The following is a 72089-nucleotide window of genomic DNA, read 5'->3' as shown; positions in this document are numbered from 1 at the left end:
TATTGTCATGGAGCTACAACCACTAACTCTTGCAATGTTCAATTAGTCTTTACAACATGCAGATTAGGTAGATGAAGAACAGTAAGTGATTTTTAACCAGAGATAAATGATGTTACATGAATGATTGGATCTCAAGTTTTTAGGTATGAAACCCCAAAATACAACCTTGCATACATTACAGTACTGTCTGATGCTACCTTTGTATCAACAGTGAAATCTCAAACTCGGCTCAGAATACCAAAAGGGACTAATATTTGCAAAAATATCTCCTAAGAGCCATATACAAGTGGTACAAAAAATGAACATCCTAGGAGATTGGAGACTTTAATTGCAAAGACTAAGTGGGATCTTTAATTGTGCTCCTATCTCCTGGGCTTTTGAGGAGACATGTCGCTGGGCTTCTCCTGCCAATAGCATAGCTCGGGACTTTTCTTGTAATTAAGGTCACGCTTCTCACCCTTCATCTGTTGTCATTAAGAGCTTCATTAAGAAATCTCTAAGAAACGTCAGACACAAGAGCAGCTTTATAAAAGGAGAACAGAAGAAGACGGAGGGAAGAAGGAGTGGGGTCATTGTATTGTGCGGCATTATCTGGTACATAAGCGCAGATGAATCTCCTTTTCTTTGACTAATGATGAGGTCGATGACAGCTCTACAGACAATCCATGGAGAAGCTGAAGTGATACTTATCTTCATTGTAATGATGGCTGCACTACCCATTATCAGCAGTACTGGGGAATACTACACCAATGGCACTGATCACGGATGAAGACCCAAATCGAAACTCATATTGGACCTACCACTATCAGGAGGGTGCAGCCTTTGGGCATCCTAGATTGGAGACAAAGGTGATTTCCAATAGTGGGTGTCATAATACTTAACTTTCCTCCCGCCGAGGCACAGATACAGGAAAAGTCTTGTTAGACATTGCAAGAGGTTAATGTATGATGTCTCAAAGGGCCCGAAAGATGAAACCTTAGTAATGCTTTATGCTTAGTTCTCCAAGTCCAATGATACGGGGCAGCTGTCTTTTGTTAATCTTTTGGATGGTTTTCATTTACCAATCCAACCGGCCTGTTGACCTTGCTTTTTACGTTGCCCATCTCTAATCACTATTGCCCACCATACCCTGCCCTCCTGTCTCTACCTTCTCAGCCACCACTGCCTACCAAATTCTATCCCATCTGTCTCTACCTTCTTTTCACTGCTGCCTCCCAAAATCTATCCCATCTGTCTCTACCTTCTTTTCACTGCTGCCTCCCAAAATCTATCCCATCTGTCTCTACCTTATTTTCACTGCTTCCTACCAAATTCTACGCCACCTCTTTCAATCTTCCAGACACTACTGCCCACCACATTCTGCCCCACATAATCCTCCCATGAGCTCTCAGAAAGCAATGCTTCTGGAAAGACTTCTTATGCATGATGGTGAGATGCTTCACCCGATGATGGAGCCACCGCCACGCACATTTAGGAGGCATGGAAGAGACGAAGTTGATATAGAAGACCATAGAAGGGAAACAGAAGACATGGCCATGGGCGAAAGTTATGAATCAATGTCCTAACTCAAGTGCATCCCTAAAACCTGACAGGTGTGCTGTAAGGTCTGTTTGCCACTGATTGATTCCAATGTTTTTACCATGGAGAAATTAATTTGCTGGAAGCCTCTTCTGCAAAAAGTCATATTCTAACCTTGGAAAGGTCTTCCTGATAACATATAACGGGATCTGATTCTGGACAGAGCCGTGTTATGTGGATACGGCCTAAGGCCTGATCCGTTAACTGCATGAAATAAAACTTTATAGGCTTCCTCTGCTTCCCTAGAACTCCTTAGCCCCTTAGTAATAAATGCAAATCTATCAAGGAGGATAGAGCCGGCTTCACTTGTCAGACATTTCCCAGGCTGATAAATAAACATAGGAGCACATATACATCGTGTACATCCAGCCCCAGCACTGAGTAACTCTATAACCTGCTTACAGTATAAAAATCCACATTGAATGTAGGTCAGTGGAGACACAGGATTGGGTATTTTTCGATGCAATTACTCTTGGAGAACTGCAGAATAAGATGCATAATAGAGTGTTGGGCACGGCGATGGGGTGAATGCCGGACCCTTGAATCCTTATCCTATTTTCAGTATGACTGAAGATGCTCCCTGCAGGAATTACTGGGCCGTGGTCTTATTCAGTATAAGGGTAATGATCTCTTATCTCCTGGATTCTCTGGAGTCTGCAGAGATGCACGACACTAGATTTGTCTCTATACATTTAGAAGAGTTTTCCAGTTTGCAGAATTTTTGCTAAGAAAGGTTAAGCTTAAGATTACGGTTAAACATTTTGAACATTAATATTTATACCCAATAGCTTAAAAACCATTAGAGACCTAACAATGCACGCCCAAGTGCATAGTTCACTCCCTTCTCTGTCTGGCCTTTACGTAGGATGTTCCAGATTTTTGTTTGCAGCTCTTGTGACTGATATTCAGCAAGGCATGAGCAGGGTCAAGAGCACTACAAGTCACAGAAGCTTTGTATGTAATGTGTGGGGGGTAAGTAACCACCATCATTCATGACACCTGCTTTACTGGAGATGGGTTATAGGAAAGATTCTGGTTTGGTGGAGGCTTTTCTAATTTTTATTTTCACTTTGGTAATGTTGAAAGAGTGGAGCAAAAGCAAAAAGTAGCATATTTTTGCCCAACAAAATTGTAGGCAAAAAATGTAATAATTTACTTTAGAAAGTTGCACAACTTTTTTTTATGTACAACAAATAAGTATTTTTTACATAAATACAAAAATTAATTCTGATCATCATCCATAGGATAGGTGATAAGTTTCTGATCGCAAGTGATCTGACTTAAACAATTCTGAGAATGGTCATTTGTGTAGCAGCAATCATTTACAATCTGTGCTGTGTTTATATGGGGGATACAGAAACCCCTGAAATTGTTAGGATCCCAACGGTCAGACCAGCTAGGCCACTATTCTTTGGATATTTACAAGGAACCCCTTTAGTCAGTGTTGTAACTAGAGTCTGAGGGTTCCTGTTGCAAAATGTGGACCTGGGCCCCCACCTCCATGTTGGTCAGATATATGGGCCCTTACAGCATTCTAGATCCTATAAAGACATACATGTTCGACACCCATTTAATAAGGTTCCTATCCTGTACTAACGTCTCCCATCCAGCCAGTGCTATATTTAATAATATCCCCCATCTTTGGCCCCTTCCTGTATCCCATTCCTGGGCCCCTGCTTGTATGTATTAATGTCCCTCATACTAGCCCCTTCCTGTAATAATATCCCCCATTCTGGGCCTCTTGATTTAATAATATCCCCTTCCTTTAAACAATGTCCCTATCCTGGGCCCCTTCCTGTATTAATGTCCCCCATCCGGAGCCCCTTCCTGTATTAATGTCCCCCATCCTGAGCCCCTTCCTGTATTAATGTCCCCAAATCTGGGTCCCTTTTTTTTTATTAAAGTCTTCAATACTGAGACCCTTTTTGTATTAATGTCTCCCATCCTGGGCTCCTCCCTGTTATAATATCCCCCTTTCCTGTAGGAATGTCCTCCATTTTTCTCCAACACATTTTTAAAAGAAACAAATGATTCTTCTTCCCTTCCATAGCTTCCATGGTGTTCCGCGTCATCTTTTATGGCAGTCACAGAACTTATGCACGTCGCTATGAGCAGCGCATTACATCACTGCCATGCGCAGTCCTTGACGAGCCGGTCAACATCAGTGCTGGCACCTAATTGGCCGGCGGTGTTTATTATGGTGCAGGGACTCGGCAGGTCTCAGCGCTGCAGTACATTCCAGCTGAATGTGGGACTGAGTATGCACATCCAGATGAAAGAATTTGGGCAGGGACCCCTCCATCTCGAGCCCGGTCGCAAAAGTTGAAAGATCTGATCACTGCTGATGGTTTGGTACAATTATATCCAGTCTAAACAATACCATGTGAGCTAAAAACAACCGCACAAATCTCTTTCCTGCTACAATGTATCATTTTAGGTAAAATGTATAATCACGGAGGATCGACTGTTTTATTCACAAAATGTTAAAAAAAAATTCATTTTTCAGCCCACAGACAGCAAGCAGAGATATTGACAATGATGAGGAATTGAAACTCAAGGTGTATTAAACAGTTGCAGAACTTTTTGCTCTATAAGTCTTAAGCTTTATTTACAGAAAATCCTTTTAAGTTCTGATGAGTCGGAGAAGTTACACTTTTCCCAGTAAATCCGTCTGAACTAAAGCAGAGATTTATGCACTTTCCACCGCTAACTGGTTTATTTCCACACTTGCCGGGCTCCAATTAGTCAGTTGTGTGTCCTAAAGACAAGGTTGCCGCAGAGAATAACAAATTTAGCTTTTCGCCTGAGGCAATCCTGAGACTCGAGCAGCAGATGTCAGGTCCTGAAAAGCACTCAGTGCAAAGAGAGTGACAGCTCCTCCGGATCTCCCGTGTGCTGGGGCCTGAGCTCCTGAGCGGATCACGAGCACCCCAGACAGTGACACCGCTGTGTGCTTATCTAGTCTCCAACCTGGGTAATTGGCAGAGCCATCACTTTTATGTATCCAAAGCAAAAAATTGCAATGCATGAGTTAGTGGGAGGTTGGCTCATAAAAAAAACTGCAAAAATACGGCGGAAATGATTTATACATCGGCAGGATAGAGAGAAATATTAAAGCGTAATCGCCCTTAAGGGATTATTACTATCATTAAAAGTTATTACATTTACACAGGACAAGTGATAACGTGCGGATCATAGGGTGTCTGACTGCTGAGACCGCCACTGATCTTGAGAACCAAGATCTGCGAAATATCACCTATGCTTTGGACTTGAGATATCTTTCAGTGGTAGGAATAACCATTGTAAAGTCGGAAATCTCTAGTAGACATAAAACATTGAGCCATGTAATCAAACCTCTTCTATATATGTATATGGATGCTAGGGACAACCAGTATGGCTGCCATTACAGCTCTTACAAGACTTGCTACACAACAGACCAGGGAGAGAGGGGACCCCAATGCAATCAGTCACATACAAGTATACCAGTATTATATATGGGGGTTGCGCTTCATCCAGGGACCCCTCCTGCATGGTAAGATCCGGATTTGGTTTATATCTGGAGGGATATTTGGCCACGTTGATCGGCATATGACTTTTCTATGTCCCTCCTGTGACATCGTTCACATCCCAGCCTCTACATGGTGTATAATAGTCGGGTCTGGAATAATGGAGCATGTGTTATGATGCCAAGTACTTATATGGGTGGATCAGACGTTATTGCTTTATTGTGAGGCAGGTGGTGATGGGCACGGATCTTCCATTGTCCATATCAATTCATTATAACTTGGCACTATTGCTATATTTTATACAGTAGATGAATTGATGTCATTTGGGGTTAGGTGTCCCTGGTTATTTCATTTGGTGTCTTTTAATGTGTAGTTTTTAATGTGTTTTTTTTCTGTAATAAACTTTGCACTTTCCTATATACTCCTGTGGTCCTCCTATGTTCTCAGTATTATATATGGTAGAAGTAAGGCTTCCATATTCAGCTTCTCCATTGGAGATCAAGCGCTTAGTTATTCAATATAAACTTTGCAGAGATGCGGAGGTAATAAGACCCTGGACCCGGTACTTGAGGGGATCCAAAGGACCCTCCACTACATGAATATTAAAAATCACACATGCCAGATTTTACTTTGGGATTCAGAAGTTCCAAGTTACATTTCCACCATATATGAAAGTCTAGACTATTTGTCTTGTCGCTGTGATCTCGGTCTCCACTGATCTCTTATTTTATAAAAACGGCATCTCGGTAACAAATGCACATCAAAATTTCCAAGTCTGCTGGGTCGTCCACAAGCCTTGGGGAAAGATGGGAGACTTCGGGGACTACCAGAAGAATTGGTACATTTCCAAAGGGCTGCAGAAGCCTTCAGGAACCTCCCTAAAAAGAATGCACTCCCTGGAGATAGAGCTGAGGCATCAAACACACTATCAGGAGTGCGTAAAGGACAAAGAAGGGGCATAGCCTGTATAAAGGAGCATGGCTTTGGTAATGTATACCCTACATAGTCTCAGGTATTGACATTCAAAAAGTTGTCCAACAGAATGTACACCCCTGGATTAAAGGAGTCCCAAACTGAAACTTGGTGTCTTAAAAAACACCATATAAATATGAGAATTAGCTTTCTTGTTTGATTTATTCCAACATCCATTAATTGACTGAGAATCACAATCACAAATTTCCCAAGTCTAGAAACAGAAGATTAATTGTAATAGCAGAACACTATTTATTTGCAATTCGTTTCCAGTCGCCATTTTTCATTCATTCCGAATTCACTCTGCTCCATCGGCCTCAAGGACACCGTTCTCTCCTGGTTCTCCTCCTATCTCTCTGACCGATCCTTCACTGTATCTTTTGCTGGTTCCTCCTCCTCTCACCTTCCCCTTACTGTTGGGGTTCCTCAAGAATCAGTCCTAGGCCTCCTCCTCTTCTCCTTGTATACCGCCTCTACTCCTGAAATCACGCCTGCATTATTACAAAACTTCGGTGATTCCTACCGCTATCTCTAACATCATGTCCTCCCTCTATCTGAAACTGAATCTGTTGAAAACTGAACTTGTGCGTCCTTCCTCCACTAACCTACCTTTGCCTGACATTGCCATCTCCATGTGTGGTTCGACCATTACTCCCCAGCAACATGCCCGCTGCCTTGGGGTCAGACTTGATTCCGAGCTTTCATTCACCCCCCACATCCGATCACTGGCTCGCTCTTGTTATCTGCACCTCAAAAACATTTCTAGAATTCGATCTTTTCTTACTTTCGACTCTGCAAAAACTCTTACTGTGGCTCTTATCCATTCTCATCTGGACTATTGTAACTCTCTACTAATCGGCCTCCCTCTTACCAAACTCTCCCCGCTCCAATCTGTCCTGAATGCTGCTGCCAGGATCATATTCCTCACCAACCGTTACACCGATGCCTCTACCTTGTGCCAGTCATTACACTGGTTACCCATCCACTCCAGAGGTCAATATGAACTTATCACTCTTACCCACAGCGTTCCATGCTTCAGCACCACCCTACATCTCCTCCCTCGTCTATCACCCTACTCCTGCCCTCCGTTTTGCTAATGACCCAAGATTAACATCCTCAATAATCAGAACCTCCCACTCTCGTCTCCATTAATTCTCACGTGCTGCACCAACTGTTTGGAATGCACTACCCAGGATAATTTGATGAATCCCCAATATCCACAGTTTTAAGCGTGCCCTAACAACGTATTTTTTTAGACTGACCTACCACCTCAACATATTTATCTAACTATCCCTGTTTTGCCCATTTAAAACTTCCTTCATAACCAGGACCCTTGTATCATGTTCTTACACGCTTTATGCATTTGATATCCCTCTGTGTCTGTACTTTTACACATAATGGTTGGTAACCGCTTCCTGCAGCATTACATGAGCAGCCAATTTATTACAATATGGCTGGTGAGAACAATGAAAGCAATTGTTGCCATCCACCTTTCGTGTCTCCCCTATTCCCTCATAGATTGTCAGCTTGTGATCAAGGCCCTCCATCCTCTTGGTATCTGTTGATTTGTGTGATTATTGATATGCTGTGATGTCTTTTATTGTTTGTACAAGTCCCCTCTAAAATGTAAAGTGTTGCCGAATATGTTGGTGCTATAGAAATAAAATTATTTCTGTGACCAGTGGGGTACCGCAGGGGTTAGTATTGGGACCTGTTCTCTTCAACATATTCATTAATGATCTGGTAGAAGGTTTACACAGTAAAATATCGATATTTGCAGATGATACAAAACTATGTAAAGCAGTTAATACAAGAGAAGATAGTATTCTGCTACAGATGGATCTGGATAAGTTGGAAACTTGGGCTGAAAGGTGGCAGATGAGGTTTAACAATGATAAATGTAAGGTTATACACATGGGAAGAAGGAATCAATGTCACCATTACACACTGAATGGGAAACCACTGGGTAAATCTGACAGGGAGAAGGACTTGGGGATCCTAGTTAATGATAAACTTACCTGGAGCAGCCAGTGCCAGGCAGCAGCTGCCAAGACAAACAGGATCATGGGGTGCATTAAAAGAGGTCTGGATACACATGATGAGAGCATTATACTGCCTCTGTACAAATCCCTAGTTAGACCGCACATGGAGTACTGTGTCCAGTTTTGGGCACCGGTGCTCAGGAAGGATATAATGGAACTAGAGAGAGTACAAAGGAGGGCAACAAAATTAATAAAGGGGATGGGAGAACTACAATACCCAGATAGATTAGCGAAATTAGGATTATTTAGTCTAGAAAAAAGACGACTGAGGGGCGATCTAATAACCATGTATAAGTATATAAGGGGACAATACAAATATCTCGCTGAGGATCTGTTTATACCAAGGAAGGTGACGGGCACAAGGGGGCATTCTTTGCGTCTGGAGGAGAGAAGGTTTTTCCACCAACATAGAAGAGGATTCTTTACTGTTAGGGCAGTGAGAATCTGGAATTGCTTGCCTGAGGAGGTGGTGATGGCGAACTCAGTCGAGGGGTTCAAGAGAGGCCTGGATGTCTTCCTGGAGCAGAACAATATTGTATCATACAATTAGGTTCTGTAGAAGGACGTAGATCTGGGGATTTATTATGATGGAATATAGGCTGAACTGGATGGACAAATGTCTTTTTTCGGCCTTACTAACTATGTTACTATGTTACTATGTTACTAATTAAAGGAATTTTACAGAATATCGGATAAATATCGCAGCTCTTTACCCAATATAAATCCTTTCCCCAACCCCAAATAATAAAATAGCTTCCATGACCGGAGCCGTGATGAAAATCAGAAGGCACACTCATCATATATCTCAGGTTGTATTATCTTTTGGAGGATGATACCATATATTTTAATTCGTCGAGGCAGAAGATTCTCGTCCCAGAGAGGAACCTTCACTCTCCTATTATCGGAGCTCCATAAAGCAGCTAAATAAAGATCACTGACTGGAGAGACCGGGCCGGGTACATCCAACAATAAAACACAACATTACAGTGATAAACTCACTCCCTCTTATCTTTCCACGAGATGCCGGCGCGTTTCATTCCTGCACTTCTCGCGGTTGTCAGCTGGAGAATTATTGCCTTTTATTTATTTATTTGCGGAGAGTACAGGAATATTGCGTCCACTTGGGACTCTAAGCAGGTTATCATGGAAATGGAAATGCTGCGTTGAAGGATAAGACGAGATAGAACAACGGATTGAGGGAGAGAAAAAGAAAGCCGCTTGGCGCAGATATTAAAAACCTGTCCTGCCTGCTTATCACCTGGAGATAAAGTTGTATAGTCTTTAATTTGATGAATTGCATGCTCGCCGTAATCCGCAGAGCCTTGGACTGCATGAACGTGGGTTTTGTTTTAAGGGAGACTTTTACAAAAATAAATAAATGAAAGGTATAGTAATAAGGGGAGACTGATTTTTGTCTTGCTGAGAAGGGTAATGATAGAGGATGACGCTTAAAGGGTAACTCCAGTTATGGCTGATATCAATGTCAGTGATATCATAAAGACTACTGAGTGAAGTGGCAAAGAAGTGAACTGAAAATATGAGACCAAAATAGCATATTATTCCGCTTCTGTCATTGCTCGGGATGGATGATAGATCTTGTCTCTTTCCTGTGGGAGGTGCTTTCTCCTTTTCCGCTCACTGCTGCCCTCTGCTGGGAAATGTATGGAATAAGATTTCTATTGAGCAATGTTCTTACCTGCTGGATGGTACAGTGGCACAGGGACTCATCAGGTGTCAAAGAATATATATTACAGCATCCAATAAAGCATAGCATGATTTTTATAGCCGAATATGAAGACATGAAGACATAGCAAAATGAAGACATTTGGATGTAAAGTAGGACACCATAACAAGGGTGCAGAGAGTAGGGGCCTAAGGCCTCTTTTCCACTTGCGAGAAAAAAAACGGTTCGATTTCGGACCGAAAAAACGGATGTAACGTATGCGATTGTCATGCGAGTGTCATGCGATTTTTTTTATCGCAACATCCGTATGACATCCGTATTGCTGTCCGATTTTTACGCACGGGTGTCCTTTGAAAAGCCGGTAATTCAGCGCAGTGTACAGTAAAATCACACTGACAGGTTAGATTAGAGTAGATATATACACATAGAATAGGTATATATATATACATATATATATGTCAGGGAGACACCTATATACATACATACATACATATATATATATATATATATATATTTATTTATTTATTTATTTATTTCATACAGCGCTAGATAGCACAAAAGCCGGTAATTCAATCGCCGACTTTTCAATTCTCCTTCACAAACCCGACATGGTATGAGACATGGTTACATATAGTAAACCATGTCATATCCCCATTTTTTTTGCATATTACAGGCAGGAGCACAGCTGCATTAGCAGAGCTTCTGCTTGTAAAATTAGTTAACCCCTTCAGATGGATTTACAGCGTTGGACAAGACTGATCATTGGAAGGAATGTGATATTGTTGTTTTTTTTATTTTACCTTTTTTACAGAACGAGGGTCTTCAGGTGCATTACCAGTATAATAAAATATTACAAAAACCTGTGCATTTATTTCATTAAAATACTTTGTAATAATGTGTGTGTTTTTTTTAACCATTTCATACTATTGGATTAATAATGGATAGGTGTCATAATTGATGCCTCTCCATTATTAATCTGGCTTAATGTCACCTTACAATAGCAAGGTGACATTAACCCTTCATTACCCCATATCCCACCGCTGCACGCGATTAAACCCTTTAATTTAATAGCTAGAGCGCCCAAATTTTGCACATACACACTACTAACATTAGTAGTGTGGAATATGCAAAAAAAAGGGGCTATGAGATGGTTTACTGTACGTAAACCATGTCTCATATCATGTCGGGTTTGTGAAGGAGAAATGAAAAGCCGGCAATTGAATTACCGGCTTTTAAGCTATCTAGCGCTGTATTAAACATATATCTAATATATAAAGCTGAATGTGTGTATGTGTGTATGTGTGTATGTCCGGGATTGACATCTGCACCGTCGCAGCTACGGCCACAAAATTTTGCACAGTCACACGTCTGGACCCCGAGAGCGTCATAGGCTATATTGTGAGGTGAAATTTTAACCCCGCGCGTTCCAATTTACCAAACAATTTTGCCCCTGTCTACATAATGGGGAAAAAAGTGAAAGGAAAAGTGTTGGAGGCGTTGAAGTTACAGCCACAAAATTTTGCACAGTCACACGTCTGGACCCCGAGAGCGTCATAGGCTATGTTGTGAGGTGAAATTTTAACCCCGCGCGTTCCGATTCACCAAACAATTTTGCCCCTATCTACATAATGGGGAAAAAGTGAAAGGAAAAGTGTTGGATGCGTCGAAGCTACAGCCACAAAATTTTGCACAGTCACATGTCTGGACCCCAAGAGCATCATAGGCTATGTTGTGAGGTGAAATTTTAACCCCGCGCGTTCCAATTCACCAAACAATTTTGCCCTTATCTACATAATGAGGAAAAAAGCGAAAGGAAAAGGTTGGAGGCGTCGAAGCTACAGACACAAAATTTTGCACAGTCACACGTTTGGACCCCGAGAGCGTCATAGGCTATGTTGTGAGGCGAAATTTTAACCCCACGCGTTCCAATTCACCAAACTATTTTGCCCCTATCTATATAATGGGGAAAAAGTGAAAGGAAAAGTGTTGGAGGCGTCGCAGCTACAGCCACCAAATCTTGCACAGTCACACGTCTGGACCCTGAGAGCGTCATAGGCTATGTTGTGAGGTGAAATTTTAACCCCGTGCTTTCCAATTCACCAAACAATTTTGCCCCTATCTACATAATGGAAAAAAATGAAAGGAAAAGTGTTGGAGGCAAATTGACAGCTGCCAGATGTGAACAAGGGGGACGTAAAGAGTGAGAGCGATGGCGCCAAAGAGTATATACCGTACAGTTGCTAAGGTGGGGCCCCGACATGGGATACTCACCACACACGGGGATATGAACACACACACAAAATGCGCCACACTACCACGTGCTTGAACACATATCACCCTCAGCACACATTTCACCACACATTCTCCAACCTCGCCACATAAAAGTCGAAACACAAAAGTCGCCGCTCAAAACTCGCCACGCGCAGAACTCGCCACATGCAAAAACTAGGCTCTTGCAAAACTCGCCACAAGTGCAAAACTCACCTCATGGAAAACTCGCCACACGCAAAACTTGCACACGCGGAAAAATTGCCACATGCACAAAAGTTGCAACACATGCAAAATTTGCCTCACACAAAACTTGCACATACTCAAAAGGCACCACACAAAACTCGCCACACGCAAAACTCGCCATGCGCAAAACTTGCTGCACACAAGTTGCTACACTAACCTGTCACATGCAACTCGACACACAAAAAGTTGCTACACGCATGTTGCCACACAAAACTCATCTCACAAAAGTCGCTACATGCATGTCGCCACACGCAACTCAACACACACAACTTGACAAACGAAACTCGCCCTAAAACACACACAAGTCTGGTCTTATCCTTCAAAAATAAAAATCTGATTAATAAGCAGACAAACTACAACAAATGTACCATATAGGAAATACGGCAGCTGTCAGTCACATGACCTGTCTATTATGTGTATGTGTGAGCTAATATATACTGCCAGGGGGAGGGCTTCCTGTTGGCTGGGGATTTATCAGGCTGCCAATTTAGCTTACAAATACTGAGGTAAAAATACTGAGCAAATAACGTGTGAACGAGGTCTAATACAGGAGGAGATGACACACAGGTATATACTATATACAGGGGAGATGACACAAAGATATATACTATATACAGGAGAGATGACACACAGGTATATACTATATAGAGGAGGAGATGACATACAGGTACATATATATACAGGAGGAGATGACATACAGGTATATACTATATACAGGAGGAGATGACACACAGGTATATACTATATACAGGAGCAGATGACCTACAGGTATATACTATATACAGGAGGAGATGACATACAGGTATATGCTATATATAGAAGATGACATGCAGGTATATACTATATACAGGAGGAGATGACACACAGATATATACTATATACAGGGGAGATGACACACAGGTATATACTATATACAGGAGGAGATGACATACAGGTATATACTATATATAGAAGGAGATGACATTCAGGTATATACTATATATAGGGGAGATGACACACAGCAGGTATATAATATATACAGGGGAGATGACATACAGGTATATACTATATACTGGAGATGACATACAGATGTATACTATATATAAGGGAGATGACAAACATGTATATACTGAGGTGATGAGGTGAAAATGAGAGGTGTGAGGTGAAAATGAAAAGGTGTGAGTGCAAAATGAGAGGAGTGAGGAAAAATAATGGAGTGATCAGAAAATGACAGATGTGAGGTTGAAATGACAAGTGTTAGGGGGGAATGAGAGGAGTGAGGGAGAAAATGAGAGGTGTGAGGGGGAAAATGAAAGATGTGATTGGGAAAATGAGGCGTGAAGGAAAAATAAGAGAAGTGAGGTGCTATAACTAACCACAGATATTTACTATGCCCAGGCAACTCCGGGCTCTTCAGCTAGTATATATATATATATGTGTCTCTCTGACATACAGTATATATATGTATATATATACCTATTCTATGTGTATATATCTACTCTAATCTAACCTGTCAGTGTGATTTTACTGTACACCGCGCTGAATTGCCGGCTTTTCAAAGGACACCGGTGCGTAAAAATCGGACAGCACTCGCATGGTCCGAGTGCTGTGCGTTTTTTTTGTTGCACCCATTGACTTGCATTGGCGAGTCTTGTCCGAGAATCGCAGCAATATGCAGCATGCTGCGATTTTTTTCTCAGTCCGATTTCAGCTGAGAAAAAAATCGCAAATGGAATGTCACCTATTGACTAACATTGGTCCGAGTGCAATCTGATTTTTTATTGGATTGCACTCGTCCGTTTTCCTCGCAAGTGGAAAAGAGGCCTAAGGCAGCAGCGCAGATTGGTCACTAATAAGGGAGCAGCGCAGATTGGTCACTAATAAGGCAGCAGCGCAGATTGGTCACTAATAAGGGAGCAGCGCAGATTGGTCACTAATAAGGGAGCAGTGCAGATTGGTCACTAATAAGCCACTCAGTTTTCAGCAGGGTGGGTGAAAAACTATGTGCAGTTGGCGGAGTGGTCAAAACTCAGAAAACTCCTGTGGTGAAGGAGTGGAAAACTCTGGAGTTGTGTCTTAGAGTCCCATCACACATAACGATATCGTTAACGATATCGTTGCTTTTTGTGACGTAGCAACGATATCGTTAACTAAATCGTTATGCGTGACAGCGACCAACGATCAGGCCCCTGCTGGGAGATCGTTGGTCGCTGGGGAATGATCAGGACTTTATTTCGTCGCTGGATCACCCGCTGACATCGCTGAATCGGCGTGTCTGACGCCGATTCAGCGATGTCTTCACTGGTAACCAGGGTAAACATCGGGTTACTAAGCGCAGGGCCACGCTTAGTAACCCGATGTTTACCCTGGTTACCATTGTAAATGTAAAAAAAAAAACACTACATACTTACATTCCTGTCACGTCCTTCAGCGTCAGCTTCACTGCGTCCCCCAGTGTCAGCGCCGGTCGTAAAGCAGAGCACAGCGGTGACATCACCACTCTGCTTTCCGGCCAGCGCTTACAGTGCAGGGAAGCTGACGCTGGGGGACGTGACAGGAATGGAAGTATGTAGTGTTTTTTTTTTTACTTTTACAATGGTAACCAGGGTAAACATCGGGTTACTAAGCGCGGCCCTGCGCTTAGTAACCCGATGTTTACCCTGGTTACCCAGGGACTTCGGCATCGTTGGTTGCTGGAGAGCTGTCTGTGTGACAGCTCCCCAGCGACCACACAACGACTTACCAACGATCACAGCCAGGTCGTATCGCTGGTCGTGATCGTTGGTAAATCGTTAAGTGTAACGGTACTTTTACACTTCCAAAAAGGACTGGGGCAGCAAACACAAATCTATGCCCTAAGTGAACAACAGACCCGTTATTTCTGATTTCTAGGAGTGCCATTTACACCTCCTTACAACTTGGAGGTTGTAAGAAAACGCAGCCATGTGCATAAGGCCCAACAAAAATAATTCATTTTAATTCTAAAAATTATATAGAAATTGTAAAAAAGTAAAAATCCTCTCTCAAGATAAAATAAATAAATCTGAAAATTGTTGTTGCGAACAAAATGTTCCCATCCTCAGTAGTCATTATGTGTGACCCAGATGCACTTATGTCCGTGTTACTGTGTCTCAAAAGTGTCTCCGTCTCCAAGGAAATATTGAAAAACGAAAACCAAATTTTGAAATAATTTTTTTTTACATTAACACATTTATGGACTGAAAAGTATCCTGCAGATAACTAACTAGTAAGAAGTAAACGAGAGCAGCAGATATTGGAAAATGGGAACTAACTGGAAAAACAAAAAGATATTGAGCAAGATGTCATTATTGTGCAGTAATTAATGAACGAGCACAATCACCACTAATAATAGAATATATTCCTGTATCCGTTAAATCACTAAATATAGAAATATTACCTTCTATGTACAAGAATATAACTACTATAATACTGCCCCTATGTACAAGAATATAACTGCTATAATACTGCCCCCTGTGTACAAGAATATAACTACTATAATACTGCTCCTATGTACAAGAATATAACTACTATAATACTGCTCCTATGTACAAGAATATAACTACTATAATACTGCTCCTATGTACAAGAATATAACTACTATAATACTGCTCCTATGTACAAGAATATAACTACTATAATACTGCTCTTATGTAAAAGAATATTGCTACTGTAATACTGCTCCCTATGTACAAAAATATAACTACTATAATACTGCCCCTATGTACAAGAATATAACTACTATAATACTGCCCCTATGTACAAGAATATAACTGCTATAATAGTGCTCCTATGTACCTATATACAAGAATATAACTACTATAATAGTGCTCCTATGTACCTATATACAAGAATATAACTACTATAATACTGCCCCCTATGTACAGGAATATAACTACTATAATACTGCTCCTATATATAAGAATATAACTACTATAATACTGCCCTCTATGTATAATATTACTACTATAATACTGCCCCCTATGTACAAGAATATAACTACTATAATACTGCTCCTATGTACAAAAATATAACTACTATAATACTGCTCCTATGTACAAGAATATAACTACTATAATACTGCTCCTATGTACAAGAATATAACTACTATAATACTGCCCCCTATGTACAAGAATTTAACTACTATAATACTGCTCCTATGTACAAAAATATAACTACTATAATACTGCTCCTATGTACAAGAATATAACTACTATAATACTTCCCCTATGTAAAAGAATATAACTACTATAATACTGCTCCTATGTACAAGAATATAACTAATATAATACTGCCCCTATGTACAAGAATATAACTACTATAATACTGCCGCTATGTACAAGAATATAATTACTATAATACTGCTCCCTATGTACAAAAATATAACTACGATAATACTGCTACCTATGTACAAGAATATAACTACTATAATACTGCTCCTATGTACAAGAATATAACTACTATAATACTGCTCCTATGTACAAGACTATAACTGCTATAATACTGCTCCCTATGTACAGGAATATAACTACTATAATACTGCTCCCTATGTACAAGAATATAACTACTATAATACTGCCCCATGTACAGGAATATAACTACTTTAATACTGCTCCCTATGTACAAGAATATAACTACTATAATACTGCTCCCTATGTACAAGAATATAGCTAATATAATACTGCTCCCTATGTACAAAAATATAACTACTATAATACTGCTCCTATGTACAAGAACATAACTACTATAATACTGCCGCTATGTAGAAGAATATAATTACTATAATACTGCTCCCTATGTACAAAAATATAACTACTATAATACTGCTAGCTATGCACAAGAATATAACTACTATAATACTGCTCCTATGTAAAAGAATATTGCAACTGTAATACTGCTCCCTATGTACAAAAATATAACTACTATAATACTGCCCCTATGTACAAGAATATAACTACTATAATACTGCCCCTATGTACAAGAATATAACTACTATAATACTGCCCCTATGTACAAGAATATAACTGCTATAATACTGCCCCCTATGTACCTATATACAAGAATATATCTACTATAATAGTGCTCCTATGTACCTATATACAAGAATATAACTACTATAATACTGCCCCCTATGTACAAGAATTTAACTACTATAATACTGCTCCTATGTACAAAAATATAACTACTATAATACTGCTCCTATGTACAAGAATATAACTACTATAATACTGCCCCTATGTAAAAGAATATAACTACTATAATACTGCCCCTATGTACAAAAATATAATTACTATAATACTGCTCCCTATGTACAAAAATATAACTACTATAATACTGCTACCTATGTACAAGAATATAACTACTATAATACTGCTCCTATGTACAAGAATATAACTACTATAATACTGCTCCTATGTACAAGACTATAACTACTATAATACTGCTCCCTATGTACAGGAATATAACTACTATAATACTGCTCCCTATGTACAAGAATATAACTACTATAATACTGCCCCATGTACAGGAATATAACTACTTTAATACTGCTCCCTATGTACAAGAATATAACTACTATAATACTGCTCCCTATGTACAAGAATATAGCTAATATAATACTGCTCCCTATGTACAAAAATATAACTACTATAATACTGCTCCCTATGTACAAGAATATAACTACTATAATACTGCCCCTATGTACAAGAATATAACTACTATAAGGCCGGGGTCACACTAGACCGTAATACGGACGAGTGCAATGCGATAAAAAAATCGCATAGCACTCGCCCCAATGTTAATCTATGGGGCAGCTCCCATCATCCGATATTTTCTCGGCCGTATTCAGGATCCGAGTGAAATCGCAGCATGCTGCGATTGTCAGCGTATCTCGGGCGAGACTCGCCAATGAAAGTCTACGGGTGCGAGAAAACATCGGATTACATACGGACCATGCGTGTGCATTGCGAGAAATACGGAAGACTTCTCCAGGTGACAGGAAATTGAATCATCCATTATCAGGAAGCTTTGGAATGCTAATTTCTGGCCCACGCTGGATTGCAAACCAGGAAGCACGCCTCCACGGAGTGTTCTGTAGTAGCAGCATGGCCAGGCATATTAATGTGGAGATGCTCATTGCTCTGGTCCATGATAGGCCCGAATTATGGGACCAACGCGACCCACATTATGCAGACCGTGCACGTAAAGACGCAGCATGGAGGGCAATATGTCGCCACATGTTCCCCGATTTTGATGAGCGACCTCAAGAGGTTCAGCAAGAAATATGTAAGTACCATTCTTCAAATTTTTTTTTTTTTTTTCATGTAAGCCTGAAAGCATCATATGTGTTTTGTTTATGATGGGAGTAAATCATCCATGCTCTTGGTTGAAGATGCCAAAACATTCCCAAGAGACACAAATATGGCTTTAAATTAATTTAGCTATAGTCCGTTAATATAGGGCCAAAGGAATTTTATGTCCCCCTAGCCTCCTGGGCCCATGTGTTTTGGCAAAGCCTGTAACTGTTTGTGTGTGATATTTATCTCAAATGTTTTGTATATTTGCAGTCAATGATGTAAATAGACGCTGGCGGAGTTGCCGGGACCAATACCGGCGTGAGCGTCAAGTTCATGGGCGGAGTGGTGATGCAGCCCCCAAAAAAAGGAAATACCTTTATTATGACCGTCTAAATTTTCTTGCCCCGGTGATGGAGCTACGACCGTAAGTGCATGCATGTGTAGAAATATTTAACACATTTTATGATGTGAATATGTATGTATTTTTTAATATAAATAATGTTTTGTGAAATACAGAACAGAGTCAAATCTGACTGAAAGAGAGACTGGATCTGACTCTGAGTTGCTGATTGACCCTGTTGCTGAAGATGCAGAATTGGCTGGACCATCTGGGCAAGCAACAGGCAGCAACCACCCTCCCCCACCACCACAACCAGCAGCAGCGTCTACCGCTCCACAGGAGGCAAATCCTGAGGTTGATGAAGGAGGCCAGAGCAGCAGTCCAACATTGGCTCTGGATACATCACCACAGCCTACTACCAGACCAAACCGTGGTCGTCGCAGAAGGGTGGCTTTGAACATTGGCACCAGGAGGCAAGTTGATACCGGGGTGTTGGACTATTTGTCCCGAGCTGCCAATGATGATGGGGAGGAAGCTTACTTCCGCAGTCTTGCCCGCTATTTACGTCCCATTCCCCGCTCGCTCAGGCTGCGGACCAGAGGTTGCATCCAAATTTTGCTAGATGCGGCAACACCCCCAAACAACCCGACTAATATCTTTAATTATCTTGAACGGTGGCAAATGTCATCTACCAACCTTCTGGCGGTGCAAGACCTTCCACAGGACCAATCACAAACTGTGTCAGCACCACCCCCGCAACCTATAGCTCCACAACAACAGCCTGCACAAACCACACAACAAGGCCAAAACAGGGGTATTTATGATTTTGCAGCACATCCCCAATCTGACCACTTGAACAGACACATGTTTGGAGGCTGGTCCCAACATGTGTCTGCTCGACATGGTCATATTGGGGGTTCGGAACAAATGGGTCAAGCCAGTAGCCAGGACTTGATGCCCTTCTACCCTCCACATCAAGTGTTAGGTCATACACATGATCGCAGCTTGCAGCAACACCCGCAATTTCTATCTGCAATAACACAGGTAGACAGAGTGGTTGGTCAACCACCCAGGCCAAGTTCCGCACATGCTGGACACCCGCCATCACCATCACCACCCCCAACCTACCATAACCTGTAATGTTTTGGATGTTAGATTTTGCCTGTCATTTTGGCCTTTTGTAGGCCTTAGTTTTTTGTGACCATGGCATGTAAAGCTGTGTTGTTTGTTTTGTTTAAATTACATATGAAAATTGAAATATGTTTTGGGAATGCATATATATATGCGCAGAGCAGTAAAAATTTGTTCTGAAAACAGAGTCTTATGTCTTGGTCCAGCTACATACATGATTTGTCAACTTTACACACTTACATCTTTTCATCATCAGATACATATTACACCAATTTCTGAAGGAAATTATGTGATTTATTAACTTAGAATCTAAACAAAAATTAAGGCAAAACAGCATTGTCTTGCCAAACCGTAGATCCCTCTGGTGACACAAAAAAATTGGTTAAAACATCACGAACTTTTAGGCCAGAGGGCTGACGACGTGAAGGACGAACACGTGTAGTTGTCAAGACAGTATTTGCATAATCAATGTCATCTGCAGCAGATGATGGGCAATCATGGTCTCTTGTAAAGTTGTGAAGAACAACACATGCTTTTATCACACCATTTACATTGCCTTCACTCAGTTGGATTGCAGACTGAAGGACCCGCCATTTTGCACTGAGAATGCCAAATGAACACTCGACCAGACGGCGGGCACGGGAAAGACGCAAATTAAAGATTCTGCGCCGGTAGTCCAGGCCTCTCCGTGGATAGGGTCTCATGATGTTCCTTGATAATTGAAAGGCCTCATCTGCTACCATCATGTAAGGCACCGCATCCAAATTAGCACCTGGTATGTGACTTGGGGGTGGGAGATCCAATTCATTGTTGCGCAGCCGCCGACCCATAATGGAAGAACTGAAGACTCTAGAGTCTCCAGTTCTCCCATAGGCCCCAATATCTACAATTATAAACCTGTAGTTGCTGTCGACTAGGGCCAACAGCACTACAGACAAAAACTGTTTATAATTATAGAATTGGGTCCCTGAACCTGGCGGCTTACGCACACGGATGTGCTTTCCGTCAAGAGCCCCAATACAGTGCGGAAACTGGCATGTGTCCTGAAATCCTTGAGCAATACGTAACCAGTCTGCAATTTTTGGTTCAGGCATCACCTCTTGATGGAGTCTTCTCCAGATTTCCGTGCATGTATCCCACACAATCCCTGAAATTGTAGATTTACCCAATAAAAACTCTAAATGCAGGGCCGCATATGATAGGCCAGTGGCAAGGAAGCTAAAAGACAAAATAATATTTTTATCAAAGATAAAATTAACACAATACAGGGTGATATGGGGCAATCAAACACTTTTTTATAATTTAAAAAAAAAAGAGATGCTATGGCTTTGATCTTTTAAAAAAATTACATTAAGAAAATAAGGAAAAATTATGTTGAAGTTACTTAACCATTTAAGTATATAATTTGAATAAGGGGTATCGACAAAAAAATGAGTAACATATTGGGTCAATTAGTATTAAGGCATACCGCAAGGTAAGGATAAGGTGCTCCTCAGCTGAAATAGATTTGCACATCCTGGTGTCCTTCTTCGTGATCCCTGGATGCAAAATCTCCAACAAAATGTCAAAGGTTTGAATCCTCATCCGACAATAGTTGAAGAACTTGTCCGGATTAGTCCTCAGAGCAGCATACAGACGGCTGAAATGGCCTTTATTGATACGTTGTTTGATAAGTGGTTGTACCCACATCCGTCTCCGCCTCCTCGGATCTACAATAACTGGGTATGGCTGGCCAAAACGTTGGGAAAGTACCCAGTTGAAAAGCACACGCTCTGTGGTGTTGAAAGTCAGTCGATCAGACATGTTGCTCATCAATCCGAAGTGCACCAACACAAGCAGGGACTCTACTGCATAGATTGGTGGGTGGCACCTGTGTTTAGGGCCATTAAATAATGTTCTTGGTGATGATTTAAATTTTTTCAGGAGGAAAAACCGTTATATGTCCATTTTGCAAGCCTGCGAGAAATTCTCGCCATACGGATGTCACACGGATGTCAAACGGATCATTTGATGCGAGAAAATCGCATCCTCGCACTGCACTCGGATCACTGTTTTGTAAAAATTTGTGCGATTCTCGTCCGTCAAAAACGGACCGTTTTTTTATACGTTGTGTGTGTCCCCGGCCTAATACTGCCGCTATGTACAAGAATATAATTACTATAATACTGCTCCCTATGTACAAAAATATAACTACTATAATACTGCTACCTATGTACAAGAATATAACTACTATAATACTGCTCCTATGTACAAGAATATAACTACTATAATACTGCTCCTATGTACAAGACTATAACTACTATAATACTGCTCCCTATGTACAGGAATATAACTACTATAATACTGCTCCCTATGTACAAGAATATAACTACTATAATACTGCTCCCTATGTACAAGAATATAGCTAATATAATACTGCTCCCTATGTACAAAAATATAACTACTATAATACTGCTCCCTATGTACAAGAATATAACTACTATAATACTGCTCCCTATGTACAAGAATATAACTGCTATAATACTGCTCCTATGTACAAGAATATAACTACTATAATACTGCCGCTATGTAGAATATAATTACTATAATACTGCTCCCTATGTACAAAAATATAACTACTATAATACTGCTAGCTATGCACAAGAATATAACTACTATAATACTGCTGCCTATGTACAAGAGTATAACTACTATAATACTGCCCCTATGTACAAAAATATAACTACTATAATACTGCTAGCTATGCACAAGAATATTACTACTATAATACTGCTGCCTATGTACAAAAATATAACTACTATAATACTGCTAGCTATGCACAAGAATATAACTACTATAATACTGCTGCCTATGTACAAAAATATAACTACTATAATACTGCTACCTATGTACCTATATACAAGAATATATCTACTATAATAGTGCTCCTATGTACCTATATACAAGAATATAACTACTATAATACTGCCCCCTATGTACAGGAATATAACTACTATAATGCTGCCCCATATGTACAAGAATATAACTACTATAATACTGCTCCTATGTACAAGAATATCACTTCTATAATGCTGCCCCCTATGTACAAGAATATAACTACTATAATACTGTCCTGTGTTGTTATTCTGTGCTGAGTTTTTCCTGTTTGTTATACTCTGTACTAATATGATGTTGTTTTTTATAGATCTCCGCATTATAAGTCCATGCTCCTGGAAGTTCCATGCCTCTGGATTTTGCAGGATGGGAAGCATTATTCCTGGTCCCATAGCACCACCTAAGGCTGGCACCCTCTCCAGGTGACCTAGATTCTGGTTACAATGGAGCAGTGTTGTGTTTCCTGGGGTTTGCAGATCTCTATCTAATTAAGAAGTCTCAGGTTTTCTGTGTACAGATTGTGATCTGATGCACACTATTGTGCTTCTTCACAGCAGTCTCTATCTGATTGGAACGCACCCACCACAAAATATTCCCTCTCTGGCCTCTGAAGGAGATTGGGTTTCTAAATTATAAAGCTGTCTTTTATCCGCACCCACCCTTTCACTGCCAGGTGGGATTAGTATCTATACTACCTACATCCGAGTATATAAAAATGGATGAATGGAATGAACAAAAGCAGCGTGGGAGCCAGTGGTGGACACACAGGAAAGGGCCCCTGTGCACCAACGGTATATGGGCCCTTTGTAGTTTCATCACAATGCACAACTTCACTTGTTTTAGAGGTGAAAATAGGCCCCATTATCTCCTGGGCCTCCAATGGTATGTCCGCCTCTGGTGGGAGCGATGGGCAGGTTCATTTTAATTCATGCGCTATATAGATAAAGATTATTATTATTATTATTATTAATAATTATAGGTGTATCTTAAGGCTCTGCCATCACTTTCTAATTGGTGAGCACATTGGGTGCATTGTTGCTCTGTTTCTATGGATAGAGCAGTGCTGCAGTTTTCAGCATAGTGGATGGCCGTGAACACTACTGTGTAGGCCAGGAGAACTCTGAGATGGTTTATTGCCATCATTCTCAGCATTGGTGGAAATTCCAGCTGTTGGACCTGCGCCTGATCAGAAAGTCAAAAAGCTTATAAGGACCCAAAATGGCACAAAAAATGTCAACTTTGTTCAGAAAAGAACAAGAATGCGTAAAAAGAGTCAAGCTTAAAATTTATAGTCGGATCACATCTCATCTTCTTTGTAGAAATTTGGACTGTGTACAGAAATTTTTCTGAGCACTTGTGCCAAATGTGTTCAGACACCTGACATACCCCCCAAAAAGTGCAAAATCCATAACAGGCCCCCCAACTATTACAAGCCATGGTCTCCTCTATATGGGGGAGATGGACTTTTTGGGACTCTCAGGTTCCAGGGCTCTGGCTGTTGATTACAATCATACCTTTCTTGGATGCAGCTGGTCGTTCTCGATGGGGTCGGTGCCGATATCCTTTTGTCCGTTGTCGGTAGGTCCGTCACCCCCTTATCTGGACACCTTGGGTAAACAAGCAGAAGACGGGAGCGGGAGGACAGGTGGTGGGATAAAACTGCTGAATGCAGTGTGACATTGTAACGGCTCCGTGTGCAGTCTGTAATTATTCCCAAATATGACATGCGGCGCACAACACGTACAATTATGAAGGAACGAGTTGTGAGAACATAATTGTCCTAAGTGTATGACAAACCTTTAATTTCGGAGTCAGCCCTCCGTTATTTGTTCACATTTCTGAGGCCCGTGATGGGACACCTTGTATATTAGATTTTTAATTGGTGCCTTTTTATCTGAATCTGTTTCACTGTTGATGGGCCCCCCGCAGAGGACGCAGGGCAAAGAGCGAATCCTGGAAATTAATGTTTACGTATGAGATGGGAATAATGCCAGTCATAGCGACATCTCTCTTCTCTGCTGTCTTACAGTGAAGAGTCAAAAAGAAGAGTAAAAATACTAAAAGCAAAAAATATCTCCAGCGATCAGCAGGAAACTGGCAACAAGTGCTCAATTCTGCTGCAAAGCCACCACTGGTGAATGGAAGTATTACCCATTGAAACCAGTATGCGGTCTTTGTGATTCTGGGTCCTCCATGGTAAAACATCTTCTTTGAAGGAACACCAAGGATTCCCTTGGAAACAGACAATAGTTTATTTTCAACTTCTCAGCACAACAGCATGTGCATATGGAGCGCCCCGTCAGGGCAAGGGGTTACTCGGTACTGGGTCCGATGTTCACAGGGGGATGTCACGGTGGCTGCGACCCGGTCCGTGGCCCTGGGATGTCGATATAAAAGGAGAAGGTCTTTAAAGGAATAAGGTTTATGTTCGTGACGCCACCTGTGGTATTCGGTCAGGGTGACCGACGCTGCTTTAAGGGTTCCGCTGGGGTGATGTTATGGCAGCTAGATGGTATACCTTCCCACAGGTGTATATCCCCAGGGCTTCCCAGTGTGTACATGGTGAATGGTGCAGTGAAGAACGAGGACACGAGGTTGCAGTCTCTTTACCTTTACTGAAGACTTCAGCAGCCACAGTCCAGGGCACCAGGTCACAGGGCAGGCAGAGTCCGGCCGGTTTGGAGGCAAGTCCAGAGTCCCCTTATTCAGGTGGAAATCAATAGCCTTCCTTTGCGCTGCAGTGGTGTAGTCCCTTACTGCACAAGCTTCAAATAAGGGCCTCACAGATGTGGTGTCTCTCTCTGTCCCCCGTAGTCGGATAGGACAAAACCCGTCTGACTGGTGGCTTAAGGCTGTTTATAGGGACTCTAGCATGCCCCGGCCTCTGAGGGGTGCCGCCGTGCCTCCTGGGTGTAGGTGCGGACAGGTAACATGCAATTATCTGTCCTGCCGGTCTCTGAAGTAAGGCATAGCGGTCCTTACTACCTCGTTGTTCCGGCTACCGGTGTTCTGCGCCTCAGAAGGAGGCAGCCTGTTCGGGGCTGGTCCCCTTCTGGTATCCTCTCCTTTGCTTTGCCTTCCTTCACGCTCGCTGCAATACAATTCTGCCTTCAAAATGTCTCTTTCTGGGAGCTGCAGCTCTTAGAGCATGCACAGCTCCGTGGACCCTCTGTCTTTCTCAGACACATGTCTGGAACTTTTTCTGTCTCCCTACAGACTACCAGTTATATATATATGGGGAGTCACCTAGTAAATAGGATCAAAAGCTCCCCCTAGTGGCCTGGAGTGTGAATGTGTTGCATGTTTGTGATACCTGGATGCAGTTATCCTTCCTTGCCTCCAAACATAGCATCACTCTCCCCGGGAGGAAAGCAATACCACTGTGACGACCAGGACCCCGGGGCACCACACATAGGAGTCTAGCAAGTCAAAGCTGTCAGCTGAGCGTACTTGTTTTGAAGGCAGTTTTAAGGAAGAGTTGTGAGCTAAATGAGCATGCATGTGTTTGGGGAGGGGTAAAAAGGAATAGCTGTTAGTTGAGATGGTCGTGCATGTTGTTGGGAGAAATATCTATTGGCTAAGCATAATGCATTTTTAAGGGGGATTAGGAAAGAGGGCTGTGGGCCGAGTTGAGTGTGCATGTATATGGGGGGTGAGATCGAACATGAGCTAGCTGATAGAGCACCCATGGGCTTTCAGGACCAACCTGAGCGTGCATGTATATGGCAAAATACCTGATGGCTGAATGAGCAAGCATGGGCAAGGGAGGGACACATAGCTCCCATCTTTGAAAACTGGAAAGAGGGGCATCTATTGTAGCAAGATTTGCATCCTGCAGTAATTGTTTATACTAAGCCACTTCTCTAACCTCGCCCAGGACTTTATATGCGCCCTGACAGAAATAAGGCTCCTAGTGAAGCCCGTTATAGTACCCAAACTGTTTGGTACCTCTATCATAGATTGCACAGTGCCCCCACACACATAGTATGATGCCGTGACCGTCACATCCCTTCAAAAAAAGTATAATGTCCCTACAGTACCCACCACATAGGGCATGATGCCCATAGTGATCCCCCTGAAATTCTGATGCAACACCAGCTCAAATTCACAATATGATGTTGTCATTTTGCTCCCCCAATATACAGTATGATGCCCCAGCAGCTGCCTCCCACACAGTATGATGACCCCACACAGTACGATGCCCAGTATTATTTTCCCTCCCACACAGTATGATGACCCCACACAGTACGTTGCCCAGTATTATTCTCCCTCCAACACAGTATGATGACCCCACACAGTACGATGCCCAGCATTATTTTCCCTGCCACACAGTATGATGACCCCACAGAGTACGTTGCCCAGTATTATTCTCCCTCCAACACAGTATGATGACCCCACACAGTATGTTGCCCAGTATTATTCTCCCTCCAACACAGTATGATGACCCCACAGAGTACGTTGCCCAGTATTATTCTCCCTCCAACACAGTATGATGACCCCACACAGTACGATGCCCAGTATTATTTTCCCTCCAACACAGTATGATGACCCCACACAGTACGATGCCCAGTATTATTTTCCCTCCAACACAGTATGATGACCCCACACAGTAGGTTGCCCAGTATTATTCTCCCTCCAACACAGTATGATGACCCCACACAGTACGATGCCCAGTATTATTTTCCCTCCCACACAGTATGATGACCCCACACAGTACGATGCCCAGTATTATTCTCCCTGCCACACAGTATGATGACCCCACACAGTACGATGCCCAGTATTATTCTCCCTGCCACACAGTATGATGACCCCACACAGTACGATGCCCAATATTATTCTCCCTCCAACACAGTATGATGACCCCACACAGTACGTTGCCCATTATTATTCTCCCTCCCACACAGAATGATGACCCAACACAGTACAATGCCCAGTATTATTCTCCCTCCCACACAGTATGATGACCCCACACAGTACGTTGCCCAGTATTATTCTCCCTGCCACACAGTATGATGACCACATACAGTACATTGCCCATTATTATTCTCCCTCTCACACAGTATGATGACCCCACACAGTATGTTGCCCAGTATTATTCTCCCTCCCACACAGTATGATGACCCCACACAGTACAATACCCAGTATTATTCTCCCTCCCACACAGAATGATGACCCAACACAGTACGATGCCCAGTATTATTCTCCCTCCCACACGGTATGGTGACCCCACACACTACGATTCCCAGCATTATTCTCCCTCCCACATAGTATGATGACCACACACAGTAGGTTGCCCAGTATTATTCTCCCTGCCACACAGTATAATGACCCCACACAGTACGTTGCCCAGTATTATTCTCTTTCCCACACGGTATGATGACCCCACACAGTACGATGCCCAGTATTATTCTCCCTCCCACACAGTATGATGACCCCACACAGTACGATGCCCAGTATTATTCTCCCTCCCACACAGTATGATGACCCCACACAGTACGTTGCCCAGTATTATTCTCCCTGCCACACAGTATAATGACCCCACACAGTACGTTGCCCAGTATTATTCTCTTTCCCACACAGTATGATGACCCCACACAGTACGTTGTCCAGTATTATTCTCCCTCCCACACAGTATGATGACCCCACACAGTACGATGCCCAGTATTATTCTCCCTCCCACACAGTATGATGACCCCACACAGTACGATGCCCAATATTATTCTCCCTCTCACACAGTAAGAAGGTTCTTCAGTCTCTACCAAGATGCAATAGCGGATAAAGGATCTGATGATTTCCAGATCCACCATAGTGTTGTATCCTGAGGACACAGATCCAGCTAGAAGTTGGGACATACCCCTGACCTTGCAGGAGAACTTTGCAAACTTAGAACTGTCCAGATGAATCTTGAATGGTTGGGTGGTATGGGAATTGGGAAGAATAGCTGATGGCTGAAGGAATGTACAATATAAGGAGGGAAGAATAACTGCTGGCTGAGCTGAGCAAGAGGGGGGGCTGTATGGGGCGCAGCTAAAAGGAGGCCCCCACATGACTGCGTTGCCATGGGAGCAGTGCAGTAGGTTTTCTTTTAAAAAATAAAGGTGTTATTGAGTAAAGGGGCCCGGGGATTGGAAGAGTAGGATTTGGGGTGGGGATTTATGCAAAAAGGGAGGTGGGGGCTTGGGAAAGTGCGGGAAAAGGGGAGATCAGTTACCTTAGACGGGCGAAGTGAGTGGACCTGCTGCCACATCCCTCTCACCATGTCTTCTGTGGACAGCCTGGTAGCTCAGCTTCGTCGGGAGGCCAGTTCCAGGAGGGCCGGATGGCTGGAGGAGCAGCTCACAGGGCTGCTCGGAGGCAGTGGGAGCCAGGACAGCGGGAGCCGGGGCAGCAGAACCAGGCGGTCTAGGCCGCCAGACAGGCTGTCCCCCGACACTACACCGCGCGGCAGGCGCAGGCCGCGGAGCCCCTCCAGGGACCCTGCGGGGGCTGGGGGACGCGGCCGATCCACCTTGCCCGCCCCCTCCCCCGGCAGGAATCCACATGGCGGCCCTGCCGGCGCGAGGCGGCGCGGTGCTGGGCGAGCGGTGCAGACGCGGCAGGACGCCGGCGCTGCACAGGATGTCAGGGCCGCACTTCCGGTGCGGCCTAGCAGAGGGCGCGGCGGCGCCGCAGCACCGATAGCAGCAGCTTCTACCCGCCGGGGAGCACCTCCCGCGGTGGCGGCAACACGAGCGGGGGGACGGGGAAGGAGCCCAGCGGCGGCGGCAGCATCCACCAGGCAGGAGCCGGGGAGTATCGCGGCGGGCGCAATGGCGGCGGGGGCACCCGGATCCCATCCCCCCAGTGCACCTGGCTCTGCGACAGGACGGCAGAGCAGACTATCGGGCAGGACAGCGGCGGCATCACGGTTAGGAGCGGGTCGCGGTCGGGCCGCAGGAGCGGCGTCCAGAGGAGACGGTCCAGCGGCTGGAGGCAGAGGAATCACGGAGCCGGACAGATCCAGATCCAGCAGGAGGTCGAGGGACCGGTCGCCTTCGCCAGTCTCGGTCCCCCCTGGTGACGTGGAGGCCAGGGGCGCGGGCCTGGGGCAGATGAGCGGCAGCGATGATTCCGGGAACGAACATCGCGACGAAATGGACCAGCAGGATTCAGGAAGCACGGCTGGTGGGGACACAGCACCTGCGCAGCCACGTGAGTACATGTCCAGTCTTTCCCCAGTGCCGGGTGTTTCGGGCGTGGTGGAGCGGGGTGGGGGCTGTAATGAGGTCCCGGGGGTCAGAGAACTTTTAGCGGGTATGTCGCAGATTTTGCGTAGATTGGATGGGGGCGGGGGCAGCTCAGTTGCTAACAGTGTGGGATCGTCGCCCGCTGGTGCCTGGGTGTCGGTTGCCGGGGGCGTAGCAGGGGGTTCGAACGAGATTGCGAGCTCGGGTAGCGGGACACCTGTTCCTGTGGCGGGGGTGTCGGTGTCGGTACAAACGGAAACGGGAAAAGGTGATACCGTTAAGTTAGACGACAGGGCAAAAGGCGAGGTATATGTGTGTTTTGAGGGTCCGCTGGGGGCCCATTTGAAGAAAGAAGTCAAGGAAAAGATTTGGAAGATGAATACGTAGAGATTTTCTCTCTCCTTCCTTTAGAAAAATTTAACTTGGATAAAGGAAAGAAAGACGACAGCAAAAAGGAAGAGGAAGAAAAGAGGCGTTGGCGCCTTATTCCTCAGACGTTCGTTAACTGGCAGCAGGCCTTTGCCATTCTAGCGAGTGTTATAGGGGAGAAATTCCCCGAGAATTGCTCGGGCCTGTTTTGTTATTTGGATGCTATTGGTGAAGCGCATCGTACCTACGGGGGCCAGGCTTGGCTGAGATACGATGAACAGTTCAGGCAGCGAAAAGCAGTGAGGCCGGAGATAAGGTGGGACCAAAAAGACATCGGGTTGTGGCTGAAGGTGATGGCTCCGGTGCGTTATGGGCAGTCCTTTCAGGGGGGAGGGGGGGGTAGCAGTCAGCAGTCAGGACAAAGTGGAGGACACGGGTCTCAGGGTTCAAAGGAAAAATCTGGGACATGCTGGCAGTTTAATGAGGGCCAGTGCAAGTATGGCACCACTTGTAAATTTAAACACGTGTGCTCCCATTGCAACGGGGCCTCTCACGGAGCCGCTAAGTGTTTCAAGAAATCACGTGGTAAGCCATCAGTGGGTGGCGGTCAAGGGGGTGACTCCGGTGAGGGTTCAAAAGATGGCCCCCTATCTAAGTAGATACCCGGATGTTAAAAAGGCGGAGGTTATTAGGGACGGTTTTCTTGAGGGGTTTAAGATCCCTCACCCGATGCATGTTGTTCCTTTTTCTACAAAAAATTTGAGATCAGCTGGCTTGCATGCGGAGGTGGTTTCGGCTAAATTGGCAAAAGAGGTTGAGATGGGAAGAATGGCGGGGCCTTTTAGTTCGTTGCCCATGGCTGGTGTAATTGTTTCCCCGCTTGGGGTGGTGCCCAAGAAGGAGCCGAACAAGTTCCGGCTAATTCAGCATCTTTCATATCCCAAAGGATCCTCGGTTAATGACGGGATTGCGGAGGAGTTGTGCTCCGTTGTTTACACATCGTTTGATGCGGCTGTTCGGTGGGTGCGAATGTACGGGCCTGGAGCATTGCTGGCGAAAACGGACATCGAGTCGGCATTTAGGCTCTTGCCGGTGCACCCACAGAGCATTCCTTTGTTAGGTTGTTGGTGGGAGGGTGGTTTTTACTTGGATAGGTGTTTGCCTATGGGATGTTCTATTTCCTGTGCATTGTTTGAGACTTTCAGTACCTTTTTAGAGTGGGTAGTGAGAGATGTATCGGCCGTTCCTTCTGTCATTCACTATTTGGATGATTTTTTGTTTGTTGGTCCACCGGATTCAGCAGTGTGCTGTCATTTACTTGGGACCATGGAATGGGTGGCCGGACAGTTTGGTGTTCCTTTGGCACAGGGAAAAACGGAGGGCCCCTGCACGGTCTTGAGTTTCTTAGGGATTCTCATTGATTCTGAGAAAATGGAGTGTAGGTTGCCTGATGATAAGTTGGAGTTGCTTAAGCGAGAGGTGAGTCGGATTGGAAAATTGCGGAAGACTTCATTGAAGGAGTTGCAGTCGCTGCTGGGCCGCCTGAATTTTGCTTGTCGTATTATGCCAATGGGCAGGATATTTTGCCGCAGATTGTCCAGGGCGACGGCTGGGGTTCGGTCGGCTCATCATTTTATTCGTTTGGGTAGAGAGCATAAGGAGGACCTTCTTGTTTGGCAACGTTTTTTGGAAGGCTATAATGGCAGGTCGCTTATTCAGCAGGAGGATCTGAATGCTTTTGATTGCGAGATCTACACAGACGCAGCAGGTGGAGTTGGTTATGGGGCCTACTGTGGAGGAAAATGGAGCGTCGGGGTGTGGCCAGAGGATTGGCGAAAGAAGGGGCTCACCAAGAATTTGGCATTGTTGGAGTTGTTCCCGATTGTGGTGTCAGTGTTTGTTTGGGGTGACAGCTTTCGTGATCGGCGAGTACGTTTCCATTGCGATAACTCGAGCGTGGTGGCCGTGATTAACAGCTTATCTTCTTCTTCCCCTCCAGTAATTAGGTTGGTCAGGGAGTTGGTACTGAGATGCTTGGAGTTGAATGCATGGATTACGGCGGTGCACGTGCCAGGAGTTCAGAACAATATAGCTGATGCTTTGTCTCGTTTGCAGTGGGACCGATTCCGGGATTTGGCTCCAGATTCGGAGGCGGCAGGAGCAGCATGTCCTTTGCATCTGTGGCAGGTGGTTACGGAAGGGGAGGCCGATTGATCCAAGCCTCGGTGTCAAACAGGACATGGTCAGATTATGCGGCGTCATGGGCCATGTGGGAAAGTTGGTTGTTTCAATGCGGCTCGGCTGAGTCAGATAGCGACAGGGCAATGGCGTTATTGGCACTGGTAGGTAAGGTCGTGGAGTGGGGTTGGTCCGTGTCTAGGTTAAACAAGTTTATAGCAGGTTTGGCTTTTGGTTTTCAGTTGCAAGGATTGAGTGACGTCACAAAGGACTTTGTTATACGGCAGGCGTTGAAAGGTTTTCGTAAGGGTAATTCGACTTTTGATAAGCGCAGGCCCATTTCTTTTGGGTTGTTGCAGCGGTTAGGGGAGGCCTTGGGCGTCATTTGTTCATCTCAGTTTGAGGTGGTACTGTTTCAATTGGCCTTTTCTCTAGCGTTTTTTGGTGCTTTGCGGCTGGGTGAATTGGTTTCCCCGAGCAAGGACAGGTCAGGTGGTCTTTTGGCGGAAGATGTGGTTTTTTGGGAAGGGGGAGTTGCCTTTTGGATAAGGCGTTCAAAGACGGATCAGCTAGGTAGGGGAAAGAAAGTAGTGCTAGGAAGGGTGGTGGGTAGCGGGATGTGTCCGCAACGCTGCTTAGAGGCATATTGGAATTTGTCATCAGTCAGGTCAGGCCCTCTGTTGCAACACCAAGAGGGGGATTTCTTGTCACGTTTCCAGTTTGTAGCCATTTTGAAGAAGGGCTTGGGTTTGCTGGGTGTTAACCCGGAAAATTTCGGCTCGCATTCTTTTAGGATTGGGGCCGCATCTGAGGCCGATGGTTTGGGCCTTGGGCCGGAGGTGCTCAAGAAAATAGGCAGATGGAGTTCTAATCGTTACCTGTCTTATGTGCGGCATTAAATCAACAATGCGGGGTGAAAAGGGACGTCTTTGCGGATTGTTAATTATGGTTGTGTTTTTCAGGTCGTACCCCTCTTTTGGCGTGGATTGTCGGACACTCTTTCGTTTATTGGGGCGCCCTCCGGGCCGATGCGCGCGCAAATGGTAGGCAACTGGGTTTCGGCCGAGAGGCAATGATCATCCGTTGGATGGGGACTCGTGGTATGTCGTGGCGTAGTTTTTTGCCGGAATTCTCCCGCGCCGCCCGTCTGGATCGCCCTCCGGATATTTTAGTGGTTCACTTGGGGGGTAATGATTTGGGGGCAAAACCCGTGAGGGAACTCATTCGGGATATCCGTTATGACTTGTTGAGGCTGTGGGTATCTTTTCCCGGTATGCTGACTGTGTGGTCAGACATTGTGCCGCGGAAGACGTGGCGGGAGGCCCGTTCCCATAAAGGGATTAACAGAGCCAGGGTAAAATTGAACAGGATGGTGGCGAGTTTTGTGTCCCGGAATGGGGGTATTGCCGTGAGGCATTTCGAGCTGGAGGCTGGGGTCGGTAATTTTTGGAGGGATGATGGAGTGCATCTTAACGAGATCGGGATGGATTTATGGGCGCTCGGTCTACAGGAAGGAGTTGAAAGAGCTTTGGCGGTGGTGGGGCACTCACGAGCCTGAGGTGGTCAGGGCTGTTCGTGTGTGGCGGGGGGTGGGGTTCTTGGAGTTGGTGATGATGCTGATAGGGTTGATCTGGCTTTTGGTACGGGCTCTGGACGGGGTGTTTACCTCGGGAGCTTTGTGGTTGGTTTGCCCGAAATGGGTTACATGGTGCCCTCGAGCTGGTGGTTACGGCTGAGGGTAAATACGTGTTTTTTGTAAAAATTTTGGGTAGGCTCTCTGCCTATTATGAGCCAGATTTTTTAGCTCCAAGAGCCCCCCCCTCGAGGTTTTATATATTTACTGTTTACATGTTGTTATTTATGTATTTGTTTGTTAATAAAATGGCCGCTGTGGCCAAATTATCCAAAAAGAAATTAACGTGGTGGTGTGTTTTCCTGGGTAATAGATGGAGGGGTTAAGAGGGGCAAGGTAGTTGGGGGTGGGGGATGCTTTACGGAAAGGATCCTTTATTGGCCATACGCGGTCAAGAGGGGGGGCTGTATGGGGCGCAGCTAAAAGGAGGCCCCCACATGACTGCGTTGCCATGGGAGCAGTGCAGTAGGTTTTCTTTTAAAAAATAAAGGTGTTATTGAGTAAAGGGGCCCGGGGATTGGAAGAGTAGGATTTGGGGTGGGGATTTATGCAAAAAGGGAGGTGGGGGCTTGGGAAAGTGCGGGAAAAGGGGAGATCAGTTACCTTAGACGGGCGAAGTGAGTCCCTCCCACCCTCCCTGTTTTAGCGGTTCTATGAGGCAACGTAGCTTTAGGGAAGATCGGCGAGTTCGTCAATTCTTAAGGTAAAAAAAAAAAAAAAAAAAGGGGTCTTTTGAATTATATTTCTTTTCTGTTGATTTATTGAAGGCAAGCATTCTGTATTATTGTCACAGTGGCGTTGGCGGGGGTGGGGTTCTTGGAGTTGGTGATGATGCTGATAGGGTTGATCTGGCTTTTGGTACGGGCTCTGGACGGGGTGTTTACCTCGGGAGCTTTGTGGTTGGTTTGCCCGAAATGGGTTACATGGTGCCCTCGAGCTGGTGGTTACGGCTGAGGGTAAATACGTGTTTTTTGTAAAAATTTTGGGTAGGCTCTCTGCCTATTATGAGCCAGATTTTTTAGCTCCAAGAGCCCCCCCCTCGAGGTTTTATATATTTACTGTTTACATGTTGTTATTTATGTATTTGTTTGTTAATAAAATGGCCGCTGTGGCCAAATTATCCAAAAAGAAATTAACGTGGTGGTGTGTTTTCCTGGGTAATAGATGGAGGGGTTAAGAGGAGCAAGGTAGTTGGGGGTGGGGGATGCTTTACGGAAAGGATCCTTTATTGGCCATACGCGGTCATGCATGTACATAAAAGACTAATTCACAATAGATGTTGGCTGAAGGAGCGTGCACGTGTATGGGGGGATTGGGAGGAGAAGCTGACAGCTGTGCTGAGCTTGCATCATGTATATGGTGGAATGGGAAGGAACCAGCATCGGTTGAGTTGAGTGTGCATGTGTACGAGGACCCAGTAAGGAATCGCTGTTGGCTGAGCCACTGGTGGAAGTGTATTGGGGGATTGGACTGGTGTAAACCGAATGAGCTTGAATGCATATGGGGGATTTGGGAGGAAGTAGATGTCAGTCGAGCTCAGTGTCAGTGTGCATGTACATGGAGGGATGGTCGCTATCTAGAGTTTATGGAAAAAAATATTTGTGGATTTTACCTTCTGATTTATGAATATGTCCCATCACTCATAATCAGCGCAACATAAAAGAATCAAAGTATTTACACATTTACTCAACTTTTATTGCGGATTGTGACTTTGGAGATTGCGGAGTTCTCCTTTAATATTGTCACCTTGGGACATGAGGGGTTCTACTTCCTTCACAGAATGTAAGATATTTTTATTACAAACTACATAGACAAAATATATCATTAAGAACATATCCCGGCAATAGCAAATAAATGTCAGAGTCGGGGAAAAAAACGGAAGTGTCTCTATCCATTAGTCATATAGAAACAGGCGATCGCCATAATGAGTGAAGAGACGCAGGTCAATGACTCGAGGGGAGAGATATTAAGTAACTGAATTATATTTCATGGCATGAACCGAAACGCGTTGACCAAGACGTTAACCCATTTGGTCCTTACGGGGTCGGTAATGGATTCCGTCCGGTATAATGTATGGATACGGAGCGCTCGCACTTATGGCTGATTATTTTGACACATTATAGCGTAATTGTTCAATTCACTGACAAGCAGCGTAATTACAGGGTGTATTTATTATTTTACGAGTCTCTTATGCGTATGCGGCATCATTTGCATGTGATAAATGAATTGATATCTTTTCTTTGCATATTGTGCTGTTGATTTAGCATCCGCTGAATGTACACAGACTGAACGCTGTAATCTTCATCTGTCACCGGAAAATGGAGGACGTGAAACGACGACTGCGGCTCGAGACTCGCTTCAAACTGAAGGAGCAGGCTTATAGATGTGGCCGCGAAGAAATCCTAATTCAAGCTATTTCTCCCTGCTATCAGCCATTTTGCACTGCAATGTTCTGCAAATGAAATCATTGACAGGAAATGCAAAATACGGTAGCTCGTTGCCCCTATGACAACTGCTAATGTCTCATATTTTAAGTGCATAGAAACTTCAGATATAGGGAAGAGTGATATCGGCTGCTCCTATAATGCACACTTTTTTTTTCTTTGTGATTAGTGGCCTTTTAAGATCCCACTAGGCGCTGGTGTCTGCCTGGCAATTTTTTTTATGTTTCCCTCTTGGATGAAGTCTATTAATATCATATTTTACTGTTTCTGCCGTCTTCTCTTTTCCACTGCTCAGCTTATGTGTCAGTCTTAACTGCAGCTCTGGCATTTCATTAATAATATAGGAGAATCAAGATAAATAACTTTAGGCCGGTTTCAAACATCCTGGTATTTCCGGTACACTGTGTGTGTAATACTTGCGGCACAAGTGTGGCAACCTTGTGCCACATCAGTGCCATAAGGATGGGTGCCAGGGAAGAAGTGCTACAGTAAGCGCTGTTCCCCGGCACCGGGTGCTGATGACCGCTCTCATCATTCTCTCCTGCTCTGCTGGCAATCAGCGCAAGCAGGGGAGAATGATGAGTTATACTCAAGTGATAGCAATGACAGCAGGCGGCGACTGATGGGACTATTACTCCCATCAGCCTACACCTGCTGCCACTAATAACAGTTACAGTAGGAGCGGCTGATGGGAGTATACATCAGCTGGCTCCTGCGCTATAAGTAAATCAGTTTATAAATCGGTGTGGGTTTTTCTCTATTTTCTATAACCAGCCAGGCAAAACTCACAGCTCGGGGCTGCAACCCTCAGCTGTCAGCTTCAGCAAGGCTGGTTATCAAGAATAGAGGGGGTCCCCTCGCTGTTTTTTTAATTATTTAAATAAATAATTTAAAAAAACGTTGTGGGGTCCAACCATTTTTGACAACCAGCCTTGTTAAAGCAGACAGCTGGAGGCTGGTATTCTCAGGCTGGTGAGACCATGGATATAAGCCCCTGCCTAAAAATAGCAGCCCGCAGCTGCCTAGAAAAGGCGCATCTATTAGATGCACCAATTCTGGCTCTTTGCCTGGCTCTTCCCACTTGCCCTGTAGCGATGGCAAGTGGGGTTCATATTTGTGGGGTTGATGTCACCTTTGTATTGTCAGGTGACATTAAGCTCACGATTTAGTAATGGAGAGGCATCTATAAGACACTTATCCATTACTAATCCTACAGTTACATAGTAAATAAAGACACAGCCAGAATAAAGTCTTTTATTAGAAATAAAACAAAACACAATTTCCAATTTTTATTTAAAAATAACAAATCCAGTTATACTCACCTAAAGCCTATTCCACCGAAGCCCTCGGTGCTGAGGTTAGGGCCGTTTTCAGGTCATTACTGCCCTTACTGCTGTATGGGGCCCAGACAGATGTAAAGAGTGGGGGGCCCGGATCCGGTCCAGGCCCTCCTTTTGTTCTTCTGATCACCGGGCCTCAGGATACCATTTGCCAGTGCACTGCCACTGACGGCATACAACGCAGTACAGGGAGGCTGGCAGCTCTCACTGCCATTCAGCTCCAAGGCAGTCTCTCCGCCTGTGTGATGCGCTGCTGACGACGAGTATGTGTCATCCATTTGTCACCAGTGTGCACGGCGTTTTGCTGCACGTTCTGCAGTTAAAAAAAGGACATGTCAGAGTTTTTTCACTTGAATGGGTCTACGTGTGTAAGGGTCTCCGGCACATGTAAAAACTGTGACCGAAAGTACCGGTCAAATTGATGTCTGAAAGAGCCCTTAGGAACAGAGAGGAGCAGGAAGAAAAGAAAACCAGCGCCGGATTCAGGAGAACAGCGGCATTTACACCAGGGGAAAAAATACATCTTTAAGGTGAGAGTTTATAGTACAAGGAATTAGGGGAAAAAGATAAAACAATCTGTAAATACAAAGTCATTTTCTCTACTTACTTTGCTCAAATGTAGTTTATGGATAAAAACAGGAGAACTAAAGAATCAATAGTATATTGTATCCTGGACCTTGTATTTTTGGAGGATCCCTCCTCATATTCACTTCTGGCTCTTTTAATTTGCATGTCTGATATTTCCAAATGTCAATTTTTCTTATTGAGCGGCTGATTTGCATTCATGTAATATCAAAAGATTTGAAGAGGAAAAAAAAAGTCTCATTGTAGACTTTAACCTTAAAGGGGAATCAACCCTGTAATTATCATCACTGCTCATTAAAATGGTATTTCAGCATGTGGCGTTCAATAGTCTGTGAGTCCATTGTGTTTGCAGGTCCAGCGTGGGCACTCGGCTCGGGTGCTTGAGGAATTATTCCACAAAAATGGAAATTTCGGTTTTATAATTTATAATTCATACACTACTATATGGACTATTTCACACAGTTGTAATAAAATTCTGCTTTGCACATACATTACATTACTTATCTGTACTGTTCCTGAGTTACATGCTTTATTATACTCCAGAGCTGCACTCACTATTCTGCTGGTGCAGTCACTGTGTACATACATTACATTACTGATCCTGAGTTACATCCTGTATTATACTCCAGAGCTGCACTCACTAGTCTGCTGGTGCAGTCACTGTGTACATACATTACATTACTGATCCTGAGTTACCTCCTGTATGATACTCCAGAGCTGCACTCACTATTCAGCTGGTGCAGTCACTGTGTACATACATTACATTACTGATCCTGAGTTACATCCTGTATTATACCCCAGAGCTGCACTTACTATTCTGCTGGTGCAGTCACTGTGTACATACATTAGATTACTGATCCTGAGTTACCTCCTGTATTATACTTCAGAGCTGCACTCACTATTCTGCTGGTGCAGTCACTGTGTACATACATTACATTACTGATCCTGAGTTACCTCCTGTATTATACTCCAGAGCTGCACTCACTATTCAGCTGGTGTAGTCACTGTGTACATACATTACATTACTGATCCTGAGTTACATCCTGTATTATACCCCAGAGCTGCACTCACTATTCTGCTGGTGCAGTCACTGTGTACATACATTACATTACTGATCCTGAGTTACATCCTGCATTATACTCCAGAGCTGCACTCACTATTCTGCTGGTGCAGTCACTGTGTACATACATTACATTACTGATCCTGAGTTACATCCTGCATTATACTCCAGAGCTGCACTCACTATTCAGCTGGTGCAGTCACTGTGTACATACATTACATTACTGATCCTGAGTTACCTCCTGTATGATACTCCAGAGCTGCACTCACTATTCAGCTGGTGCAGTCACTGTGTACATACATTACATTACTGATCCTGAGTTACATCCTGTATTATACCCCAGAGATGCACTCACTATTCTGCTGGTGCAGTCACTGTGCACATACATTTAATTACTTATCCTGTACTGATCTGAAGTTACACCCTGTATTATACTCCTAAGGTGTGTTTACTATTCTACTGATTGCAGAGCTGAAATCTCCTATATACTTTGCCTGATTGGTATCTGCATGTAACTTTCTGGTGATTAGCATTGTAGAGAGTACAGTTGTGCTAAAAAGTCTACAATATGGCAATAACACACTATAATTGTTCCCCTCCCCCAGTGGTGGCTGCAGACAGAATCTTATCATGTATCTCTGTATACAGGGAGCTCCCCCTAGTGGTGACTGCAGACAAGATCTTATCATGTATCTCTGTATACAGGGAGCTCCCCCTAGTGGTGGCTGCAGACAGGATCTTATCATGTATCTCTGTATACAGGGAGCTCCCCCTAGTGGTGGCTGCAGACAAGATCTTATCATGTATCTCTGTATACAGGGGGATTCATCTAGTGGTGGCTGAAGACGGGACATTATAATGCATTTCTGTATACTGGGAGCTCCCCCTAGTGGTGACTGCAGACAGGATCTTATCATGTATCTCTGTATACAGGGATCTCCCCCTAGTGGTGGCTGCAGACAGGATCTTATCATGTATCGCTGTATACAGGGAGCTGCCCCTAGTGGTGTCTGAAGACAGGATCTTGTCATGTATCTCTGTATACAGGGAGTTCTCCCTAGTGGTGTCTGAAGAGAGGATCTTGTCATGTATCTCTGTATCTCCCCCCCTAGTGGTGGCTGCAGACAGAATCTTATCATGTATCTCTGTATACAGGGAGCTCACCCTAGTGGTGGCTGCAGACAGGATCTTATCCTGTATCCCTGTATACAGAGAGATCCCCCTAGTGGTGGCTGCAGACAGGATCTTATCATGTATCTCTGTATACAGGAAGCTCCCCCTAGTGGTGACTGCAGACAGGATCTTATCATGTATCTCTGTATACAGGGATCTCCCCCTAGTGGTGGCTGCAGACAGGACATTATTATGCATTTCTGTATACTTGGAGCTCCCCCTAGTGGTGACTGCAGACAGGATCTTGTCATGTATCTCTGTATACAGGGAGTTCCCCCTAGTGGTGTCTGAAGAGAGGATTTTGTCATGTATCTCTGTATCTCCCCCCTAGTGGTGGCTGCAGACAGAATCTTATCATGTATCTCTGTATACAGGGAGCTCACCCTAGTGGTGGCTGCAGACTGGATCTTATCATGTATCTCTGTATACAGAGAGATCCCCCTAGTGGTGGCTGCAGACAGGATCTTATCATGTATCTCTGTATACAGGAAGCTCCCCCTAGTGGTGACTGCAGACAGGATCTTATCATGTATCTCTGTATACAGGGAGCTCCCCCTAGTGGTGGCTGCAGACAGGATCTTATCATGTATCTCTGTATACAGGGAGCACCCCCTAGTGGTGGCTGCAGACAGGATCTTATCATGTATCTCTGTATACAGGGAGCTCCCCCTAGTGGTGGCTGCAGACAGGATCTTATCATGTATCTCTGTATACAGGGAGCTCCCTCTAGTGGTGGCTGCAGACAGGATGTTATCATGTATCTCTGTATACAGAGAGCTCCCCCGAGTGGTGGCTGCAGACAGGATCTTATCATATATCTCTATATACAGGGAGCTCCCCCTAGTGGAGGCTGCAGACCGGATCTTATCATGTATCTCTGTATACAGAGAGCTCCCCCGAGTGGTGGCTGCATACAGGATCTTATCATGTATCTCTATATACAGGGAGCTCTGTTGTGAATTCTGTTGTCAAGCTCCCTCCTGTGGTCATGAATGGTACTTCGGCTGGTTCTGTCCATGGGCTTCCTCTGGTGGTTGTGAGTGGGGCTGCGGCATCTGAGTTTCCTTCCACAGGTGACGAGGTTAATTCGTTAGCTGGCTGCTCAATTTAACTCCACTTAGATCATTGCTCCATGCCACCTGTCAATGTTCCAGTATTGGTCTAGTTCGCTCCTGGATCGTTCTTGTGACCTGTCTTCCCAGCAGAAGCTAAGTTCCTGCTTGTTTTCCTTTGTTTGCTATTTTTCTATCCAGCTTGCTATTTTGATTTTTTGTCTTGCTTGCTGGAAGCTCTGGGACGCAGAGGGAGCACCTCCGCACCGTGAGTCGGTGCGGAGGGTCTTTTTGCGCCCTCTGCGTGGTCTTTTGTAGTTTTTGTGCTGACCGCAAAGTTACCTTTCCTATCCTCAGTCTGTTCAGTAAGTCGGGCCTCACTTTGCTAAATCTATTTCATCTCTGTGTTTGTAATTTCATCTTATCTCACAGTCATTATATGTGGGGGGCTGCCTTTTCCTTTGGGGAATTTCTCTGAGGCAAGGTAGGCTTTATTTTTCTATCTTCAGGGCTAGCTAGTTCTTTAGGCTGTGACGAGTTGCATAGGGAGCGTTAGGAGCAATCCACGGCTATTTCTAGTTTGTGTGATAGGATTAGGGATTGCGGTCAGCAGAGTTCCCACGTCTCAGAGCTTGTTCTGTATTATTTGTAACTATCAGGTCATTCCGTGTGCTCTTAACCACCAGGTCCATTATTGTCCTAACCACCAGATCATAACAGAGCTCCCCCTAGTGGTGTCTGAAGAGAGGATCTTGTCATGTATCTGTATACAGGGAGCTCCCCCTAGTGGTGGCTGCAGACAGAATCTTATCATGTATCTCTGTATACAGGGAGCTCACCCTAGTGGTGGCTGCAGACAGGATCTTATCATGTATCTCTGTATACAGGGGATTCCTCTAGTGGTGGCTGAAGATGGGACATTATAATGCATTTCTGTATACAGGGAGCTCCCCCTAGTGGTTGCTACAGAGAGAATATTATCATGTATCACTGTATACAGGGATCTCCCCCTAGTGGCGGCTGCAGACAGGACATTATTATGCATTTCTCTATACAGGGAGCTCGCCCTAGTGGTGGTGCAGACAGAATCTTATCATGTATCTCTGTATACAGGGAGCTCCCCCTAGTGGTGGCTGCAGACAGACTCTTATCATGTATCTCTATATACAGGGAGCTCCCCCTAGTGGTGGCTGCAGACAGGATCTTATCATGTATCTCTGTATACAGGGAGCTCCCCCTAGTGGTGACTGCAGACAGGATCTCATCATGTATCTCTGTATACAGGGACCTGCCCCTAGTGGTGACTGCAGACAGGATCTTATCATGTATCTCTGTATACAGGGAGCTCCCTCTTCTAGTGGCTGCAGACAGAATCTTATCATGTATCTCTGTATACACTGAGCTCCCCCTAATGGTGACTGCAGATAGAATCTTATCATGTATCTCTGTATACAGGGATCTCCCCCTGGTGGTGGCTGTAGACAGGACATTATTATTCATTTTTGTATACAGGGAGCTCCCCATAGAGGTGACTGCAGACAGGATCTTATCCTGTATCTCTGTATACAGGGAGCTCCCCCTTGTGGTGGCTGCAGACAGGAGCTTATCATGTATCTCCTGTATACAGGGAGCTCCCTCTAGTGGTGGCTGAAGACATAATGTTATCATGTATCTCTGTATGCAGTTGCTCCCTCTAGTGGTGACTGTAGGCAATTAGAATTTTATCATTTACCTCATTATCCGTGCTGGGGATTTGGAGCTCTGTATCAGGTTTACAGGTGGATGACATGACAAATATTAGGTGACAGTACAGACCATATTATTTCTTTTTGTGTAGAAGCAAAATGATTTCAATTAGATATTCCACATCTCAAAGTGCAGAAATATTTAATCATTTCTGGCCCAACTATCAAATGATAATTTCAGGATCTAAGCTGAGAAAATCCTTACAGATCTACAGCTGGTGTGTGTGACATGTGTGGGGTCATTAGAGGAGAGTGGCGCCGGTGAGCGTACAGATCTGTCACATCGCTGCCTTTATGTTGCAGCGTGATGAAGGAAATAATGTGTTTTTTAGGGTTTAATTACTGGAATCTGCAGCCGTTAATTCATTTAATCTCATCTCCGTGTCAGATAACTTCTAAAGCTGCAGAAATCATCACAATCCATTAAATGCAATTGTGTGTGCCAGGGCGGCTGCTGAGCTTGCAGTTCACCTTGTACTGAGGCCTGGGGGGAGAGCGACAGGCGGCTCCAGTGACGGCACGGACTGACCTCACACTGCTACACCTAGCATTCTGTTATTACCCCAAATGCCCCTCCGTTTTACCCTTATTTCAAATGACCCACCTCCCGATGCACTGTTACCCCCAAATGACCCCTTATTTCACTCTCATTATAAATGCCCCCTCAACTTAACTCCTGCTTCACTTTTACTCTAAATACTCCTCTGGTTCGCTCCTACTCTATGGGCCCCACATTTTGCTCTAAGCTTTAATGCCTCCACATTTTGCTCCTGCCCCATATGCCTACTGCTTCGCTTGGACATTAATTAATGGATCCAATGGTTGCCACTTATCCCTAATGCCCTTTTGGTTTGCTTTTACTCCATCTCATTCTCATTACAAATGGCCCTCATTTTGCTCTAAAACCAAATTCCCCTCCAGTACACTCTTACTTCAAATGCCCCGCTGGTTTGTTGGTACTTCTCTAGCAACAGTGCCCCCATAATAATTACAATGGTGCCCAAATAAGCACAACAACAGTGTCCCTATAATCAAAGCAACAGTTCCCCATAATCACTTCAACACTGCCCCATAATTACTGCAGCAGTGCCCCATAATCAAAGCAATAGTGCCCCATAAGCAAAGCACCAATGCCTCCATAATAACAGCAACAGTGCCACTATAATCAAAGTAACAATGCCCCTATAATCACAGTGACAGGGCTACTATAATCAAAGTAACAATGCCCCTATAATCACAGTGACAGGGCTACTATAATCAAAGTAACAATGCCCCTATAATCACAGTGACAGGGCTACTATAATCAAAGTAACAATGCCCCTATAATCACAGTGACAGGGCCACTATAATCAAAGTAACAATGCCCCTATAATCACAGTGACAGGGCCACTATAATCAAAGTAACAATGCCCCTATAATCACAGTGACAGGGCCACTATAATCAAAGTAACAATGCCCCTATAATCACAGTGACAGGGCCACTATAATCAAAGTAACAATGCCCCTATAATCACAGTGACAGTGCCGCCATAATCACTTCAACACTGCCCCATAATTACTGCAGCAGTGCCACCATAATCACTGCAATACTTACCCATAATAACAGAAGCATTCAATTCAACACTGTAACCCATAATCACTGCAGAAGTGCCCTATAATCAAAGCACCAGTGCCCCATAACCCCAGCAACAGTGCCCCCATAATCGTAGAAACAACGCCCCCATAATCCCAGCAACTGTGCCCTCATAATCAAAGCAACAGTGCCCCATGTTCACAGAAACAGTGCTCCCATAATCATTGCAAGTGTCCCTGTATACAAAGTAATAGTGCCCCATTAATCAAAGTAACAGTGCCCCATAACCACAGCAACAGTTCCCCCAAAACCACAGTAGAAAACCCCCCATAATCACAGCAACAATGCCCCCGTTAATCACAGCAGAAGCACCCCATAATTAAAGCAGCATTGCCCTAGTTATCACAACAACAGTTTTCCTATAATGAAAGGTGCAGTCAGTGCCCTCACAATCACAGTAAGTTTTAACGGAAACAATGGCATGGTGAAAATGACAAGAACAGTGCCTCCATAACAATACCAACAATACCCCAATAATGACAACAATAATGCGCCCAAAATGACAGCAGCTATTCCATGATAATGACAGCAAGAGCGCCCCCATAAGAATAACTACAGTGGCAAATAATGACCGCAACAGCACACCATAAGGGGCGCACAAGTCATGATAACAATATTGCCTACATATTGACAAAAGCGCCCCTAAATAACAGCAGAGCCCATTAAGGACAGCGAGAGTGTCCTAAAACAATAGCAACAATTCTCCCCACCAGAGCTGCCGCCTCACCACCACCAGAGATAATGCCTCACCACCACCAGAGCTGCCGCCTCACCACCACCAGAGCTGCTGCCTCACCACCACCAGAGCTGCCACCTCACCACCACCAGAGCTGCTGCCTCTATAACACCAGAGATACTGCCTCACCACCACCAGAGCTGCCGCTTCACCACCACCAGAACTGCCACCTCACCACCACCAGAGCTGCCGCCTCACCACCAGATACCGCCTCATCACCACCAGAGCTGCCGCCTCACCACCACCAGAGCTGCCACCTCACCACCACCAGAGCTGCTGCCTCAATAACACCAGAGATACTGCCTCACCACCACCAGAGCTGCTACCTAACCACCACCAGAGCTGCTGCCTCACCACCAACAGAGCTGCTGCCTAAATAACACCAGAGATACTGCCTCACCACCACCAGAGCTGCCGCCTCACCACCACCAGAGCTGCTGCACGCCCTACCTTCTGTCTCTTCCCCATTATCTCGTAGAATGTAAGTCTGCAAGGACAGGGTCCTCTCCCCTCTCTACCAGTCTGTCATTGTAAATTTGTTTACTGTAAACGATATCCATAATTCTGTATGAAACCCCTTTCTCATGTACAGTACCATGGAATTAATGGTGCTATATAAATAAATAATAAATAATAATAATAATAAAGTATAACTGTCAAATAATGACAGCATCAGTGCCCCCATAATAATAGTAAGAGCACCCCATATTGACAGCAACATATAATGGAGGCTCGATCTCGCTCTTCTACAACTTTTCTTTTGTATAGATTGCTTCTCAAGAATCACTGAACCACTTGAAGAGAAATGGCCTCTTAAGATTAATTATCGCGGACGAAGCTCTTAAAGCACAAACTGTGGAGCATCGATCAACCTTCCAAACAGACAACACCAGGAACATTTCCACTGACACCGGGGTTTGCTCTGCCAGTTGCCGGTCACATCCACCTCAACGGATACTGGAAGCCTTTCTGTAAATCTTGTTTTTGTTTTTCCATAAAGTCTGAAAACTACAAAAGTAACCGGAAATGTAATGAAAACCAGTGCAGATGAAAATGGGGCTGCAATTATCCAAACATCTAAAAACAGTTTTCAAATGTGCACTTACCAATCAGATGACAGCTCATACACGTTTATTTAGGTTGGAAAATTAAAACAAGAACTTGTTTGGTTGGTGTCCGGAAACCCACCCCTTTCATTAGAATGGTCTGAGCTAAGCCGCTAAAACCAATAGAGGGGCGTGAGCAATCTTCTGATTGGTGGAGATCCTGGGGGTGGGATCAATCTGTAGAATAGGCCCTCAATTAAAATTCCTGGCAACCCCTTATCTTAAATTTAATTTTGGGACTATCAAATGTCAGCTTAAAGGAAAGCTACTTATTCAAATACAACCATATAGGTGGTACTAGCGCATGCTGGAATTCGTAGTACCCACAGAGTCAGACATTTCGTTTCAGACCACTCACAATGAATTTTAAACAACATTTCAGTCTTGTATTATTTTTCAGGCAAAGATAAAGAAAATGTGCTTCATCAAAGCCTCGCCGGCCATATTTAATGGTGCTGAAAAGAAAAATAAAGAAGCATTTATATTAATATTCCGCGCACAATAGGTAACCACTGTTGGATTCTGGAATAAATGGCAAGTTTAAAGCGAAAACATAAAGCCGCTCTCAAACACTCCTCTCCGAACAATGAACCAGGGGAAAAAACCCTCCTCTCCCCATTAACGTTGCGCTGAGCCTGCCATTGATGGCTTTTTTTTCCCCGCTCAATATCTTTTTATCACCAAAACTGCCTAATCAAAGCTTCTTGTTTGGCGGCTCCCCGCTTGCATTGGACTGTTATTGATTTCAAATCAAAAAAAAAGGGAAGAGGGGAAGAAAAAAAACAAAAAAAAAACAAGGAAAAACTCCACAAGCCTTTAGAAAAACGGAAAGCAATTAACACCCAAATGGCTTCATTTCACGGTGTTTTCAGACGCTTCGGCATTGGTGGCGCCTCCGTCTGCTCCTTTTTTTGCTTTCACGCCAGCATTTCTTCTTCTTTAAGAAAGCTGTTTATCAGCAGGGAAGATTAAGCTCCCCGCCGGGATGGAAATGGGGCGCCTTTGTGTTTCTGTCCTTAATCTGTCTTATTAAAATCGTTCCGGGGATTTTAGGTACTTGAAAAATCTTAGGAAAGTGTCGCAAGTCAAACAGATGAGGTAGTGGGTGTGAGGTGTCCATGAAGGGCGAAGCGTACACAAACACAACGTGCAAAAAATATCAGAACACAAGGTCCGCGGGGGATCTGTGGGGGGCCGCAGAGCTGTGGTAACATGTAGCAATATTCCTACTGAAAGTCAGTGTTGGGCATTAATGGGCTTGGATATTAGTCTTCTCCAACTCCAGTCAAAGGCAGAGGGATACAAGTTACTGTAAGTTGCACTCCAGGAACCTGGTAAACTTGAGTGCTCATGGCAGCCGTAGTAGATTTTTTGGGTTGTCCACCTTCAGGGACATTTTTATTACTTAGTCATATGCATAAAGGGCTAAGAATAGCTTTTGTGTTTCATCACAAACTTTGCAACGTTTGCCTTCTTTAACCTCTGTGCTGCGCTGTCGATTGCCGACTGCAAGATGAGTTTCAAGTAAACTCTTTCTGATGAGGGCTCTTTGATTGTTGTTTTGTTTGTAGCTCCTCTCAGAACAAAAAATTGTTTACATCACAGGCGTCGACTGATGTATACTCCCATCAACTGCTTTTGCTCTCACTGTTTTTAGTGGCAGCAGGCGTTGGCTGATGGGAGAGGTACTCCCATCAGCCGACACCAATGGCCGGAGGTAAACTTTATAACTTTGATCACAGCTGCTGGCTTGCACTGTCTTTTGACAGTGTGGGAACCGTGGCTGTCTGACCAGCGGTGATGATTTTACCGCTGATCGGTACCGGCAGGTGTTCAGGGGGCCAAACCCGAACAGTAACATAGACTTCCTGGTCAAGTCCGTGTCCGAATAGTAGGTGTTCGGTACGGACGCCAAACTTTACTGTTCGGGTTCGCACATCTCTACCCACCAACATAGCAGAAGTGAAGCTGTTTTGAATGGCGGAAGGAGCTAAAATTCCTCCATCCAATTTGCAGGACAGATGAGCAATTATGAGACAAGGGGCCACACCAAATACTAGAAGCAGAGGTTCACATACTTTCCCCACTCACAGATTTGTGATATTGCATCATTTTTCTCATTTAAAAATGACATAATCTAATGTTTTTAACTTTTATTTACTCATTTGTTTTATTTGTTTTTTTAATCTACTTTTAGGACTTATTTAATAATCTGATGTAGTTTTAGGTCAAGATTTGTAGATGTACTCGAATTAGTTTTCGGTTCATACATTTTCAAATGCTGCTGTATTTTTGGGGCGGGGTGGCTATAATATTAGCTGTATGTACGCAGTTGAAGTTACAATAATGAAGAAATTCATTATGATGACTGCTCAGGTAATCAGGAGTCAGCTGTGAAGCTACAAGGCACAGTCAATGTACTAAGATTTAGCAAATCCCTTCAGGTTTTCGATGCTCACAGTCATTTTTTTATCTGGGATGTTCATATTAAATAATCTTGATATGAATGATTAGTCGCTGATCGTTCCCTCAGTTATAATGGATGCATCATTATTATTAAAGTCATCATTAGTAATTAGCTATGGTGATCTACTTCATGTCCAGCCATTTCCATATATGGAACAGACGAGCAAAAAGTGTAGATAATAAGCTGCACTGTATACTTATATGTAATTGCTCATGAATATGCACGGAGGGCACTAAAAGTGTCACCCACACCAAAAAGGAAGGGTTTTTCATGTCATATCTATCTAAAAAATTTTTTTATCTATCATCTATCTATCTATGTAGATATCTAATTAATTAAGTAAATAAACAAACGAGTAGGCGTATTTTATTGACCCACCTCTGATGCAATGTTTCAGCTTCATAAAAATCAACAGTGAAGAGCGTTTTTCAATGCATCCGATCAATGAGGTTATTAATGGTCATCTGAGGAGTGTTCTGATGCACTTGGGCAAATCCTCAAGATCCACCGCTGGCAGCTCCTGTGTAATCACTGACTTATAACATCCCAGATGTGCTAGATGGGAGACAAGTCTGGGGACGCTGGAGGCCATAGTAGCATGCTTAGGTCACCAGGTTGCTCACAGTAACATAAGCAAATGTATGGCCTGGCATTGAAGTGAAAAATTGCTCGTGGGACATTTTGGAGAAATGGTCGCCAAAGTAACGCTGAAATGTTATTGTGCTTGGAATGAAAACTGGAGGGTTGCGGCTACAATGCACTATGCCACCCTCACTATAAACCCAAGAGTAAGACCGGTGGGATGTTCTCTTACCAAAGACTCGTTATAGCGTTGCCCACATGGTCTCCAGATCAATCCCAGTTACAGTATTATTGCATCCGAGATAAAAGCAGGACTCATTGCTGAAGAGGACAGACCTCCATTCCAGGCTCCGTTGCTGTCTTGCTTCGCACCATTTATAGCTTTTGAGAGCAATGATGTGAGGTCAATGAGAAGGCCTTCACAAAAGAACGTCACACTGGCATTATTGTGTGGGGTGGCTGAATGTACAGTAGCCTGACCCCTCTAGTTTAAATTCTAGGTACACTAACAGCTGTGCCTTATAGTAATTTGATCGTGGAATCAGTGGCGTGGCCATGTCTCTAAACTGTTACAGGAGCTGTTTTTCAAAATGACTAAACTAGGCCTCATGTTGTTCGTGCTACTGTGAGCAGCCAATGTGACCTAAACCAGCTCCCACTACTGCAGCGTCTCCGGATTTGTCTCCCATCGAGCACATCAAGGACGTCATCGGTCAGTGATTGCACAGGAGCTGCCAGCAGCGGACCTTGATGATTTGCCCTGGACCATTCAGCGGCAGAGCCTTCTTCAAACAATCATTAATAACCTCAATAATAGCAACCGAGGCTAGAAGAGCCAGGATTTCTGCACGTGGCTGATATTCCAGACTAAATAAATTGAGATATTTAAATTTTTTTTAATTTTTATATCCTACGCATATCAGTAATATGTCTCCATCCTGTGTATCAACAATGCCACAAATTTTCCTCCTTGGTGTCGCAATTTCAATGATGAGGAGAATATCTATTCAGCTATCTATTTATCTATCTCTGTATCTACAGTATCTATAGATGTCACTTGGGCCAACAAGGGGCAGAGTTAACATGAACCCACCCAAAGGTGGCATTCTTGGACTAACAGGTTCTTTCCTGGGAAGGGTATGGACATATCGATCCAAGGTTAGAAAAGCTAGATCTGAGTTGTCCATGTCAATGTTGACCTTACTAAGAGAGGAAGTAGTTAGCTTCTTGGTGGCGGTGACTGCTCTAAGGCTCAGCCCTAGGTCTCCTCACATCACCTGCTCATCAAACATTTGTAGCCCATGTCTCTACTGTTCCTTAGCTCAATCTTGGACATAGATCTCAAGTTCAACTGGAGGTATAATAATGGCACATGGTTGGGGACAGCTCTTTGTGTGGCAGCTGTGGTGCACTCCAAGCTCAGATGTCTCTGGCAGTCAGTGTGTTAACGGTCAGGGCGGCATGGCGGCTCACCTCGGGAATACTCTCACTCTTTCTCTAACACCTTTATCTAGCCATAAGAGATAATTTTACTGATCATGTAATTTGCCATAATTTCATAGTCTACCTAGACAAGTTACCATGACACCACAACGCAGCATGAGACTCCAGATTTATCTCACCTTTCACACAGATCACTTCCATCATTTCATGAAATACTCTGCTACAGCCCGGAGGGTTCCTTGCAATGGACAGCCAGCTTCTTTTAGCCATGTTTTTTCTATGCCCCGTCCATTTGGAATCCTGGTTTGCTGGACTGTCACAGCAAAATTGGGACTGCAGCACCTATTGCTATCAGAAGCTCAGCATCACAAAACAAAACACAGTCCATATAATTTCTCCGGTGGGTGATGACTCTCACACAGGCAGCAGAGCCTGCTCTTCACACTGGGAGTACACTACCTTTTTAAAGAAGCCTCCTTAGTTGGCTTCTAATGAGAATAATTTGACAATTTCAGACACAGATGGGTGGAGTAGGGGCTCAAATACTTTTCTTCACCAGTTCCAACAATCATGACTTATTCCGGATTTTAAACCAAGCCTGCACAATCCCTGGTTACCAGAAATATTACCCCTTTCACTGTCTGTCGCCAACTTTTTTAAAGGGAACATGTCACTCAATTCATTCTGTACAAACTGAAGGCATCATGAATCAGAGCCTGGCTGCACGAGATATTTTTCTCTGAAACGCTCCAGTGTTTCAGGGAAAATATTCTTCAAGATCAGGCCAAGGACCAGACCAGTTGCATTTTCCCAGCGTCGCTGCAGTTAATTGACTGGTGTCTCCTATAGTGAGAGGTCTGTCAATCACACCTAACAGTGCTGGGAAAAGTCGCCAGGAGATGAAGCCAAATCTTTAAAGACTTTGGCGTTTCAGTGAAAAGTGTACCTGACTGGTATCATGCAGCCAGACTTTGATTCATCATGCCCTTGGTTTGGGCAGCATGAATCAGGAGACAAGCTCCCTTTCACAAACGACACTTATTGCTCGGCCTCCAGACTGCCCGTCATTTAGACTTTGCCCATCACAAATCTAGAGGTTTCACTTTTAGCAACGCAATTCTTGCTTTTTTTAAAGGGACATCAATATATATCCTGACATCATGGACCTTCGTATAGCATTCACTGGCAAGGTTTCTCTGCAAAGACATTTCCAACATAAGTCCTCTGGTGCCAGCATTCTCTACCTGTGACGCTGAGTCACTTCTCATGGCCTAACCGTGAGACAGGATAGACAAGTAGTCCGTGGTAAAAAACCAGGAGGGTATGTCATAAACAGAAGGTAGAGACAAACGCATAGTCAGGTAACATTCCAAGGACAGAATACCAGGAGGATAGCGGATCAGAGCAGAAGGGTTTAAACAAACGGATAGTCAGAACAAGGTCCAAGGTCAGGCACCAAAAGATCTACAAACAGAACGCAAGGTACAGAGAGACAAATCACACAGTAGCTGAATATACGCCTGCAACACCCCAGGTAACCGATTGTTACAGCGGTCTCGCCTTCCTCACGGGGGAGGTGATGCCATGCCTGGATGCGAGAAGGATCTCTTTAACAGGTTTGACACGTACACACAACACTGTTCTGACTCTAGGCCAGAAGGGGGAGCTCTGATCCAGTTTGTGGGTGACTTCCCTATATATTCTGGCTGGAGGAGGAGTTATGGGAGTCTGTGAGCAGTGTTGGAGCTGAGCAGACATGGGGCTCTGCAGCTCCTGACAGGTGAGTCAGGCAGATTGTAGGAGACAGTGAGGGGAGAAGGAGCAAAGGAGGAGCAAGAGAATCTGGAGTGGAGCTGCGAGTGGGCTCCCTCCAGGATCAAGCGCAAGAAACCGGAGGCCGGAATTCCGAGGTTGTGGGGGTAACTGTATGCCCCTCAGCAGAAACTGGCGGGCAGGAGATTCCAAGTCTCCTGGCCACAATTACACCCAAAGGCACAGCAGCAGATAGAGCCCGAATTGACCATGAGAAAGGACATCCATAAAAAGGCTCGAGTTGCCTGCCATGCAGGTAGTGTCCACATAAGAGGACAGACTGAGAGAGGATCTTATGTGTAACCTCAGGCAGCAAGGGACTGAGAACACAGCGCAGTAAGGAAGGCTTCCAACCCCACCTGGCTAGGGGGATTCCGAATCGCTTCCAGGCTGCCTGAATTCCGAAGACCACCTGTAACCTGTACCTGAACTGCATCAGTAAAAGGTAAAGAGACTGCAACCGTATGTCCTCCAATTCTTTCCTGCACTTCCCCATCTATCATCCTTTCTAACTACATCGGGAGCCCTGGGGACTAAGCTCTACCTGTAGGGAGCTGTTCCATCTAAGCTGCAATACCATCATCTCCAGTGGACCCCTTTAAGCAGCGTTGGCCATCCCTGGCCTAGTCCCACAGGTGGCGTCACAAACATACTACACTAGACTTTATTCCCATTGCCATTAAACCCCCTTTTATTGGACGCCCAGGGCCACGGACCGGGTCACTGCCACTGTGATCACCCCTATAAGTACATAACTGGGCTGGTACGGAGTACCCCATGGCCCTAGCAGACGCTCCACATCTGTCAAAGGTCTGGAAGTAACAACCCACTTAAGTAGCCTGGCTATGACCTGGGACAATGAACACGTAGAGACAGCCAATGCTTCTCAGGCTCAGATTGAATGGCCAAGCTATCAATCAACACACCAACAGCTCAGCTCGCCCCTGCACCAGATTGAACTACAGAGCTATCAGTAACTGCATCCCAGAAACCATGACAGTACCCACTATTTTAAGGGAGGCCACCAGACCCCCAGGCTTCCCAGGAAATTTTAGATGGAAGGCCCTGACTAACCAATCAGTCTTCACATCTCGAGCTGGGACCCAGGATCACTCCTCTTGTCCATAACCCCTCCAGTGGATGAGGTATTGGAGGGAATTTTGGACCATATGAGAATCCACAATCCTCTGAACCTCATACTCCAAGCCACCGTTGACCAAAACCGGAGGAGACTGGGATGAGGGAGACAATGCCGAAGGGACAAACTCCTTCAATAGGGATTTATAGAACACATTAGGGATGTGAAGGGATGGAGGAAGCTTGAATCTGAATGCCACCGGATTGATCACCTCTAAGATCTCATATGGACCAATAAACTTTGGACCCAACTTGGCAGACAGCACTTTAAGTTTAATGTTCCTAAACCTTATCCTCAATCTTAAAAACAGAACCCACAGACCGTCTTCTATTGGCCTTAAATTTTTTGGCAAATCTGAGCAGTCCCAACATTCTTTTGAACCTCCCTCCAGACATCACCAAGTGTCTGTACGGTGACCTCTACCCCAGGACACCCCATAAACAAAGACCAGTCCTCCTGCCTAGCTGCTACACTACAAAGCATCTTAAAATTTGTTCCAAAGATTGATTTGTCCCCTCAGTGACCGTTGGATTCAGAGTGGTAAGCAAATGAAAATAATAAGTCAATTCCGAGTTTACTATAAAAAGCTCTCCTGAATTCAAAGACGATCTGTACTCCCCTATCAGACACAATGTTCAGAGGGATTCCATGTAACCTTAAGGTACCTTCACACATAACGATATTGTTAACGATATCGTTGCTATTTGTGACGTAGCAACGATATCGTTAATGAAATTGTTATGTGTGACAGCGACCAACGATCAGGCCCCTGCTGGGAGATCGTTGGTCGCTGAATAAAGTCCAGAACTTTATTTTGTCGCTGGACTCCCTGCTGACATCGCTGGATCGGCGTGTGTGACACCGATCCAGCGATGTCTTCACTGGTAACCAGGGTAAACATCGGGTAACTAAGCGCAGGGCCGCGCTTAGTAACCCGATGTTTACCCTGATTACCATGCTAAAAGTAAAAAAAAACAAACAGTGCATACTTACCTACAGCCGTCTGTCCTCCAGCGCTGTGCTCTGCACTCCTCCTGTACTGGCTGTGAGCCGGAAAGCAGAGCGGTGACGTCACCGCTCTGCTTTCCGGCTCCCAGACAGTACAGGAGGAGAGCAGAGAAGCAGAGCGCAGCGCTGGAGGACAGACAGCTGTAGGTAAGTATGTACTGTTTGTTTTTTTTTACTTTTAGCATGGTAACCAGGGTAAACATCGGGTTACTAAGCGCGGCCCTGCGCTTAGTTACCCGATGTTTACCCTGGTTACCGGCATCGTTGGTCGCTGGAGAGCTGTCTGTGTGACAGCTCTCCAGCGACCAAACAGCGACGCTGCAGCGATTCGGATCGTTGTCGGTATCGCTGCAGCGTCGCTAAATGTGAAGGGGCCTTAACAATATGAGAAATAAACAACCTAGAGAGTGTCTCTGCATTAAGTAATCCTGACAAACATAGCAGTTTTACCACCAGACAAAGGCAAATCTGGGATGAAATCCATGGACAAATAAGTCCATGGTCTTTCTGGAATTGGCAATAGAGCCAATTGTCTGGCCAGCTGGCTATGATGGACGTTAGCATGTGTGCAGACTTCACAAACAGATAGAAAATCTTTAATATTATTATGCATGGATGACCACGAAAAAGTCTAGCAATGGTTTTCCATGTAGCAGTAACCCCAGGATGACAACTCAAGTCCGAATCATGAAATTCCTGTAAAACAATCTTAGGTACATATGCACAAATAATATGGACCCTGGAGAAGTGGAAGGAGCCAACGACTGCACTTTACGGATCTCCTTTTCCAATTCCGAGGTTACCATAGAAAATAAAATACACTGAGGAATAATGGAGGATGGAGGTTCTGGAGGAGAAATTGAATAGAGATTACAAGATATTGCATCAGCTTTCACATTCTTAGACCATGGCCTGAATGTAATCGAAAACTGAAACCTAGAGAAAAATAAGGACCATTTGTCCTGTCTATGAGTTAACTTTTTTAGCTGATTCAAAATTAGCTAGATTCTTGTGATGAGTGACCACAGTAACTGAAAGAACTGCCCCCTCCAAAATATGCCTACATTTCTCAAAGGCCAATTTGACAACAAGTAACTCATGATTCCCAACATCGAATTTTTTTTAGAAAAAAAAAGCATATGGATGCAAGTTTGTCAGAGTTTTGGGCCCCTGTGATAAAACTACCCCTACTCTGACCTCCGTAGCATCCAGCTCTATAATCAACGGTTCTTGGATATCAGGTTGGATCAGAATTGGAGCAGAGATGAAACACTTCATTTTTCGAAAGCCCTGATAGCACCTTGCGACCAAACCTTGAGATTCGCCCCCTTACATGTAAGGTCAGTAAGAGGTTTAGTAATCTGAGAAAAACCCTTCATAAATTTCCTATAATAGTTGGCAAATCTCAGAAAACGCTGAAAAGCCTTACGATCACGGGGTTGAACCCAATCAATTATGACCTTCACCATCCCAGGGTCCATATTAAACCCTTCTACTGACAAGATAAACCTCAAGAGTGAAATTTCCTGAACAGAAAAAATCATTTCTCTAATTTAGCAAACAGAGCTCTCCCTCAATCTCTGTAACACAACACAGACATGCTCCTGGTGAGAGTCCAAATCTGGCAAGAAAATTACAATAGCATCCAGGTAAATCACAGCATATCTTCTAATGCAATTAAAAAAAATATAATTCATAAAATTTCGAAACATAGCAGGTGCATTGGATAATCCAAATGGCATGCCAAGTTTTTCAAATAGACATTCATACGTTAAAAACGCTGTTTTTCACTCATCATCATTTTGGATATTAACTGTAAGCCGATCTAAGATCGAGTTGAAAAAATACACTGGCCCCCAGAAGCTGGTTATATAGGTTGGGCATGAGTGGAAGTGGGTAAATATTTTTAACTGTGATTTTCTTTATTCCTCGTAAATCGAGGCAAGGACGGAGACCCCGATCTTTCTTTTTAAGAAAGAAAAATCAGCAGCTACAGGGGAGGAGGAAGGACGGCTATGACCCTTTTATAAACTTTTGTTAACATATCCTTTCATGGCAGTCCGTTCAGGCCCTGACAAATTGTAAAGGTGAGCTTTAGAAAATTTGGCCTGGGTCATGGCCTCCGCCAGAGAACAAGGGGCATCATGAAGGACTAGAGCATCCTTAAGGGTTTCAGAAAGGCCTTTGTGGAACTGGCACCTGAGAGCTGCATCATTCCACAGAACTTCAGTGGACTACTGCCCGAACTCGGTACAGTAGTTCTCAACTTTGTGACCACCCCTGTGCCAGATTCATGATCTTAGCCTCAGCGACCTGGATCCTGTCTGGCTCATTATATATCAGACCTAAACTGCCAAAAATGGCATCAACAGAAAACTGTTCTGGGGCTTGTGGGGAGAAAGAAAATGCCCAGGTCTGAGGACCCCCTCGCAGTAGGGACATGATTAGTCCCACCCAATGGAACTCATCCCCCTACGACCAGGGGCGCAGGGTAAAAAGTAACCTACACCTCTCATTGGATACCCTAAATTGGTGTTTCTCTTCCGAAAACTTATCAGGGAGGGTCATTACAGGTTTGGGAGAGAACAACTGTACAACAGAGGGTACTGGACATCACAGCCAAAAAGCGAAACGTATCAGCCAGATGTAATGTGACGCTGAGTCACGTCTCACGGCCAAGTCGTGAGACAGGATAGTCAAGGAGTCCGAGGTGAAAAGCCAGGAAGGTATGTCATAAACAGAAGGAAGAGACAAAAGTGTAGTCAGGTAATGTTCCGAGGTCCGAATACCAGGAGGATAGTGGATCAGAGCAGAAAGGGTTAAACATATGGATGGTCAGAACAAGGTCCAAGGTAAGGTAGTGAAAGATCTACAAACAGAACACAAGGTATAAAGAGACAAGTCACACAGTAGCTGAATATACGTCTGGCAAAGGTCTGGAAGTAACAGCTCAGTTAAGTAGCCTGGCAATCACCTGGGAGAATGAACATCTGGAGACAGCCAGGCAGTGGCACCTCCCAGTCTCAGATTGGACAGCCGAGCTGTCAACACACCGGCAGCTCAACACATCCCTGCACCAGCCTGGACTGAGCTGTCGATCAAAGTACTGACAGCTTCAGCACATACCAGATTGGACAGGTACTCTGTCAGTATCTGCATCCCAGAGACACTGAGGATGTCACCAAATTGTGACAACTAAATTCTGACCCTGAGCCTAAAGGTTTGTTTAGACTACACAACCTGTGGTGTTAAATAATCGCCAATCTGCTATGTTCAATAGCTTGTTTAGAAAGGCAGACGGCACTTAAGGTACCTTCACACTAAACGATGCTGCAGCGATCCAGACAACGATCCGGATCGCTGCAGCGTCGCTGTTTGGTCGCTGGAGAGCTGTCACACAGACCGCTCTCCAGCGACCAACGATGCCGGTAACCAGGGTAAACATCGAGTTACTAAGCGCAGGGCCGCGCTTAGTAACCCGATGTTTACCCTGGTTACCATCCTAAAAGTAAAAAAAACAAACGCTACATACTTACCTACTGTCCCCGGCGCTCTGCTTCTCTGCTCTGGCTGTGAGCGCCGGGCAGCCGGAAAGCAGAGCAGTGACGTCACCGCTCTGCTTTCCGGCCGCTGTGCTCACAGCCAGTACAGAGAAGCACAGCGCCGGGAACAGACACGGAAGGTAAGTATGTAGAGTTTGTTTTTTTTACTTTTAGGATGGTAACCAGGGTAAACATCAGGTTACTAAGCGCGGCCCTGCGCTTAGTAACCCGATGTTTACCCTGGTTACCAGCGAAGACATCGCTGAATCGGTGTCACACATGCCGATTCAGCGATGTCAGCGGGAGAGCCAGCGACCAAAGAAAGGTCTGGCCCTCTAGCCCCGACCAACGACATCACAGCAGGATTCTGATCGCTGCTGTGTGTCAAACTAAACGATATCGCTTGTGAGGACGCTGCAACGTCACGGATCGCTAGCGATATCGTTTAGTGTGAAGGTACCTTTACAGTGTTCACAGAATAATCAGTAATAGATCATTCTGTGCTCACAAGTTGCCTTTGTTCTCAGCAACAATGTGCTGCCGAGAATGATAATCTTTTAAGCCAGCCCAAAAATATTTGCTTGTTGGTTGGTTGATCAGTAGCCCGTTCACACTGCACAATTATCAGAAAGAAGCGTTTCTAGGAATGCTTGCTCCCATTATTTTCACAGTGTAAATGAACGTTACTGCTTAACATCTCGAAACAAAACACAGGCCATGAAATTCTTTATCGCGTTTTTCAATCCCACAGACTGGCGGCGCCTTCCCTTTAGACTAGGAGCCATGTTGTGAATACATCTTAGTTTTTTGTAACAACCTTCTATCAATTAATTGATTGCATCTCACCAGGCAATTTCGGTACTACGTAGTCTTGTTCCTCTACCATTCTCACCAGATACATACAGTGAAACTTTCCTGAGATGACCACCCAAAATTGCTTTGAAAAATGGTACTGTAGGAGGGTGATCTTCGAAAAACAAAATACTCAGGATGCATCATATTTGATGAAAATTAAAATGTGTCATTGGAAATTTGGGTAAAGTAGTGGTCTTTGGAAAAGTTTCTTCGCATTTGCTAAATTTCTGCTGCCTGATGCCGCCACTAGGGGACGAATCTATATTCAGTTGTATACATCTCTGCACAGCACACATAGCAGCTGCCAACAAATTGTCCTGTTGTGGTGCCAACATGTATGATGCTTTTAGGTATGTGCCTACACGCAGGAACAGAAGTAAAGCTAAATAAGAAATCTCAGTAGGTTCTCATTGCTCTTTGCATATTGTCACTGTTCCAGCTGCTCAGAAACGTTTCGCAGTTTCTCCATGTTTACACTTGTTTTATTTTATTTTTTTCACTAAATTTGCCAAGTTAAAGAATAAGCAGCTTAGGCAACATTTAGCGGAGCTTCACCGCTCCCCCTCCTGCATGTGTTTTTAGAGAGATTACACCTTTAAAAGATGTCAGACTGTCTGCAGATGACGGTTTTGGTATCTCACGACCAGCCTTGCGTAGAAGGAAAATATCACCGGATCTTCGTTTTACTCTGAAAGCCTCTAAGAAACAGGCATTTTATTACTGCTGATATTTTATACAGCGAGTAATTAAATGGGCACAGCAAGGTAGTGTACAGCAGCTCCGTGATGCCGGGTGGCGGGTACTTGGCTCGCTGGGTGATGTATAGCAATGCATGATAGCAGCCAACGGTGATTGTACCCAATAGCAAAAACAGGAACATTGTTAACAAGTAACCATTTCATGCAATTCACTGTCCAAGCAGAGAACGGTTCTTATTCAATGTGTGGTCTACAAGGGGCTACAATGACCTCCTGGCAGAGCAGCTGTGATGGCATTATATGACTGTGACCAGAAGATAATCCCTGTATCTTTATTGCCAGACTAGGACTTGCACATAAAGGGTTCTGTGGTGAGAACAAGTTATCACCTATCCTGCAGGACAGGTAAGGGTAACTACGACTGCTGGGCCCGACGCAGCATTGATCGGCAGAACGTGGCACACTTACCTCAATTAGAATGGAATGGCCGTGCATGGTCAGTCGCAGCCCCATTCAATTCCTATGCAGCGAGCTATCGGTATCGGTATCACCGTGTTCAGAATCGCCCGATATATCAGTATAAAAAAAAAGAACTAACCCAATCGCTAAACGGCGTAAAGAGAAAAACATTAAAAACGCCAGAATTCAAATAAAATGCAATAACGGTGATCAAAAGATCGTATCTACACCAAAATGGCATCAATGAAAACGTCAGCTTGGCGTGCAAAAAATAAGCCCTGACCCAGGCCCAGATCACGAAAAATGGAGATGCTAAAGGTCTTGCCATTTTTTTAACAAAGTTTGGATTTTTTTCACCACTTAAAAAAAAAGGAGCTATGCATGTTTGATGTCTGTGAACTCATAATGACCTGTAGAATCATAATGGCAGGTCAGTTTTAGCATTTAGGGAACATGGAAAAAAACAAACAAAAAACAAATCTGGAATTGCACTTTTTTGCTATTTCACCGCACTTGGAATTTTTTTCTCGTTTTAGAGTACACTATATGTTAAAACCATTGGTGTTGTTCAAAAGTACAACTTGCCCCACAAAAAAACAAGCCCTCGTATGGCCATATTGACAGAAAATTATAAAAGTTATGGCTCTGGGAAGAAGGGGAGAAAAAACAGAAATGCAAAAACTGAAATACCCCTGGTTGTCAAGGGGTTAAATGAAACCTGTTAGGTCCCCCATGCCCTCCAACCCAGCACCATTGACTTACAGTGCCATGCCAAAGTATTCGGCCCCCTGGAACTTTCCAACCTTTTCCCACATATCAGGCTTCAAAGATAAAGATACCAAATGTAAATTTTTGGTGAAGAATCAACAACAAGTGGAACACAATTGTGAAATTGAACAAAATATATTGGTTATTTAAAATTTTTGTGGAAATTCAAAAACTGAAAAGTGGGGCGTGCAATATTATTCGGCCCCTTTACTCTCAGTGCAGCAAACTCACTCCAGTAGTTCAGTGTGGATCTCTGAATGATCCAATGTCGTCCTAAATGCCTAATGATGATAAATATAATCCACCTGTGTGTGATCAAGTCTCCGTATAAATGCACCTGCTCTGTGATAGTCTCAGGGTTCTGTATGAAGCACAGAGAGCATCATGAAGACCAAGGAACACAACAGGCAGGTCCGTGATACTGTTGTGGAGAAGTTTAAAGCCAGATTTGGATACAAAATGATTTCCAAAACTTTAAACATCCCAAGCAGCACTGTGCAAGCGATCATATTGAAATGGAAGGAGTATCATACCACTGCAAATCTACCAAGACCCGGCCGTCCCTCTAAACTTTCATCTCAAACAAGGAGAAAACTGATCAGAGATGCAGCCGAGAGGCCCATGATCACTCTGGATGAACTGCAGAGATCTACAGCTGAGGTGGAACAGTCTGTCCATAGGACAACAATCAGTCATACACTGCACAAATCTGGCCAGTATGGAAGAGTGGCAAGAAGAAAGCCATTTCTCAAAGATATCTATAAAAAGTGTTGTTTAAAGTTTGTAACAAGCCACCTGGGAGACACCAAACATGTGGAAGAAGGTGCTCTGGTCAGATGAAACCAAAATCGAACTTTTGGCTACAATGCCAAACGATATGTTTGGCATAAAGGCAACACCCTGAACACACCACCCCCACTGTCAAACATGGTGGTGGCAGCATCATGGTTTGGGCCTGCTTTTCTTCAGCAGGGACAGGGAAGATGGTTAAAATTGATGGGAAGATGGATGGAGCCAAATACAGGACCATTCTTGAAGAAAACCTGTTGGGAGTCTGCAAAAGACCTGAGACTGGGACGGAGATTTGTCTTCCAACAAGACAATGATCCCAAACATAAAGCAAAATCTACAATGGAATGGTTCACAAATAAACGTATCCAGGTGTTAGAATGGCCAAGTCAAAGTCCAGACCTCAATCCAATGGAGAATCTGTGGAAAGAGCTGAAAACTGCTGTTCACAAACGATCTCAATCAGACCTCACTGAGCTTGAGCTGTTTGCCAAGGAAGAACGGGCGATAATTTCAGTCTCTCGATGTACAAAACTGATAGAGACATACCCCAAGCGACTTGTAATCGCAGCAAAAGGAGGCGCAACAAGGTATTAAGTTATAGGGGCCGAATAATATTGCACGCCCCACTTTTCAGTTTTTGAATTTCCACAAAAATTTTAAATAACCAATAAATTTCGTTCAACTTCACAATTGTGTTCAACTTGTTGTTGATTCTTCACCAAAAATTTACATTTGGTATCTTTATGTTTGAAGCATGATATGTGTGAAAAGTTTGAAAAGTTCCAGGGGGGCGAATACTTTCGCAAGGCACTGTATATATCAGTAAATTCCCTGCCTAATCATGTATAACATTTTTAGGCTTATGGTCAGCCCTCTTAACATAATTTGCAGAATCCCCTGCAAATCTTATGCATGCACGCCGCTCACTTAGGCAGCTTCACTGCGTCTCTGATAGCTTCTTCAAAATAGGGGTGCGAAACGGCGCTCGTCGGGCGCTGGGTCTTCCCTGATTTTTTTGGGAGGTTTTTTTCTTTTTTCCTTGCTTTCCCCTGTCTTTTTAAATTCAGCTTTTAATTGTTGTACTTAATAAAAATTATTTTCTTATTAAAAAAATGTTCCTTTAGTCACTTTGTACCAGTGTTGGTAAAAAATGTGGTATATTATAATATTGTGCCTATGTACCATAATATATCTACTATAATACTACCCTATGTGCAAGACTATAACTAATATAATACTGTCCCCTATGTACAAGAATATAACTACTATAATACTGCTCCTATGTACAAGAATATAACTACTATAATACTGTTCCGTATGTACAAGAATATAACTACTATAATACTGCCCCTATGTACAAGAGTATAACTACTATAATACTGCCCCTATGTGCAAGAATATAACTAACTACTATAATACTGCTCCTATGTACAAGAATATAACTACTATAATACTGCTCCTATGTACACAGGCTCGGACTGGCCCACCGGAGAACCGGAGGATTCTCCGGTGGGCCCAGGCACTGACACCCGCTGTGTGGGCCCCCACTGCTCCAGGGCCCCCCTGCTTCTCCCTCCCACCCTCCCTCCTTGAAGACGATACTCACCCTGCTCCAGCGATGGCTGGTCTCGGCGCCTGCAGCTCACCTCCTCCTGAATAAGCGGTCACGTGGTACCGCTCATTAAGGTCATGAATATGTGCATATTCATGACCTTCATTAGCGGTATCACATGACCGCTCAAGCAGGAAGAAGGTGCTGCGCCAGAAGTCGGGACAGAGCCTGGAGCCATGTCGACGCGGCCGCGCGGTGTATGGGGCTAGGACAGGTGAGTCTGAGGGACAGGTCCGGTCAGGTGAGTATGAGGGACGGGGGCGGGGCGTCCTCCAGTGCAGCGCTGATAGCAGCAGGAGACCTCCTGTGCTGTGGAGAGAGGCTGAGGAGCGGCGCAATGGTGGGGGCTCTGTACACAGGAGTACTCCATGGGGCTGATCTGAGGGTTGTGGGGGCACAGATAAGCGGACGTTCTTACATGGGGGCTGTACAGAGAGCAGGGTGACTTTTGAATGTGGGTGAGGGGATGCTGTCACGTGGGGGTCTGGGGAGGGAGGGGGTGCTGTCACATGGGGGTCTTTGGGGAAGGAGGGGGTACTGTCACGTGGGGGTCTGTGGGGAAGGAGGGGGTGCTGTCACGTGGGGGTCTGTGGGGAGGGAGGGAGAGGGTGCTGTCACGTTGGGGTCTGTGGGGAGGGAGGGGGTGCTGTCACGTGGGGGTCTGTGGGGAGGGAGGGGGTGCTGTCACGTGGGGGTCTGTGGGGAAGGAGGGGGTGCTGTCACGTGGGGGTCTGTGGGGAAGGAGGGGGTGCTGTCATGTGGGGGTCTGTGGGGAGGGAGGGGGTGCTGTCATGTGGGGGTCTGTGGGGAAGGAGGGGGTGCTGTCACGTGGGGGTCTGTGGGGAGGGAGGGGGTGCTGTCACGTGGGGGTCTGTGGGGAAGGAGGGGGTGCTGTCACGTGGGGGTCTGTGGGGAAGGAGGGGGTGCTGTCATGTGGGGGTCTGTGGGGAGGGAGGGGGTGCTGTCATGTGGGGGTCTGTGGGGAAGAAGGGGGTGCTGTCACGTGGGGGTCTGTGGGGAGGGAGGGGGTGCTGTCACACACATGGGGGGTCTGTGGGGAAGGAGGGGGTGCTGTCACACACATGGGGGGGTCTGTGGGGAAGAAGGGGGTGCTGTCACACACATGGAGGGTCTGAAGGAGGACATAAGCCGGTGCGCCATGCAAGATGGGAGCGGGGGGTGGAGAGATAAGCCATGCATACGGGGGGGGGGGGGGATAAGATCCATGCATTCAGGGGGGGGAATATGAGCCATGCATTCAGGGGGGGTAGAATATGAGCCATGCATTCTGGGGGGGGGGGATATGAGCCATGCATAGAGGAGGGGGGGTCATTATACAGTATTGAGCATCATGTGGGATCATACAGTATGGAGAACTGTGTGTGGCCATTATACAGCATTGAGCATCATGTGTGGCCATTATACAGTATGGAGCATCATGTGTTGCCATTATACAGTATTGAGCATCATGTATGGCCATTATACAGTATGGAGCATCATGTGCGGTCATTATACAGTATGGAGCATCATGTGTGGCCATTATACAGTATGAAGCATGTGTGGTCATCATACAGTATGGAGCATCATGTGTGGCCATTATACAGTATGAAGCATCATGTGTGGCCATTATACAGTATGGAGCATCATGTGTGGTCATTATACAGTATGGAGCATCATGTGCGGCCATTATACAGTATGGAGCATCATGTGTGGCCATCAGGCTCGGACTGGCCCACCGGAGAACCGGAGGATTCTCCGGTGGGCCCAGGCACTGACACCCGCTGTGTGGGCCCCCACTGCTCCAGGGCCCCCCTGCTTCTCCCTCCCACCCTCCCTCCTTGAAGACGATACTCACCCTGCTCCAGCGATGGCTGGTCTCGGCGTCTGCAGCTCACCTCCTCCTGAATAAGCGGTCACGTGGTACCGCTAATTAAGGTAATGAATATGCGCATATTCATGACCTTAATTAGCGGTATCACATGACCGCTCAAGCAGGAAGAAGGTGCTGCGCCAGAAGTTGGGACAGAGCCTGGAGCCATGTCGACGCGGCCGCGCGGTGTATGGGGCTAGGACAGGTGAGTCTGAGGGACGGGTCAGGTCAGGTGAGTATGAGGGACGGGGGCGGGGCATCCTCCAGTGCAGCGCTGATAGCAGCAGGAGACCTCCTGTGCTGTGGAGAGAGGTTGAGGAGCGGCGCAATGGTGGGGGCTCTGTACACAGGAGTACTCCATGGGGCTGATCTGAGGGTTGTGGGGGCACAGATAAGCGGACGTTCTTACATGGGGGCTGTACAGAGAGCAGGGTGACTTTTGAATGTGGGTGAGGGGATGCTGTCACGTGGGGGTCTGGGGAGGGAGGGGGTGCTGTCAGGGCTGCCACTAGAAATTTCGGGGCCCCATACTGGCAAAATTTTCGGGGCCCCCTTGAAACTCCGCCCAGGCTCCACCCCAGCCCCGCCTCCAGGCTCCACCCCTCGAACTGTCCACAGTCCCACCGCTCTCTCTTGGAAAATCTCCACTTCTCACCTATCACACATTGACAGTTCCCATCACCAGATCACACATATAGCCGGCAGCTTTTGTTTTGGCCAAAAGATTTTTTAAGCTGCCACCATAACACGGTAGACACTTTTGGCCGGGCCCTACTCTACTGTAACCTACTAAATATTTGTTAAAATATGCAATACAATTTAGGTATATTTTTATTTATTTTTCAATTTTTAAAATGACCTATAATACTACATACAAGGAACAAATACCACCGCACTATGACCAGATGACATATTACCACCACAGTGATCGAATAATATAAAATACAAGGAACAAATACCGCTACACCATGACCAGACCGCATATAACCACAAATGACTGAATACTACAATACTGATCAGTAATTAAAAAAAAAACCACAATACTATCATCAGCAGTGCCATTATACACAGGAGATCTGTAATTAGTATGCAGTGTCTGTGTACAGGTAATACAGTGATCACCGGTGACATTATACACAGGAGCTCTGTATATAATGTATAGGTAATACAGTGATCACTGGTGACATTGTACACAGGACCTCTGTATATAGTATACAGTGTATAGTGTCAGTGTATAGGTAACACTGACTCACCAGTGATGTCTCTAGGTGAAGTCCTTCATCTTTCATCCAGCACAGACCGCCATCACTTCATCCAGCCAGGACTCGTCTCTGCAGGAAATAAAACAGTTATCTCGAGTTCCGCTTGTAGAACACATTACTTAATTTTCCCAACTTCTACATTACACCACATGAAGAAGGCAACATAGTATCACTCTACACAGTAACAGGACCTCCCCTCCATTTAAAACAGTATACTCAAAAAATAAAATAAATACATCACTGCAATAATAATATCCCTTAATTAGCCCCTATGGTAATATTCGCCATCCTAGCCCCCGTGTGTCTCATTCCAGGCTCCAGCCATATGTTCTCTCATCCTGCCCTCATGGGTATCCATTCTGCCCCATATGATCTCCCCATCCTGCCCCATCTGTCTCCATCGTATCCATCCTGCCCCATCTGTTTCCAATCCTGCCCCATCTGTTTCCAATCCTGCCCCATCTGTGTCCAATCCTGCCCCATCTGTGTCCAGCACTCTGCCCAGTCTGTGTGCAATCCTGCCCCATCTGTGTCCAGCACTCTGCCCCATCTGTTTCCAATCCTGCCTCATCTCTGTCCAGCACTCTGCCCCATCTCTGTCCAGCACTCTGCCCCATCTCTGTCCAGCACTCTGCCCCATCTCTGTCCAGCACTCTGCCCCATCTCTGTTCAGCACTCTGCCCCATCTCTGTCCAGCACTCTGCCCCATCTCTGTCCAGCACTCTGCCCCATCTCTGTCCAGCACTCTGCCCCATCTCTGTCCAGCACTCTGCCCCATCTCTGTCCAGCACTCTGCCCCATCTCTGTTCAGCACTCTGCCCCATCTCTGTCCAGCACTCTGCCCCATCTCTGTCCAGCACTCTGCCCAGCACTCTGCCCCCCCCGTGTCCAGCTTTACTGCCCCCCGGCCCCCACCCTGTGTCCAGCTTTACTGCCCCCCGGCCCCCACCCTGTGTCCAGCTTTACTGCCCCCCGGCCCCCACCCTGTGTCCAGCTTTACTGTCCCCCGGCCCCCACCCTGTGTCCAGCTTTACTGCCCCCCGGCCCCCACCCTGTGTCCAGCTTTACTGCCCCCGGGCCCCCACCCTGTGTCCAGCTTTACTGCCCCCCGGCCCCCACCCTGTGTCCAGCTTTACTGCCCCCCGGCCCCCACCCTGTATTCAGCTTTACTGCCCTGGGCCCCCACCCTGTGTCCAGCTTTACTGCCCCCCGGCCCCCACCCTGTGTCCAGCTTTACTGCCCCCCGGCCCCCACCCTGTGTCCAGCTTTACTGCCCCCCGGCCCCCACCCTGTGTCCAGCTTTACTGCCCCCGGGCCCCCACCCTGTGTCCAGCTTTACTGCCCCCCGGCCCCCACCCTGTGTCCAGCTTTACTGCCCCCCGGCCCCCACCCTGTATCCAGCTTTACTGCCCTGGGCCCCCACCCTGTGTCCAGCTTTACTGCCCCCCGGCCCCCACCCTGTGTCCAGCTTTACTGCCCCCCCGGCCCCCACCCTGTGTCCAGCTTTACTGCCCTGGGCCCCCACCCTGTGTCCAGCTTTACTGCCCCCCGGCCCCCACCCTGTGTCCAGCTTTACTGCCCTGGTGGGCCCCCACCCTGTGTCCAGCTTTACTGCCCCCCGGCCCCCACCCTGTGTCCAGCTTTACTGCCCCCGGGCCCCCACCCTGTGTCCAGCTTTACTGCCCCCCGGCCCCCACCCTGTGTCCAGCTTTACTGCCCCCCGGCCCCCACCCTGTATCCAGCTTTACTGCCCCCGGGCCCCCACCCTGTGTCCAGCTTTACTGCCCCCCGGCCCCCACCCTGTGTCCAGCTTTTCTGCCCCCGGGCCCCCACCCTGTGTCCAGCTTTACTGCCCCCGGGCCCCCACCCTGTGTCCAGCTTTACTGCCCCCGGGCCCCCACCCTGTGTCCAGCTTTAATGCCCCCCGGCCCCCACCCTGTGTCCAGCTTTACTGCCCCCGGGCCCCCACCCTGTGTCCAGCTTTACTGCCCCCGGGCCCCCACCCTGTGTCCAGCTTTACTGCCCCCCGGCCCCCACCCTGTGTCCAGCTTTACTGCCCCCCGGCCCCCACCCTGTGTCCAGCTTTACTGCCCCCCGGCCCCCACCCTGTGTCCAGCTTTACTGCCCCCGGGCCCCCACCCTGTGTCCAGCTTTACTGCCCCCGGGCCCCCACCCTGTGTCCAGCTTTACTGCCCCCGGGCCCCCACCCTGTGTCCAGCTTTTCTGCCCCCGGGCCCCCACCCTGTGTCCAGCTTTACTGCCCCCGGGCCCCCACCCTGTGTCCAGCTTTACTGCCCTGGGCCCCCACCCTGTGTCCAGCTTTACTGCCCTGGGCCCCCACCCTGTGTCCAGCTTTACTGCCCTGGGCCCCCACCCTGTGTCCAGCTTTACTGCCCTGGGCCCCCGCCCCCGCATCGCCGCTCTCAAAAAAACAGCTGTGTCCAGCTTTACTGCCCCCCGGCCCCCACCCTGTGTCCAGCTTTACTGCCCCCCGGCCCCCACCCTGTGTCCAGCTTTACTGCCCCCGGGCCCCCACCCTGTGTCCAGCTTTACTGCCCCCCGGCCCCCACCCTGTGTCCAGCTTTACTGCCCCCCGGCCCCCACCCTGTATCCAGCTTTACTGCCCCCGGGCCCCGGCCCCCACCCTGTGTCCAGCTTTACTGCCCCCCGGCCCCCACCCTGTGTCCAGCTTTACTGCCCCCCGGCCCCCACCCTGTATCCAGCTTTACTGCCCCCGGGCCCCCACCCTGTATCCAGCTTTACTGCCCCCGGGCCCCGGCCCCCACCCTGTGTCCAGCTTTACTGCCCCCCGGCCCCCACCCTGTGTCCAGCTTTACTGCCCCCCGGCCCCCACCCTGTATCCAGCTTTACTGCCCCCGGGCCCCCACCCTGTGTCCAGCTTTACTGCCCCCCGGCCCCCACCCTGTGTCCAGCTTTACTGCCCCCCGGCCCCCACCCTGTGTCCAGCTTTACTGCCCCCCGGCCCCCACCCTGCATCCAGCTTTACTGCCCCCGGGCCCCGGCCCCCACCCTGTGTCCAGCTTTACTGCCCCTCGGCCCCCGCATCGCCGCTCTCAAAAAAACAGCTGTGTCCAGCTTTACTGCCCCCGGGCCCCCACCCTGTGTCCAGCTTTACTGCCCCCGGGCCCCCACCCTGTGTCAAGCTTTACTGCCCCCGGGCCCCCACCCTGTGTCCAGCTTTACTGCCCTGGGCCCCCACCCTGTGTCCAGCTTTACTGCCCTGGGCCCCCACCCTGTGTCCAGCTTTACTTCCCTGGGCCCCCACCCTGTGTCCAGCTTTACTGCCCTGGGCCCCCGCCCCCGCATCGCCGCTCTCAAAAAAACAAAAAAGTTCTACTTACCTGCCGCGCTCCTCTCTCCACGCAGCTGCACCGTGCACTCGCCGGCGACTGACGTCAGACGCCGGCGACCTGAACGCTGCGGCTGGCGGCTGTTAACTATTGACGTGCGGGCGCGGACCCGCACGTCAATAGCGTACAGCTGTAGCGCCGGCCGCTAAGGGCCCGGTTCAGCCTGCGCCTGCCGGTAGGGGCCCGGTGAGCAGGTAAGAGGGGGCCCGATGCGGGCCCCCTCTGCTCACCGGGCCCCATACGCCAGTCACGGCTGTAGTGCCCTGATGGCGGCCCTGGGTGCTGTCACGTGGGGGTCTTTGGGGAAGGAGGGGGTACTGTCACGTGGGGGTCTGTGGGGAAGGAGGGGGTGCTGTCACGTGGGGGTCTTTGGGGAGGGAGGGAGGGGGTGCTGTCACGTTGGGGTCTGTGGGGAGGGAGGGGGTGCTGTCACGTTGGGGTCTGTGGGGAGGGAGGGGGTGCTGTCACGTGGGGGTCTGTGGGGAAGGAGGGGGTGCTGTCACGTGGGGGTCTGTGGGGAAGGAGGGGGTGCTGTCATGTGGGGGTCTGTGGGGAGGGAGGGGGTGCTGTCACGTGGGGGTCTGTGGGGAAGGAGGGGGTGCTGTCACGTGGGGGTCTGTGGGGAGGGAGGGGGTGCTGTCATGTGGGGGTCTGTGGGGAGGGAGGGGGTGCTGTCACACACATGGGGGGTCTGTGGGGAAGGAGGGGGTGCTGTCACACACATGGGGGGGTCTGTGGGGAAGAAGGGGGTGCTGTCACACACATGGAGGGTCTGAAGGAGGACATAAGCCGGCGCGCCATGCAAGATGGGAGCGGGGGGTGGAGAGATAAGCCATGCATACAGGGGGGATAAGATCCATGCATTCAGGGGGGGAATATGAGCCAAGCATAGAGGGGGGAATATGAGCCATGCATTCTGGGGGGGGGGGAATATGAGCCATGCATAGAGGAGGGGGGGTCATTATACAGTATTGAGCATCATGTGGGATCATACAGTATGGAGAACTGTGTGTGGCCATTATACAGTATTGAGCATCATGTGTGGCCATTATACAGTATTTAGCATCATGTGTGGCCATTATACAGTATTGAGCATCATGTGTGGCCATTATACAGTATGGAGCATCATGTGCGGTCATTATACAGTATGGAGCATCATGTGTGGCCATTATACAGTATGAAGCATGTGTGGTCAT

Source organism: Ranitomeya imitator, chromosome 8 (assembly GCF_032444005.1).
Source record: "Ranitomeya imitator isolate aRanImi1 chromosome 8, aRanImi1.pri, whole genome shotgun sequence".
Taxonomy (NCBI): Eukaryota; Metazoa; Chordata; class Amphibia; order Anura; family Dendrobatidae; genus Ranitomeya; species Ranitomeya imitator.
Note: the sequence above shows the minus strand (reverse complement) of the source record.